The sequence below is a fragment of the Telopea speciosissima genome, chromosome 2, assembly GCF_018873765.1.
Source record: "Telopea speciosissima isolate NSW1024214 ecotype Mountain lineage chromosome 2, Tspe_v1, whole genome shotgun sequence".
NCBI classification, from domain to species: Eukaryota; Viridiplantae; Streptophyta; class Magnoliopsida; order Proteales; family Proteaceae; genus Telopea; species Telopea speciosissima.
In genome coordinates this window covers 9251310-9323034 of record NC_057917.1, presented here as the reverse complement: position 1 = coordinate 9323034, position 71725 = coordinate 9251310, and the positions used below count along the sequence as shown (strand labels likewise).

General features: G+C 38.1%; 4 protein-coding genes and 1 pseudogene across 5 annotated transcripts; 1 reads left to right on the top strand and 4 right to left on the bottom strand.

Annotated features, from left to right (window-relative positions):
• Positions 1-18457: 18457 nt before the first annotated feature.
• LOC122651337 (4-hydroxy-3-methylbut-2-en-1-yl diphosphate synthase (ferredoxin), chloroplastic) lies at positions 18458-29005 on the top strand. Of its 2 annotated transcripts, XM_043844684.1 has the most exons (20): positions 18458-18665; positions 19185-19414; positions 21648-21805; positions 23215-23321; positions 23416-23516; positions 23619-23695; positions 24252-24371; positions 24468-24695; positions 25092-25211; positions 25358-25432; positions 25517-25594; positions 26112-26171; positions 26266-26328; positions 26524-26668; positions 26772-26910; positions 27086-27163; positions 27246-27405; positions 27505-27603; positions 27687-27791; positions 28694-29005. In XM_043844684.1, the coding sequence occupies exons 2-20, from the start codon at positions 19207-19209 to the stop codon at positions 28793-28795; spliced, it is 2223 nt and encodes a 740-aa protein (XP_043700619.1). In that variant the 5' UTR covers positions 18458-18665; positions 19185-19206; the 3' UTR covers positions 28796-29005. The 2 variants fall into 2 exon arrangements, with proteins under 2 accessions (XP_043700619.1, XP_043700620.1); XM_043844685.1 differs by lacking the exon at positions 18458-18665 and having other exon boundaries at positions 19170-19414.
• Positions 29006-30892: 1887 nt separating this feature from the next.
• Positions 30893-32178, bottom strand: LOC122650420 (annotated as a pseudogene).
• Positions 32179-43093: 10915 nt separating this feature from the next.
• Positions 43094-43890, bottom strand: LOC122652296 (vegetative cell wall protein gp1-like). Its single transcript, XM_043846000.1, has one exon. The coding sequence runs from the start codon at positions 43868-43870 to the stop codon at positions 43322-43324; it is 549 nt and encodes a 182-aa protein (XP_043701935.1). The 5' UTR covers positions 43871-43890; the 3' UTR covers positions 43094-43321.
• A 9703-nt stretch (positions 43891-53593) lies between these two features.
• Positions 53594-62035, bottom strand: LOC122652109 (protein disulfide isomerase-like 1-4). The gene is made up of 12 exons (XM_043845779.1): positions 61373-62035; positions 58689-58818; positions 57748-57913; positions 57539-57657; positions 57346-57426; positions 56912-56998; positions 56723-56797; positions 56493-56561; positions 56327-56407; positions 56084-56218; positions 54067-54123; positions 53594-53941 (listed from the first exon to the last, which is right to left on the bottom strand). The coding sequence occupies exons 1-12, from the start codon at positions 61936-61938 to the stop codon at positions 53774-53776; spliced, it is 1734 nt and encodes a 577-aa protein (XP_043701714.1). The 5' UTR covers positions 61939-62035; the 3' UTR covers positions 53594-53773.
• A 5585-nt stretch (positions 62036-67620) lies between these two features.
• Positions 67621-68676, bottom strand: LOC122649618 (caffeoylshikimate esterase-like). The gene has a single exon (XM_043842843.1). It carries the CDS (start codon positions 68663-68665, stop codon positions 67625-67627), a length of 1041 nt encoding a protein of 346 aa, XP_043698778.1. The 5' UTR covers positions 68666-68676; the 3' UTR covers positions 67621-67624.
• Between the last annotated feature and the right edge of the window lie 3049 nt (positions 68677-71725).

Below are 71725 nucleotides of genomic sequence, written 5' to 3'. Positions count from 1 at the left end.
TTCTGTTAAGGAAGAAGAAAACTGAGAGAACAAGAAGTCATTTCCATTAGAACCATGGCTCAGGAGACACTTGGATAATGGGGTGGGCCTCTAGCCACTGTTCATTATGTTTTCTTAAGTTATACTTCCATGGTGGCCTATACTTCCAAACAGGCTAATATCCTCTCTCATTTGATCAAATTCAACCATTCAGTGATTTAAAAATCGGACCAACCCTCTTTTCCGGGTCTTATAACAATTGAGGCCTTGGTACACCTTTGAATACCATAAAAAATTTATGGGTTCATCATTAGTGATAGTAGGACTTTTGTAAGGTAGTCAGTAATATCTTTTGTTAGCCTTGTTCCTTCGGTAGCTTAGCTTGTTTAGGTGAAGTTGTGCTTGGTATAGTTAGGGATGTAAACGGATTGGATTCAGTTCGGAGGGTGTTATATCCACATCTGTATCCGATTAGCTTTCGGACGGATTTAGATAGTGCTAAATGGATACGGACATGGATACAGATTGAATATTTTATCTGTTTACATGTAAATATAGTTTTTTGGATAGTTATATCCTATCCGTATCTGTATCCGTTTAGTTTTCGGACGGATTCGGATAGTGCTAAACAGATACGGACATGGATACGGAAACGGATTTTGACTATTCATTTACATCCTTAGGTATAGTCAATTTCCTCTGGTTATGACCAAAAAAAAGCAAGCAAGTGATGCATTTTAAAGCTTTGGTTCTTGAGTGGTTTGAAGAGATCAGGGGTACTGAGGTACGAGGCTCTTCAGTGAATTCTGTGCATGCTAGCATTGTTCTTGTTCCCACAGTTGGTCCGGACACGCTGAACCCAGTAAGCCTTTCTTCTATTGCCTGCAGATTGTTTGATTTCTATTGTGCCTTTATCATTATTCTTCTTAGTTTCTGTTTCTGCATCTGGACCCGTAATTTTTGTGCTCTATGACGACCTATTGTTCCCTGCAGAATTTTTCGTTTTTGTATGTTGCTTTCTTTCTCTATTTTTTATAATGTTGATTTTTGCCTGGAATATTCGTGGTTGTAATAACCATTTTACTCAGAAATGTTTGGCATATCACCTTTCTAAGCATCACCCGGATATTATGTTTTTGTGTGAAACTAAATGCCCTGATCATGGATAGTATGCGAAATAAAGCTCCCTTTGCTTCCTATACTTCTGTCGCTTTTCAAAATAGTGAGGGTGTTCATGGGAAAAAAGGAGGACTTTGGGTGTTAGTTCAAGCATCTGTTATGGTGTTAAATTGTGCATCTTTGGAGAATATTATTGGCATACATATTGGTTTATCTCCCACTGTTTCCTTTTGGGTTGTATGTGTCTATGCCCCACCGCATGCTATCGACCGTGTTCAATTTTGGCAAACGTTGAAGGGTTTTCTTGGATCTCTGACACACCCCTTTTGTGTCATTGGGGATTTTAATGAGGTTATCCATGCTTCTGATAAGTTGGGTGGGGGCTCCTTTCCATCTTTCCAATTCGGGGTCTACATTGATTTCGGTTTGAAATGATCTATCTCTTGATGAGGTTCCCCTGCAGGGTTCCTGTTTCACGTGGACCAACAAACTGAAGCCACCTCAACTTATCAAACAATGCTTAGACCGAGTCTTTGCTTCTAACTCTTGGTTTGAACAATTTCCTTTCTCTTCCCTGTCTAAGTTAGCATCTGTAGGTTCTGATCATAACCCTATCCTTTTAAAAACTGAAAGTTCACAGCCGTCTTATAAGAAACTATTCCATTTTCATGATGCTTGGACACTCCACCTTGATTTTTCTTCTTTTTGTCGTTTGAACTGGAATACCACCCCTTCTGACAATCTGGCCTGCAAGCTTTCTTCTTTCTCTTCTAAGTTGAAACATTGGAATAAGCATGTATTTGGTCATGTTTCCAATTTAAAAGACCAGATGTTCACTTCTTTTTTGTCCTTTTTGGATCACGATGTTCTTGATTGGGAGTCTCTCCAAACAATTTCACAAAAGATGCGGTGGATTTTTTATGCAGAGGAATTATTTTGGCTCCAGAAATCTAGACAGTTGTACATTAAAGATGGAGACAGGAACACCAAGTATTCCCACTCGGTCACTAGGACAAACTTGCGATGGAGGAACATTAAATTTCTGTGGGATGACCAAGGTAACAAACTGGAAGATCCTAAAGAGATGGCTCACGTGTGTGCTAATTACCTGAAGGATTTGTTTACCTCTTCTAATCCACTGGATGCTGATTTCGTGGAAAGCCTATTTCCCTCGACCTTTAAGGCTGAAGATTCTACGGTTTTATGTGCTCCACCTTCATTGGAGGAAGTGAAAAAGGTAGTTTTTACTATTGGGCCTTTGAAAGCTCCAAGTATGGATGGTTTTAACGCAGGGTTTTTTCAAAAATTTTGGGATCTTGTGCAGACTGATATATTTCAAATGGTGTTGGGTTTTTTTCAATCTTGTCTTATCCCTCCAGGTATCAACCATACTCTCATCTGTCTGATCTCTAAAATTGATAATGCTTCTCATGTGGGGGATTTTAGGCCTATAAGTCTTTGCAATGTTTCGTACAAAATCCTGTCTAAACTTATTGCTACTAGACTTAAGCCATTTCTTCAGACCTTCATATCACCTTTTCAGGCTGCTTTCATTCTAGGAAGGCAAATAACGGATAATATTACCCATGAAATTTTTCACTTTTTTAAACGTACTAAGGGTAAACAAGGTTATGTTGCTATTAAGATTGATATGTCCAAAGCTTATGACCGCATTGAATGGAGCTTGGTGACCTCGATTTTCAAATTTTTAGGTGTTGGGGATAAGTGGATTCAACTGGTTTCTGTTTTAATGACCACGCCCTCCTTCTCGATCAAGCTGAATGGGAGCCCCTTTGATTTTTTTAATGCTTCTCGAGGACTTTGTCAAGGCTGTCCTCTTAGTCCCTATCTTTTTATTGTTGCCATGAAAGTTCTTTCCCGCTTACTTTCTACCGTGATCTTAACATGTTTAAAGGGGTTAAAATTTCTAGGAATGCGCCTGAAATATCTCATCTTTTTTTTGCCGATGACATCTTTATCTTTTGCAGAGCGGATTATGAGGATTTTCTTACAGTCAAAGCCATCTTAGATCTTTTTTTTGACCTTTCTGGCCAACAGATTAATTTCTCTAAAAGTGGGATCTGCTTTAGTCGAAATGTGCCTGGTACCTTAAAATCTACTCTTTCTAATCTTCTGGGTATCAAGGAAATGCCTAAGGACTCTGTGTATTTGGGTACCAATCTATTCTTTGATAGATCCAAAATTAGGGATTTGGATGGGGTGGTTCTTCAAGTGCAGCGTCGGCTTGCTGGATGGAAAACCAAATTTTTGTCTTATGCCGATCGTGGTGTTCTTATAAAATCTGTCCTGGCTTCCACCCCTGCCTACTTAATGAGTTGTTTTAAGTTTCCTCTTAAGATTTGTCGTAAGATTGATTCTATCTGTCTTAATTTTTGGCTGGGGAACTTTGATGGCTCAAAGAAAAAACATACTTTTATTTCTTGGGAGAAGATGTGTCGCCCTAAAAATTGTGGAGGGTTGGGTTTTAGGACAGCGAAACATCATAATAAGACTTTACTTCTCAAGCTTGGATGGCGTCTGATTTCTGAGCCATCTTCCTTATGGGCTAGATTATTAAAATCTCGTTATTTCCCCAAAACTTCTTTATTTGATCCCTCTTCCAGACTCAGGAAGGGATCTTGGTCTTGGAATAGCATTACTCACATCATACCTGATTTGGAGAAGTTGATTGTCTGAAAACTTGGTATTGGTTCTACGACATCTTTTTGGTATGATAAATGGGTACCCTCCCTCCCAGGTAATCTCTCACATCTTACTATTGTTCCTTTGAACAAAGACAATAAGTTTTTGTCTATCAGTCATTTTCGGTTTGGTGCTGATTGGAATTTTGATCTTATCAAAAAGTTTCTTCCACCAACTGTTTTCCCTCTTATACAATCTACTTAGTTTGTTCCTTCAGATGATCTTTGGTAGTGTTCCAGGTCTACCACTGGTAGATTTACCACAAAAATTGCGGTTAAAGAATTACAATCCTTTTCTACTAATGCTTCTGCAAACTTTGTTGGTTGGTGGAAATTCTTTTGGAAACTTCAGATTCATCCTAAGTTTAAGCTTTTCTTCTGGCGTTTGCTTAATGCAGGACTTCCTACCAAGGCAGTTTTATCGAAATGGACACAGCTCGACACTACCTGTGCTTTTTGTGGAAATAGTGTTAAATCCCTATGGCACCTTTTCCTTTCTTGTGATTGGATCAAACATGTCTGGGCGGCAGGACCTCTGGGGCTAAGGCCTGAATCTTTGGGGTTTGAGGACATTAATAGTTTCTGTTGTTTTTTTAATCTCCAGTTCCGGTCTGATAAATCTTTGTTAATGTGGTTTTTTAGTATTTTTATTATTAAGTGTTACTATATATGGTCTAGTAGAAATAAATTAGTTATTGGTTCAGAACAACCGAATCCCGTTTGGATTTTAAAAATGGTTTCACGATGGATTGTGGACCATAATTTGTCTCCTCCTTCCTATGCACAAGGTGATCCAGATTATGACATTTTTCTTCTGAGTAATGTCTCCTCTTTTAAATTACCATGTTATGATTTTCCTGTCTTAATTTGTGCAGGATTCAGTGACTGTGGACTGATTGAGGCCGGGTGGTCCTATCTTATTTTGGTACATGGCACTTTTAGATTTTTTGATGCAGGGAAATTATAGGTTATTAACGATCTGGATAACTATTGTTTTGCCCTCCGTAAGGGATTGGACCATGCTGTTTGCTTTGGGTTGCAGATTAAAGAAATTTGGTGTGATAACAAATGGATCACTCAATCTCTTCCATCCCCAGCTGTAAGTATCGTGGTCCTCGGGATAAGGTTTCCTCAGCCTTTTGGCGACAAAGATTGGCTTCGATGAATAACGACGTATCGTTCTGATATATCATCATGGGGATTGGGATCATGCTTTATAAAAGAATGGAGTCGCCACCTAGGGTTAGGGCCTAGGACCCAATGGGTGTAGCCCCATCCGGGGTTAGCGAAAAGGGCTACGTGATTCCATATGGTCTGGTCAGAGATTCATGGTAAGTAGTCAGGTTACGAGGGTGGGAAGGTGTTAGGCACCCACCTCACCCGGATAAACCGGTCTTTCTACTAGATGCTGATTTTTGAATATTCTCCTTTAATAATATATCCTATACTGACATGTAAGGCTAAGTTATGGTGCACTAATAATGACAAAGAAAAAAAAATCATTTACCATGTACACTAAAACGAGTTACTTTAATTATCTACATTATGCCAAAAATAATAAGAAGGAAAGATACAGATACCTGTCAAGAAATACACGAAATAAACGAAAGCGCACCGAGTGCGAAATATGTGATGTCCCACGGCTCAGGTGGAGACGAATGATCGGCTTGTCTTTCTCTTGTCGGACAGAGTAAGGACTATATGAGATGGGTTTCGCTACTCAAACTTCGGGCAGAGTAACGGCTGTATAAGGGATTCTTGTTATCTGTATGCAGATAGAGTAACGATTACAAAAGGGGTTTTTATGTTATCCGTACACTGACGGGATAACCAATTCAAAGAGCATAATCACTCTAAATTCAGATGGGTAATCGACGGATCTACCCCATCGAAACGACTTTACTCACTCACACACTCACGGTAGAGAGAGGGAGGAAAAGGGGGAAAAAGGAGCAGAAAAGGGATAGAAATCGCCTGTGGAGGGTCCCCTGGCCCGAAAAACCTTTTTAAATGAGGAAGGGGGACCCTCCTATTTATAGGGAGGGGCCCCTTCTCTCTCTTGGCCAGATAAATCCTCCACGATGCCGTGGAACCGCCATGGTGGGGGAGGGTGAGCAGTACCTCCTTTAGTTTTTAGTAAAAGGGTCTGATAAGTCATTTTAGGGATGTTAAGGTGATTTGGTTCAGATGTAGGGACAAGAGTCCTTCTTGAGAGAGATACCGATGTCTGTCCGTGTCCTGTTGTCATCATCGCCGAAGATGGTTACAAAAATTGGTGTCTACACCAGCCAAATGCCAATGGCCTTAGAACCTGTTTAACGACTTTTTAGAGATCTCTGATAGCACCAAAAATGTATATTTTAGGTTTACTAAGGATACGCTTTGTATGGCTATAGCGAGAAATCTGGCTCGAAATGCTTGTACTATTAATATTGTAGACTCTCTTTTAGATTAATGTTTGTTGTTGTTGGTTTTTTCATCCAAAAAAAAAAAACCTTGGGGTAGTCTAACTCAAAAGCGTAAGCTTGAGGTGGAAATAGTCAATGGGTATATAAAAAATATTTAATGCTTTAAACTTAAATGTCAAGAAAATTCTATCAGGCAAATCTTTTCCCACTTATGTGCAAGTTAATGGAGATACACAATAACTACTATGAATGTGTAAAAATACTAACGTAGTTAAATAAAATTTAGTAAATCACAAAATAACTTACCAATTTATAATATGGTGAACCCTTTAAAGGCAAAAAAAAAAAAACCATAGGACCTAGTTTAGGGAATTCCCCACTATGAGAAATAATGAGATTATTACAATTCTTCATAGTGAATGCTGGAGATCCTCTTATGACAAGAGAATGTGAAAGAAGAGGTGCTACGTTGGCATAGTTCGATTGTAATTGATTATTTTTAAGCTTCATTCAGTTTTTTATGGAGCAACTTTGTCCCTTTCATGACCTTTTTTTTTTATAAGATCCTTTCATGACATTATCCATCATACCAAACACAAATCTCTCTCTCTCTATCCATTTATTTAATAAATGTTTATTTATTGAGGATATAATGAAGGGTATATTAGGGAAAATTACAAATCCTAGTGTGACCCAAATATTTTCCTTATTAATTTGAAAAATAGGGTTTTCTAAGCAAGCAGCATGGGGAGCACAAAAATTAGGGGCTGCAGGGAGGAGAGAGGAGATCGATACAAAAAAAGAGCTTTGGTGTAGTCAAAGAGACTTTCCCTTAATATTATTATGGGAAAAATTACGTGCATCAATCTCACACTCTCTCTCCACCTTTACCACGTGGGTTTCATTGTATATGAATCATGAGACACTCCTTTCTGTGCACCCATTGAGTTGGTGTAGATCTCTTACCCCAAAATAAAAAATGGCAAGCGAGAATCTTACCAATGACATTTGATAAGCCAATTTGTCGGAGCCACCCAAGTCATTCTTTTAATATTGTGTAACATGTACATCAAGTTATCATTATTTTACACACATATCTTCCATAATAAATATGAAAAAAAATTATAGAAATTATGCTGATTTAACATCATTATTATTATTTGTTAAAATTGAATTACTTGATGTTTTTAAGGAAAAAAAAAATAGGAGTGAATAGGGGAGAACAATATCTATATCTCCCATTTTTTATTGTATTAGTCCATGTTATTAAAGAAATAACATATGAGTGAATAGGAGAGAACAATGTCTATATATCTCTCATTTTTTTCCTTGTAGTTTTCATCTATAAGTTTTTTTTTTTTTTTTGGGGGGGGGGGTGTTAAATAATCGTTCTTTCTCTAACACAAAACTATTTTTACCAAAATTAATGGATTAAAATCACATTTCAATTAAAAAAAATACATTTTCGGTTGAGTTGATTAATTCAATATAAAATGACCATTGGATCAAATTGGACTGAGCTAACACGATTCACAATTGTCTTAATTAGGCTGTTACTTTCGTTTCATCTCATTTTATTTTGGTGTAGATGGTAGAGTGTGGAGCAAACAAGAGTTGACATTTAGAAGAGATATTTATTGGGATTAGGGTGAATACTTAGTACTTAGTTTCAATTGGGAGCCTTAATCAATTTCTTATCATTCTTATCAAGTTTCTATCAGATCATTAATTAATCAATAAATAAACCCCATATATAATACTTTGTTTCAATTGGAAGTCTCATCAGTTTCTTGTCATTCTTAGCAAGTTTCTATCATATCGTTAGTCAAACAATGCATAAAGGATCGAGTTTTCCTTCAAGTATAGGGTATTTTGGACCTCCAACATTTAGGTGGGAGGAGGTGTAATGATGACCTTAGATTCATAGATGAACCCTTTATCGCGGGTGAAGGAATATTTTTTCCATAAATAAAATTGTAGAGTGCTCAGCTACATGGGATCCTCTAAACATTTTTCATGTTTGTTCATGTTCTTTTTGTGCTTCATATCTTTTTAATTTGAGAACTCTAGTGAATTTTATCAATTCATGGTCTACTCTATTCAATGATTCATAAAATCAAGAGATGATGAAATGTGAAAAAGATTATTTACATTTTCTCTTACCCTCATGTATTTTTGAGAAGTCTTTATACTGTTTCACCTCTCTTTCTACCATTCCATTTCGACAGAAGACCCACACCCGAGTTCCATAGCAATTGGATCCACAATCCCGATCTTGATTTTCCTACCACCAGCGGTAAAGGAAAGGTCCTTCCCTTTTGGCCCGATTGTGGGCAAAGAGGGATTTGAACCCTGACACCGTGGTTCGTAACAACTTCTCGAAATCTAAATAGTATTCATTACTTTTTTTGGGCATTTCTTGAAAGAATACAATTGCTTGAAATTTGACCAATTGACTATCTGGAAATAATATTTTATTATTTTTTCATTCAAGAAAGAGATCCTTATTCTATTTCTATATTATTTTTAGATCCAATGACTAAATCAACTATATGAAATACATATTTGTAAGAAGGTGTGGAGGGTATCAAGTATGATGGGAGAGTGATTTGATTCACCTTAAAGGAACTCAAAAAGTCAGAGATAGACCTACAATGACCTTAGGAGAAGTGGTGAGGAATGGCATGCATCGCTTAGACCTTGTAATAAGTATGGCCTCAAGTAGAGCTGATTGGAGGGCAAAGATCTATGTAGTCGACCTAAGACTAAGTTATTGTTGTAAACAAATGCGGAGAGTTGGAATCAACATTTCAGAGAAATAATTATATCATCGATTGTTATTGAATGATTAAAAATTTCTCCCTTTTCAACTCTCTTTAGAGTTTGTAAAATGTTTTTTCAATTAGAGGTTGCTACTAATGTCATCAATTTATCTTTTTGTTTGGTGGTTTGCAAAGAACACAAAATTAGAAGTTTGAGACTATAGAAATGGTTGAAAGAAAATAATAGGATGATTTACCCTTTTCCTTTTTATTAGTTTTATTAAATTTGTTTTTGATGAGATTTTTATTAGTTTTATTTATTTCCACGCTACTAAATTTTAAAAAAAAAACAGCTTGTAAATTGTTTAATGGGTTTTGTTAGGTGAAATGTAGTGTCTTGGGTGCAGTAAATATATAAATAATTTTAGGGAGAAAGTTCTCTGTCCGGGAGTGTGGCCTATGTCAGCACACTCATGAGTCTATCTCTCTCTTCCCATATGAAAAGACACCTCTGCCCTCTTGTTTTGAGGAGGAGAGAGATAGACACATGGGAGTGTTAGCGTAGGCCACACTCCCGAACAGAGAACTACTTCCCATAATTTTAATATGTTTGCTTTTTTTTATTTTTTTGGGTAAGAAATATGTTTGCTTTCGGGGCTTACGGAATTGGCTTCATGGTGCAAGTCATGGTTCAAAGTTCTTATTCAAAATGCAAGATAGTTTGACACAAGATTTGATTACCTAGTCTTCAAAATAAATGTTTGCTTGCATTAAAAAAATATAGCTTATTTTAGAAGTTTAACATGTAATATAAGAACAAGTCCAAGATAAAAGTCTTACTTCAAGATGAAATAATATCTTAGTGAAATTTGAATTTGATTAACCCATTGATATAACAAGTTTGGTGGGGCCAGGATTTGGAAATGTTTGTTTATCTATGATACGATAGTGTTTGTTGTTGATGATAAAACTTTTTTGTGTCTATTGTTTATAGGGAGTGTTTGACTGAGGGTGTATTGAGAACTTGACATCTTCTTTAAAGGGATATAATTCTCTGCACGGGGGCGCAGGGTACACCCAAACACATAGGGGGTGGGAGAAATGACCAACCTCCCCCCCTCCCCAATGATGCAAACCCTGCCCTGTTCCACCCCATGTGTTTGGGCACAGCCTACACCCAGATGCACTCCTGGACAAAAAACATGCATCATTTCTTTTAATTATCTCTTGTTTTATTCTCAAAAGTTCTTTAAGTTAAGGCTATAAAGAGTTAGTCTCATTGGAAAAAATTGTGTAATACTTTTTTTTTTTTTTTTGGTAGACAATTATGTGTAATACTAGAAAGGCAAAAAAAGTGAAGTAACAATTATTATTACTATTATTTTTTTTGGAAAAACATTATTGACACCTTGAGGGGTCTCAATAAGAAAAATCCCTTGTCTAAGTTATCATCTAATTGTGTCTAATTTTTTTCCTAATTTGATACCACCACATGCTAGAATAATGCATAGAAAATTATTTGAAAAAAAAAATTTATTTGAAGAACAAAGATGTGAATCGAGATTTATTAAGATTATATTAACTTTTTTTAAAAATTTGTCAAAAATATCTTGATTTAAGTGAACCATTACAATACTTATGGCATTGCTCTAGATCAGGTCCCCACATGGGGACTTGTGGGGATAGATTTAGACCCTCTATGGGGTGTGGGTCCTACACATCAGAGATGGGTCCCTCAGCTGTCCCGATACAAATGCATCGGGGGTTTTTTTTTTTTGGGAGGAGGTTAAACTCATGACTCGTGACCTCTTAATTGTGAGATGTTTGTCCTTCTGTACTGAGTTAACCTGTTGGGGTTTCGTCTCAAAGTTGTTGCTAGGTCCGTCAGACAATGAGCAAGAAGGAACATACAAGCTTTCTAGACCTAAATTTGCCTAGAACAGTTATATAGAAAGAATGTGGGCCTCATGGGTCAGCCCCCATGATCTAATTTAACCCATGTGAGGATCCATGGCATGCCCAGCTACTGTTTAAATCAAAATCTTCTATGGAATACATAATAATAGGATTCTAATATTGGTACATGGCATAGGCATCAGTATTTGCCTCACAAGATTTTTTTTAATTATTTTTTCTCTTATTTTGAAAATGTAGATCTCATGTTGATGATAATTTTTTCAAGACATCCATTGATAGGACGTGTAGATTTCTTCCCACACTGGCAGTGTGACGGGCCCTCTCCCAAAAAATAAATAAGATGTATAAAGGATTTGATCCGATTGTGACTTCACAATCACCACTAGATTAGATTTTTTTTGTTTTTTTTTGGGTAAGAACCACTAGATTAGATTCACATTTATATTTAATTAGGGTTGTATTTTATTTAGGTAAAAAGTTATCTGCATGGCCGTCTATGTACATGGGTGTCACGTCAGCTCTCATTTAGATATAATTGACAACTTGTAATATCATTTTTGTCCCCTTACGGGATGGAGTGGAAGTATGGTCATCCGTGCATGAAACTAGACGTCTAGGCCCTTCTATTTAAGGGAAAAAGGTGGGCAAGTGGCTCCGGTATACACACTCTTCATAGTATGGTCATCCGTGCATGAAAAACTAGGCGTTTAGGCCCTTTTATTTAGGGTTAAATACGCATACCCCTTTAAAATGCACCCAATATTCCTCATGCCCTTTACCAAAAAAAAAATATTCCTCATGCCCCCCTAAGGTTCTGACAAGTCCATACGCACCCCCATGGTTCGTGATCTTATTATCAGTTGGATTGGATCGATCGATACGGATCAGGATCGCCCAAACTCGGACAAATATGACACTTTTGTCCCTGGTTTCTTATAAAAAAGCTAAATTTTTTACATTTTTACCCTTGTCCGTATAGTTGGATCGGATCAGTATCGGGATCAGTCTTGGCCGATACAGATCCGATCGGGCCAAAATCGGCTAATCCGAATCGATACCTCAAACCATGTGCACCCCCTCAAAATTCCACGTACCACCCCTACTTTACCCCCTAAAGCCATTTAAGTCCACATTAGGCGTTAAATGCTACAAAATGACCAAACTACCCTTTCTTTTATCTTTTTTTAAATTTGAAAAGACCTAATTGCCCTAACCTATTTGCTAAAATTTGAAAAGATCAAAATGCCCTCATCTTCCCCAAATCATCATCTTCTTTTACAATGTAGATACCCAATACTACCACTACCACCACCACCGCCACCCACCATTAACACCATCACCACCGTGAAGCCCCACCTCCAACTCCTCCACTTTTACCAATGATGATCAAATCAATAATTGGTACTTTCAGGAAGCTAACCAAGATAGTAGTCTTTTACCTTTGTAGTTCTATCATTCATCCTTTCTTAAGCCGGGGATCAAAGTGATGGCCGATCTCTATACGAAAACTAGCTAGGGTTAGGACTTGTCTGTCGGGAATGATTCTAATAAAATTTTCACCGATGTTGATTATTCCAATTTTTAGTTTGAGGTGGTATGGTCATGTTCAACGGAGGCCTTTGGATGCCCCTAGTATGGAGGAGTGATTTGATTTAGATTGAAGGAACTAAAAGAATTAATAGGGGCAAACTTAAATGACCTTAGAAGAGGTAGTGAGGAAAGACATGCATAGTTTAGGTCTTGTATCAAGTATGATATCGAAAATAACTAATTAGAGGGCAAAAATCCATGTAACCGACCCCATTTCATTACGAGAAAGCTGAGTTGTTATTAACCAAGCCCAATCTAATCAACTTGGACCGTGTCCGAGTTTTAAACCCTTGTTAGAGAGGAGTCGCTTCTCTTGCATTGGCGATTGGCATTAGTTGAAGGTCACGGTCTATCATGTTTTTCTGTATTACTATGGGATCCGGATCCTCTCCAATGAGGACATTGCACATTGAGCATCCAACGGTTAGGCTGCTTGAGTGCACGCCAGGATGTGTGCCAGGCAGCCCAGCTGTTGGATGCCTCATTGGGCACTCATTGGAGAAGATCGCGATCTATTACTATGACCTATTGTGGTCTTGTCTGGTGCAACAAGGACTAGAAAATCACTATCATCTTAAGATCCACATTATTTTTTTCTTGGTAGAAGCACGCCTTGTTTCAAAGAGAGGAGGACGAGTTATTCACATTTCATTGGGTGGCGTTTTTTCTCCCTATTTTTTATTTAGATGAAATGTTTTTTCCCCAATTAAATGATATTTCTACCCTTGTTGGGGGAGAAGAGAGATAGACACAAAGAACATTGGGGTAGACCATGTTTTTCCAATCCACCCTCACCTTTGTGAAAACAATAATCACATCGCACACTTATGGAGGAACCATCCCACTACATCGCACAAAAGTAGTGGGATGGTTCCTCTCCCTAACATATGCATAATTTTTGGGAGGAATCATCCCAGTATATATGCCCAAGATCTTTCACATAAGTGGACGATGTGAGACTATTGGGAAGGAAAATTTGAGGCTGTGATAACGTGCTTTCATTGGCCACAACACTGGTGCAGGAGCTACGTGACCAGACAATAATCTCTTGTCTGTTAATTTACAAGCACCTTCTTCATGTGCATCTATTATACACATGAAAAAGATGATAACACGTTTTCATGCCCTCGCACTGGTGCAGGAGCTACGTAACCAGACAACAATCTCTTGCCCGTTAATTTACAAGCACCTTCTTCATGTGCTTCTACTGTGCACATGAAAAAGGTGATAACACTCTTTCATGCTCTCGCACTGGTGCAAGGGCTACGTGACCAGACAATGATCTTTTACCTTTAATTTGTGATCAACTTCTTCATGTGCGTTTATTACGCTATTATGAGGATTGCGATTGCTTTAGATGCAAGGGAGAAAATGAGAGAGAAATTACAGAAAATCTCCAACTCTACCTATAAAAGAAAACTATAGTGTAGGATAAAAAAAACATGGCCACAACAATCAGTTGTACCAGGGTTGGTTACAGACACATTTGCCCGTAGTGATAGGGTTCAACTGTTTTTACCAAAAAACAAAGATAGGGTTCAACTGTTTGGTATTGTACTACTATTGGTCAAATTGTCAAATTAATGGTTTTTTTCATCACGTGGACCTTCCTCTTACAAAAAAATGCCAATTTGCCAGACTTTTCCCTAAAAAGTAACAAATAGATCCTTCTTACTTTTAAAATAGTAAATCAGGACTGAATAACAACAATCACCAACACCTCCCCTTTATGGTGATTGAAATGGGTTGATGCATATTTAATAGGATTCATATTTTACCCTTATGCTATTATAATCAATCTCCATCAAGGTGACAAGGTGACACTGTGACAGGTGAAAAAATTCAATAAATTCAATTTACTGTTACCCCAGTATACTGGAGAAAGATTAAGAAATGGGTCATGTTATTAATATGGGAATAACATGGGGGGCAAGTTTGGCCCAGTCGGCCCGATCCTGCCCTGAGCCTGAACAGGACACCCTGGCCCTGAGGATGGGTCAGGGTTAGAAATTTCTAATCTAGAGTTAGGGTTGGGTCAGGTCGGGTCAGAGTTGAGGCCTTGGGTTAAGCCCAATCCGACCTAGCTTGACCCTGTTTTAAGTTATGCTATAAAATATATACTAATATAATATAAAGGCCAAATGTTCTTTGTGCCGGGGGCACAGGCTACGCCCAGACACATGGGGGTGGGCGACATGGCCACCCTGCCCCCTGAATGGCAGGAATACCCAACCCATGTGTCTGGGCGCAGGCTACGCTGTGACACAGAGAATATCAACCCTAATATATATTATTAACTTTAAATGTCGGATCTTTATCACCTCCAGTTTGCTGACCGGCCCAGTTCCCCAGTTCCTCTAACAAAGGGAGGCTGAAATGACCTCTCTACCCATGCCCAAACACCCTACCCGGGTGGGGTCCACCATCCCCTTATTAGAGGAACTGGGGAACTGGGCCGGTCAGCAAACTGGAGGTGATAATTTTCCTTAAATGTCACACTTTTTTTTATATAATATATTATATACAAAGATAATATGTGATAGAATATATTTTGTTATAATATTATTTTAGGTAAAATTGATAATGTTTTCCCCAACCCAACCCAACCCATACATCTCCCTTCCCCCTCCCCATGATCAGGGCCAATCAGGGTCAGGCCAGGGTCAGGGTTGAATTTTTCATGCCCTGAGTCAGGGTCGAGCAGGCTCTGGACCCAACTAAGGGGACTTAGGGTTGGGTTGGGATATTAAAAAGTCCGGCCCAACCCTACCCTGTTGCAGCCCTAGTCAAGTAGACAGGACTAAGCTCCACAAGATTGAGAAATGGAAAATTTAAAATTCTATGTTGATTTTATTTTCAGAGATCTTATTAATTTTTACATAAAAAGATTCTATTATAATTTACGAAAAAGAACGTTAACTGGTGGTGTGGTTCTTACACCCAAACACTAGATCGTGCGAAATTACTGCTCGACCCGAGTGAACTAAAAATCTCATTTAGTCAAATGCTCTTGCACACGCTCTTATTGGCCCCAATGCTGGTGTAGACGCTACACGACCAGATATTGATCTCATGCCCTATTAATTTTTAAGGGAGATCAATGTAATTTTTCTTTTCTTTTTTTACTTTTAATGCATATGAATACCGTATCACCATCACTCCATTTTAATCCGGGTGAAATGTTTTCTGTCCTGAAGCATTGCCTACACTAGAACTTCCATGTATCTATTTCTTTCCTCCCCTATAAAATAACATTTCTGCCCTCTATTGTGGGGAGAGAGACGCATAGAGAACGTTGGCATAGGCCACACTCTTAGACAAAGAACACCTTCCCTTTAATTTATATATGGTAGTATTTTCTTTTTGGGACTTTTTTTGCTGTAAAATTTCTATCTAGGACTAGCCGACTAGGGAAAAGTTCTTCGAGCAACCCTAAAGGGTACACTAGACCCTCTCTCTATCTCTCTCTTCCTCACATGAAATGACTTTTTTACGTCCTATGTAAAAATCTGTTCTGTTTCTCAGTAGTGTGCTCTCCTATGCCGCTTGCTCAGAGAAGCCTGGAATGTGGGATATTTGGTTGAGATAAGGCTACAACCACATTCCAATTAATTGCTTTAATTGGAATTACCTCAACCTGTGCTTCCATGCAAGGCCTTTTTTTGTGTGGTAAAACTTCAAGGCCAACAAAAACTAGATGTGATAGATTCACATTGGATCATATGAGCAGCTTTCGGCGTCTTTTGCGCCGTTATGAGTATAGTTTGGATTGTCCGATTTTGACTGGATCAGATTGGTATCGGTTGAGATCAATTCAATTCACCTGTACAAGCAAGGGTAAAATAGTAAAACAATTAGTTTTTTTTTTACACAAAACAAGGGCAAAATTGTCATATTTGGCCTGCGTTTGGATGATCCCGATCCGATCCCAATACCAAGATTGCAACGGGAGTAAAAGGAAGGGAAGGAAAATCAAATTAAAAGAAATTTTTTTGTAATCATTATCTAATTGTATAATAATTCTAAGACATCTCTCTTTGCCTGTAAATTTTGGGAAAAAGGATCGTTAATCAGATACCACCGTGTATAAAACTGATTTTACTTCCTTTCTATTTCCTTGCAACTAGACGGAGTCTAGCATGAATACCCAATATGTCTGGTCCCGATGAAGTGAATTTAGGAGTACATTTAGTAATAACTAATAAGCCATCTAGCTGATCCAATCTGTCATTACCATCAAATGACCCATCACAATACACTGTGTGTAGTCTTCATGTGGCGTTTGGTTTCTTTTACGATGTAACTTAATTATTCTTCTTATGTCCAATCTCAATTAGAAACTAATCTTTACTCATAGCCATGGTTCTAGTAAATAGAATCAGGGGAACGCTATTTAGGCGCGTGTGGTGTGTTGCTTCTGCGCTCAAACCCAGGGGCATGTAAAATAATCGCTACACTCCCATGGAAAGGCAAAATATACCGAGATTGCGGCGGCCATCATTTCGTGCCCCCTATGTCTGGGCATAGGGGCAGCGCACCGCACGTGCCTAACACGTTCTTTCTCCCTGGAATGAGATAGAAATCAAGTACGAATCAGCCAAATCAAACAGTTGGAATCAGAATCTGTTGATTCTAATCTGATCTGATCTCTGTTCCTCAAATCATAGTCATTGTTGTCAATAAAAATTTTATTAACTAGGCTATGAGGCACTAGTTTTTTTTTTTTTTGGTAAAGAATATCATATTTAGCATTCTAAATTTGACAAAAAGGAAAAGAAGGTTGTCGGGTTGAGGGGTCTGCACCAACATGGGGGTTAATATGAACTCATACATGGGCATTCAATAAGGATGGGTTCATAGGAGTGGAGTAGTCATTCACCTTCTTATGTCTGGTCGTAGGGGTCATACAACCTAACAATGTTCCTTAACCCTTAAAAAAAATTTGTTGCAAAACCCTGAAAAAAAGCTTTTCTTCTGTATAGAAACAATTATAGTAAAAGACATTCAACATAAACTCGTTTATGAATTCCGATACATATTAGGTTGTATCAGTCGATGACACATCTGTATCAAAACAAAAATTGAAAAAATAAGTTACTTTTTGTCTGATACTTCTAATTCGTATCGATATTCATTTTGATATCAGATATCGACAATACCAATATATATTGGCCGATACGATATCGATACCTTGATCTATGAGTGGGATGCATGTTTAGATTTGATTCGGAAGATCACAATATAAGAAAATATGTTAGTCCAACCCATTATGAAAAATTGAAAATTGTCATATTAACAATTAACCTATTATTATTTTTTTTATGAAAGTATAATCACACAAATTATACATCAATCCCAAAAGGTTAATCGACTTATAGGACCGTGGAATAACAGATATACACAATACACACCACACTCACACACCCGATGTGGACAATTAACCCGTTATTGCTATGGTTAATTGTTACCTTGTAAGTTGTGAGGTTTTTTTTTTTGGGCAAACAACTTGCAAGTTGTAGGTTGTAACCCCCATGAGCTTAACGGGTATGACAGCTGTCCTAGACAATATTTCCTTCGTCGGTCAACTATAAAGGGCAACAACGGTCATTACAGGTAACTGTCATTATTAAAATGCAATAAACGTTTTATTTGCCAAAAGTACCCCTATATCATTGAGTCGTTCTTCACGTTTTCCATATATTTCGTTATTTCGGGATTATCATAATTAATATGACCATATTACCCTCATAGCATTCCTAAATTACCTAATCGGTCGTTTCCCACCTAAAAAACTGAAATTGATATGGTATTTTAAAAGATAAAAACTCGCTGGCTCATCAACAGGTGAAAAAAAACTTCGATTTCATTAAAAAAAGGAAAGAAATGGAGGAAAGAAGAGGGCCCTTATAAATTTGTCTTGTTCTTCTGGTAGTTGTCGTCTTCTAAATCCTACTCCTCATTCCCGTAGAGCTTCGGCTTTTCTTGAGTCATCTTCATCGATAAAAGCCAGACAAATTTCACCCAAATTTTTGGAGAGAAACCCTCAATTAGTTTTTATTGAGGTTTCTGAATTCTGAAACTCCTTCGCCACTAGTTCTTTCTCCAGATCCTTCAGCCTTCCTTGTCGAGAATTTTAATCTCTTACTCAGTTCTTAAAGCATCCATCAGTCGAGGTTTCATCAACTGAGGTAACTGGAGAGAAAAATAGTGATTATTAGTTGTTATACGCATGCATATCAATTGAGATTCGTTTTAAATTCTTTAAAAGAAGTGTTTGTTTGCACTGTAACTGGTTTCATGTTCAGTTCAATTGGTGTTCGCTGAAACACTGAAGCTTTTGAAGGTTTGATTTCATTTTCAGTAAACTGAATCTTTCCGGAAGGTTTTGAAGGTTGGCACTTAAGGTGTTCTGATTTATTCGCAGCTGAAGTCTTTTTGAATCTTTTCCGAGGGAGGTTTTGGGGTCGGGGGGTGTTGGTCGCGTGGATTTCCTGTACTCGATCGTATTTTCTTGCAAGCTTTTTGAAGCGTTATTTTTTCTTGTTTCGCTTTTTCTGACTATGATTTCTAAAGTTCGATGAATTTAGAAGTTCCTTTCCTGTCTAATTTTAATGGGCTACTAAGGTTTTATATGCAATTTTTATTGAATTTCTGTTTCTGAAGTTTTTGGGGCTTACCTAGCTTATGGTCTTTTGGAACTTGTAAAGGTGAGGATTGTGCTTCAAGAAGATGGCGACTGGAACAGTTCCTGCTTCTTTTTCTGGATTCAAAACCACAGATAATGGTTTGAGCTTTACAAAAAGTGTGAACTTCATGAAGGTTTCTGACTTGAGGAGACCGAAATATCTGAGGACGAAGGTATTGGTGATCAGAAATTCAAACCTTGGCCCGGAAATTGCTGAAATGCAACCTGCTTCAGAAGGAAGCCCCCTCTTAGGTATTATCTCTGACTTTTAACTAAAGATTCTTAATCGTGATATGAGTAGGTTACAGTTACAACTGTGTGGTGCTAGCCTGGTAAAAGAGTTAAGAACGGGAAAGAAGGGGGGTTTGCTTTCCTTCACTTAACTGATGTATTTTTGTACGGTCTTCTCCAGAGATGGAGTATCAGTAAATGTTCTTTTCTACCATGAAAATATCAGGGAATTTTTTGAAAGTTATTTTGATCATAGCTTGCAAACTTGGGACCAAACGCAACTTGGGGCATGGTCAGGATTGGAGTTGGCTTCAGGAATCATGAATTTAACTTGTGGGGTCATGTAAATATTTCTTTCAAAGTTTATATGAGATAGACAAAATTAAAATCTTGTACAAAAATTGTTTCTAATATGAAGAGACAAGTACAGAAATAAAAAATAATTAATATGGAGGACAACAAAGAGAGAAAGCTTCATAACTAGATAGCCTAGTTTTCTCTCAAGAAACTGGATAGCCTATTTGATTGTTGATCTGGGTGTTTCGATAGCACCTTTATTCTTTTCTCTCCGTGTATCTTGAATCTTGAGAATGAGTAGTGATTACTTTGGGAGTTATAGGGTACCCATTGGTAAATGAAGTGTTGCCCCTTTTACTTTACATATCAGCAAACCATATAAGAATTGGATGAGTAGTTGGAATTACCAATTCAGTGGGTTTATTCAGCTAAGTCTTAAGCAGGAGTTACGAGGATTACTTGGTTCATACTTATGTGTGGAGTCAACTTGGCCAAATCACCAAGTTTAATGTGAAGGATTTTGATGATTATTCTCCTTGTTATTAATGTAGCAATATATTATTTAGTGAGTTGCATGATCTTTTCAATACATTATTATATTCTTCTATATTTGCTTTTGTTACGTGCACACGTGGTATAAGGACCCTTATTAGTTGTTATTAGGAGTTCTTAGTGAATGTGTAGGAGTTACTACATTAGTGGGATACTTAATTAGTGGGTAGTTTTCCTTGGATGTATTCCTATTTAAATGCAACTTAGGTAATGAAGAGTAGACTTTTGGAATCCTAAATTATCTCTTAGAATTATCCAGAGAAGAGGTCGGCTACCTCCGAATCGGCTAGATGTCCGGCTTCGTCTGTAAAGCCAAACTTATCTATTTTCTCTCCTATTTCTTCTCCTTAATTTATCTTTTTCTCTATTTTCTTTCCACCCCATACGTGTGTACATATCAAATGGTATCAGAGCTAGGCATGGCAGAGGAACTCGACCGTCCCGGGTCTATATGGAAATATCCTTCTCTGTTTAACGGCTTAAAACAAGAGTGGATGGAAGAGATTTTTTCAGCAAAGATTGACTGTCTCGGGTTCGTACGGGATTTTCATCAGGTTTTTCATTTGTTTGTGACACGTTGCATCTCAAACCTCAAACTTTAAGCATTGGTGGACCAACGAGTTCGTGGGCAACTTGGGAATTACCCCAACAAGATTTGGGATCCGGTGGGAATTATTTTAATTTTTATTTGTAATTTAGTGGTCTTGAGGACACAACCAAATTTATGGAGATGGATTGTTACGTGCACACGTGATAGAGGGACCCTTATTGGTTGTTATTGTTTATGTTAGGTATAATTATAGGAAGTTATCCGATAATGGTTAGGTATTAGGAGTTATTAGTGATTGTGTAAGAGTTACTATAGTAGTGATATACTTAATTAGTGCGTAGTTTTCTTTGGATGTATTCCTTTTTAAATGCAACTTAGGTAATGAAGAGTAGTTTGAAATCCTAAATTATCTCTTGGAATTATCCATAGAAGAGGTCAGCTACCTCCCAATCGGCCAGATGTCCGGCTTCGTCCGTAAAGCCAAACTTATCTATTTTCTCTCCTATTTCTTCTCCTTAATTTATCTTTTTCTCTATTTTCTCCCCACCCCATATGTGTGTATGTATCAGTTTTCTATAGAAATCATATTAACATGTTCTGGTTCTGTCTGTGAGTTGATCTTCTGGAAAAGGATTTGTAAGGTATCAAATAGCAGTTTGTTTTTGCTTTGTTTTTAAAGTATGTAAGGGAGACTATAAGTTAGCTAGTTTTAATCTTTTTCCCCCCCTTAAAATACTGTTTAGAGACTAATCGTAAGTTCTTTTTCTAGAAGAGAAAATGTGGTTGGCAGGGAGGGATGTCTGCCTCCTGGGCCATATTATTTTATCTGATTTTCCTTTGTTTGGATGAATGTAGTTCCCAGGCAAAAGTATTGTGAATCTGTAGACAAGACTGTCAGGAGGAAAACTCGCACAGTTATGGTTGGAAATGTTGCTCTTGGTAGTGAACACCCTATAAGGATTCAGACAATGACAACTACTGATACAAAGGATGTTGCTGCAACAGTTGAACAGGTTAATCCACTCACTTGTCCTTCTCTGTTGTTTCTATTTTATTCTGTTCTTAGTGCACCACCAAACAAGCGACAAGGACCCTATTTTGTTAGGACACATTTGGGATTACTTCTCAGGTTCAATTATGCACAAGAAGCAGACGCCCAGATGAGGGGGGGGGGGGGGTGAGCTTCTCAGTATTGGCAGTAAAGATTCTGTGCGTGAAGCTTTATTGAACCTGCTTTTTAGAGCAGAATGCCAGAATCTGAGAAGCAGAAGTGCGGGAAGCTTCCCCCAACTTGCCTCAGTCTGCTTGAAAAGGGGGGGGGGGGGGGGTGTTCAGCCTTGGCTTGTGACATTTGATGTTACTGAACCTATGATTTCAGGATATCCAGATTACGAATATTACCCATTTTAAAATGGTGACATCAATATAATTATCCGAAGTCTTGTCCAAACTATTTGGGGTTGGGCAAATGAGTCCTTTCACCATTTCATACTAACCTTGGGCCATATATTCTATTAATGCATATGCCTTCCCAAAGGTGCCAGTTTTGGTTCTGGAATCATTTCGGTCATAGTCAAAATTGAAATGAAGTTCTGAAATTTTAGATCTTCAATATTTCAATTGAAAATTAAAATGCAGGTGCTGGAGCTTTGAATAAGAATTTGTCAATAATGGTTGAAAATCGACTCTGAGATTCCCATCATGGGAAAGAAATCCCATAATTCTCCAAATTTAAAGCATTGTTCCTTTTATATCCTCAAATTGTACCTCAGTACATATCCCCTTTCCTTGCCTTCGTCTTTCTTTTAGAGCCTTCAATCTTAACCAGGTGCATTCAGCCATAATGGTCTGTCAATGACTTGTGCTGTAGTTGGCCTAACCCTTGCACCTCATCCTTGCTTTTTCTTTGTTTGACATGGGAGAAATGGCTCTGTTACCAGTGATTCTTTGCTCATAATCTACACTCAAGTGATTAAAATTCTAACTGGCATTCTTTGGACAGCCAACTTGTATAATATTAAAGTTTAATTGGATATTAATATTCTATGGAAGTATGGAGCCCCTTTATCTGATAGTTTAGCTACTGCCAACAATAATGTGATCAAATTCACAAGAGCTTATAGGAGTAACCCAGGGCTTCATCACTGGAAATGTGTTACGAATAAAACCAATGTCACAGAATCAAGTGGAGGGCTTCCCATGGTCAGTTCTGATTTGAATTGTAGCTGTCCCTTGAATTTAAGGGAACAGTACTTAATGATGTCCTATGCAGCCAATAAAACCTCGGCTGATCTACAGGGGCAGATTAATATGGACAAAATGGAAGATGGCTTTGATGTTTTTCTAGACTGTACAAGCATCTTAATCTTGGTTTTTATTTGTGTTTTTTTAAATCCTGATGGGTGAAAAATTAAATTGGTAGGTGATGAGAATAGCTGACAAGGGAGCAGATATTGTTCGGATAACAGTTCAAGGGAGGAAAGAAGCAGATGCTTGTTTTGATATAAAGAATACTCTTGTTCAAAAGAAGTGAGTATTGTCTTGTAATTGTAATTTGGGACTTCTGTGGACTTAGAATCCATATTATATATGATTTACGGCACTAACATATTTGTTTATCCAGCTACAATATTCCTCTGGTAGCAGATATTCATTTTGCACCTGCTGTTGCATTGAGAGTTGCTGAGTGTTTTGACAAGATCCGTGTCAACCCAGGGAATTTTGGTAACTAGTTCAACTTCCTTGCTTCATATCTAGATTTCTGAATATTACTTTTTTTTATGTGATTGGTTGGCTTTCTTCGAATGCTGAGACAATTGCTTGCAGCTGATAGGCGAGCCCAGTTTGAGAAGCTAGAGTACACAGAAGAGGACTACCAAAAGGAGCTTGAGCATATTGAGAAGGTCATCTGACTCACTGCAGTTGTAAATTCATTAAATATGTTATTCACAAGTTTCAATGCCAAAAAATTGTATATATGTTGTACATTTTTTGTGAAAAATGTGATATCTCCCACTGAAACTGGCCCCAGGTGGCATTCATACGTAATGGTGATAATCGATATTATTAATCAACAGGATAGATACCCTAACTTCCAATCTTACTTTTTAGATTATCAGGATACCTGTTTGCAGTTTGGTAGCATGGATTATTTTTTGCGATGATATGGATAGGAACACTACAATTTTGTCTGTTTCTTGTTGGAAGCTTGTAAAATCCTCTTCAAGTACTTTCTTGGTGGAGCATGGATTTTTTTCTCTACCACTGATCTTGTTTTTATTCCATACTGGTCTTAAATATTTGTTGATGTCCTCACAATACTTTGCAACTCATAACATGAGATGGCTCAAACATAGAGCTTGAACACACGGATGGATATTTAGTGTTATTTTTTCCCTCAATTGCATGTAAGTATCTTAAGGCCACATGGTTGAATGTATTTCAGTGGTATTTTTCCAGGTCTTCACTCCATTAGTTGAGAAGTGTAAGAAATATGGAAGGGCAATGCGAATTGGAACAAATCATGGAAGCCTTTCTGATCGTATCATGAGCTACTATGGTGATTCTCCCAGGGGAATGGTAAATGGCTATATTCTATCACTCTTTTAAGACTTGAGCCTTTTTCGTTCCACCTGTTTCAAATTGGTTCTAATCAGTGGCCATGACTTGAAACAGGTTGAATCTGCATTTGAATTTGCAAGGATTTGTCGGAAGTTGGACTATCATAATTTTGTATTCTCTATGAAAGCAAGTAACCCGGTGATCATGGTCCAAGCATACCGCCTACTTGTAGCAGAAATGTATATCCAAGGGTGGGATTATCCTCTTCACTTGGGAGTTACAGAAGCTGGTGAAGGTGAAGATGGACGGATGAAATCTGCCATTGGCATTGGGACACTTCTTAGGGTACTTACTTTATTGTTTCTTTCTTGCTTTCTTTCTCTCTTCCCCCCCCCCCCTTTTTTCTTTTTTCACTCCAAACAATGATAAACTTGTTGGAATTATGATGGTATGTCGGAATGCTTCCTACTATCATCTAGATAATATTGTGGTGTTATTGGTAGGTAAGTATGCAGTGATTCATAAAAATGAACTGACTTTGAAGGTTAGGCATAGACCGTCATTTTATCATATTTCATCTTGATGTCATGGATTGTTGCATGTATATACATGTTCATGTAAATGTCCTTGACATCCCTGCTTCAGATTTGCTATAAATATTCTGAACAAACTAACAATTATTCAATGTGTGAAGAGCTACAATGAATGATAGTAGGCTGAGAATCCCTTTTTGTTATACAGGACGGTTTGGGTGATACAATCAGGGTTTCCCTCACAGAACCACCAGAGGAAGAGATAGATCCTTGCAGAAGATTGGCAAACCTTGGTATGAAAGCATCAGATCTTCAGCTAGGGGTGGTAAGGTTCTTTACTTTTTGTGCCAGAAAGAAATGGGTTACAAAGTCTATAGATTATATTTGGTCTTGCAAATTATCTTATGCTTAAGATTCCAGCTTTTATGAAAAAACTTTTTACCTGTGTCTTAATTTCTTTTTTTTTTTCAGGCACCATTTGAAGAGAAACATAGACACTATTTTGATTTCCAGCGTCGAACTGGTCAACTTCCTGTTCAGAAGGAGGTCAGTTCTTTTTTACTTTTCAATTACAATTACCCTTTGTGCATTATATGTTTGGAACCCAGATATAATATTTTCTGAATATAGGGTGAAGAGGTGGACTACAGAGGGGTGCTTCATCGTGATGGATCTGTTCTCATATCTGTATCCCTGGATCAGTTGAAGGTGATCTTTGGCTCTATTTTCGCATTTTATTTTCTTCTCCTTCACTGATTCTTCTTGCACATGCAATAATCGGTATCTGTTTTTTGACCATTGGTTAAATTCATTTGAAAACCCAGGTTTAATCTAAATCCGGTCAAGAAATGTTAACAAAATGTTTTCCCATTAATAATACAGAAACATGATTATGAGACAAAATCATGAGTATGTTGTGCAACATTTTTTGTTTGACTACTAGCTCAATTGCACAGGGCTTTCTGCGATTTACTAAAAGATACAGTGTTATTTCACAAGGCAAAGTCAGAATCCAGATGACACTTTTATACGTGATATGTTAAGATTTTTCCCAATTTTTCGTAACTCTGCCTGCTGGTTTAGACGACACTATTCTTTTGTTGACTTCACATATTGATATCAAGGACCAAAATTTTCTTTTAACCTGACATCTCCGATCTGAGGACTGTTTTCCACCCTCCCCCCTTTTTATTGTAATCCTTGTCTGACATGGTTCTATTATCAGTCACCTGAAATCTTATACAAATCACTTGCAACAAAGCTCGTGGTTGGCATGCCATTCAAGGTATTCCTCCACTCATTTTTGTCAATTTTGGAGTTAAATTTAAGTAATTGGATATCCATTATGTTTTATCAACAAACTCCAATACGGATGGCAGGATCTGGCAACAGTGGATTCAATTCTTTTGAGAGAGCTTCCGCCAGTGGAAGATAGCAAAGCTGTAAGGACCTTAATATTTTTTATGTTAAAGTAAAATTTTCCTCATTGTATTTCTTAGAATTTTTTTTTTCTATTTTGTCTGTTTCGACTTTGTTTATTGTTTATATTTTATTGTTAAATAGTTTCACCCTGCAATAATGTGTGGGGAGTTTATGAAAAATTTGGGATGATTTGAATTTCTTTTTTCAATGACCAGCGCCTAGCTCTCAAGAGGTTGATCGATATAAGTATGGGGGTTTTGACTCCTCTTTCAGAGCAGCTAACGAAGCCATTGCCAAATGCCGTGGTCCTTGTAAATCTCAAGGAACTGGCAACCGGTGCTTACAAGCTTTTGCCAGAAGGTACCCCTCCTTGGATATTTTCAGGCATAGGGTAGTAGATTATGTTGGTTGGATATATTTTTTTACCGTAGTTGCTTGTGCCTGTTTCTGTCTTATCACTCAGGCACACGATTAGCTGTATCTGTTCGTGGGGATGAACCCTATGGTGATTTGGATATCCTAAAAGAAATTGATGCTACAATGCTCCTACATAACATATCATATGATGAAGATAAACTCAGTAGGGTACATGCTGCTAGGAGGTAATGATTGTAGTAACTCTGCTTTTGCATATATGTAAATACATGAAAGTGACAAGTCTCCCTCTCACCTACCTTCAGTTAATTCAATGTCCCGGAAGCTCATATTTCATACATCCGTAGGTTTCTTTACTGCCTACTTTTTTCTGGTCCTGAAAATAAAACAATCTGTTTACAGGTTATTTGAGTATTTAGAGGACAATGCTCTGAACCTCCCTGTGATTCACCACCTAGAGTTTCCCCAAGGAATTCACAGGTAATTTCATGTTCCAATATTTGACTAAAACGCAAGCAATGAGACAAATCTCTTGGGCTTATATGAATCCTGAAATTTGCAGGGATGACCTAGTCATTGGTGCTGGCAGCGCCGCAGGAGCTCTTCTGGTCGATGGACTTGGGGATGGAATTTTATTAGAAGCCCGAGACCAGGATGTGGATTTTCTAAGGAATACATCCTTCAATTTATTGCAAGGTTGTAGAATGAGGAATACAAAGACGGTAAGTACTTTAGATAGGGCACCACAGAATATTGAGATGACCTCTGACTAAGGGTGCTTTTACTTATGTGTTACTCTGGTGGAGCATAAATTCTTGCAGGAGTATGTCTCATGCCCATCCTGTGGGAGGACATTGTTTGACCTTCAAGAAATAAGCGCTGAAATAAGAGAAAAGACGTTACACTTGCCTGGTGTTTCGGTAATCCTTGGATGACAGCAAATTAACAAATTTAAGAATCACACTTTTTATTGTCTTACACATTCTTTCCCTTTATGTGGCAGATTGCAATCATGGGATGCATTGTCAACGGGCCTGGAGAAATGGCTGATGCAGATTTCGGGTATGTAGGTGGTGCTCCTGGAAAGATCGATCTTTATGTTGGGAAGGTAAATTCATCTTTCAGCCCGACATAATTGATGGTTTTGAAAAACTTCCTTATGTTATTGTTTCTGTGCTCTGACTGCAACAGTCAACACACGAGTCTATTATTTTTTGCTTTAACAAGATCACATCACTATTACCACTAAACCACAATTGACAATTCTGTTAAAAAGATTTTAGCTCCTACAAAAAAATGGGGAAAATAATGCTACCTGGTTGCGAGGTCACCTAGACACAGGTGGGCACAAAATGACCACCCCGCCCACCATGATGCTTGCGTGCATGCTCTCAGCACAGGGGCCACATGACCAGTTAGCATTCTCTTGCCCAAAAAAATATAGAGGCATGTCATTTGCTATCAAATATTTGATATTTCAATTTGCCGTGGCAGTTTAGAGATCTAATCATTTGATGCAAATGTACTTGGGATTCTGAGTTCTCATTGTTCTATCACACATCGTTCTTGGATTTCATATTTAGAATCTCAAAACTTGGAATTTGTGAGAATGCAAGTCCACCAAATTTCTGATTGCTGGTTCTAGTGTTCAAGTTTTGTAATCTTGGAATCATCCACAGCCATTTAGCTTTTGGGTCTTACAATTTAATTTATTTATTCTAGTCCAGGGAGTGTCCCTCAATACCAGGAATCATTTGGTCCAAGTTTAAGTTTACTTGTAGTACCGTTCTTAATGGGTTCTTGATTAGGATTAGTTTAACCTAACACTTATTACTCTGGGGTCCCTGCATACCATAATATCAGTGACATTTTAGTCATTCAGGCTTCAGTCAGTAAGACAGTAACCTTGGTTGGGAGTCATGGACGTGGGAAGTTGGTGGACTTGTTAGTCCCCTTCCCCTGCTATCTAATGTTGTACTGACCGGAGGAGGGTGTTTGCCTGTGTTGCAGACGGTGGTGAAGCGAGGAATTGATATGGACTATGCAACTGATGCCTTGATCCAGCTGATAAAAGATCATGGCCGTTGGGTGGAGCCACCAACAGAAGAGTAAGGTCTTGCATTGGCAGTTGATATGGCGTGAAGGAGTTTTGAGGAAGCTCTCCTCTTCTTGTAACAAAGTATACGGGCCAACCCGATATATCATAGTTGAACAGCAAGGAAATACCAAACAGAAGATTTTTCTGTGGGAGCTGTGTCCTACATGTTTAACAATGTGTGCTCCCATTAATAAAACAGAGGAATTATAATTTCTTTTTTCCTTAAATGATCTGTGTTAATATTGTGATTATCCTGATGAGAAAGAGGGGAGGCAGGGGGGTGGGGGAGGGGGGGAATGCAAAATTTAGTATGAAAATTTCAGAACCAAGCTCAGCTGCAGTCATCAACTGTAAGAGATTTGACATTGGCAATTGTACCCTTTTTATGACATTCGGTTCTACCTTGTGGAATTCCATAGTTCCATACTTTTGAGTAGGGATGTAAACGGATCGGATTCGGCTTGGATACGGACCGGATGTGATCGCATCTAGATATTCCCTGGCCGAATACGGATATTTCTAAATGGATGCGGATCGAATTTGGATTTTCGACCATCCATTTACATCTCTGCCTTGTGTAACCTGGACCTTCCTCCCCCTAGCGGATACAATTCACTCTTAAGCCATATCTCGTAGATCATGATTTTATTTTCCTCATATTCTAGAACCTGGTGAATCTTAAAAAACCCTCAAGATTATTATTTATTTAATTTTTTATTATTAAGTATTTGGATTTTTTTTCATTTTTTTCTGGATGGATTTTTATCGGAGTATCCGGATATTTTTCGGATATCGCTAAACGAATACGGATGTCCCTAAACGGATGCGGATATGGATCGAATTGGAATTTTTGGATATCCATTTACATCCCTAATTTTAAGTCTGCATTCTGCCATAGGGTTCGTTCCAATTCCCGAACCAGAAAAATCCTCTGTTGGTTTGTTCTACCATGCTTTTTTCGGTTCTGAATTTTTCATACTAAATTTTGCATTCACCATGGCTAAAGAAAAAGTTGGTTGGTTTGTTCTACCATGCTTTTCTTGGAACTGACCTCAATTACATTTTTTTTTTCCTACGAATTAACTAGCCATGGTCCTTACCAGTGAGGCCACGTTGGCACCTTCATTCTACCCGTCAAACTCGACCTATAATATGGGGTATTTTTGTCATTCGAAATTTATGAGGCAGACATCAATTAATGTTAGCATTATAATGATTTTTGTCTTTTTTTTTTATTATTTTTTTTTATGACAACTTGGTGTAACAAAGGCATAGTTGCACCAAGATTCAACTATATTATTTGACAGAAGAGAATGTCTGAATAACACCTCTATAGGTGTATTTAAAATTTCACATCTTTTAATTGTCTATTGTCTTATTCTCAAAAGTTCTTTCAAGTTAAGAGTATAAAAAATTTTTAAAAAATAATTTGACATTGACATATCATCATCAAAAAATGTCATTGTCATCCATATATTTAGGTTACAAATTGTTTGACCTTGAGTGGTGTCCATATATACTTTTTGAGGCTCCATATTTGTTAAATTAGTTTGCAATACACTAAGTCACTAATAGGTAAATAGTTTAATAATTTTTTATGAAGTACATTGGGTGGATAGGAGCCCTTTTTTTTTTAGGGGGAGGGGGGGGAGGGGTTTGGAAAATAATCCTCTCCAATTTCTAAAAGTGTGCAATGCGATAATGCTAGGTGGAGATGTCGACACTTGACAGCTCGGACATCCAAAAGGCAACAAATCAGGTTCAACATATATTAATTGCGATATAAGGAAAAAAAAATAGAAAACAAGGAAACAATAAAGTTGCATATCGAATTTCAAATATTGATTTGAATATTTTCACAATACTTTCCTTCGATTGACTTCCACAGTAGATCTATATCCTAATTCTGGGCCTCTGGGGGTGGGAGAGGAGGTTGAAAAATAATCCTCTCCAATTTTTAAAAGTGTTGCCCAATGTTAGGTGGAGATGTCAACACCTGACAGCTCGGAGGCAACAAATCAGGTTCAACATATATTAATTGCGATATAAGGAAAAAAAAAAAAGAAACAATAAAGTTGCATATTGAATTTCAAATATTGATTTGAATATTTTCACAATACTTTCCTTCCACTGACTTCCACAGTGGATCCATATCCTTGTTCTGGCAGACCAATCTTCCCTTTGTATACATAAAATAGTTGAGGAACTTGCTTCTGGTACTTGAACACAAACTTCTCCAAGAAAGACTCATCACTCTTTCTCAACACAGTTGCTATACTATGATCTCTCTTCACTAGACCTTTCAATTGCAGAACTCTAAGAACAAAACACCTTGGGATAACTTTCTTCTCCAAGCTAAACCCAAGAATTTGTGGGTTCCTCATAATATCTGCCAATTCCCAACCCATTTTGTTAACAAAGAAATCCATATGACTCATTATCTTCTTCTCAGACAATATCATACACCAAGGGTATCTCTTAAATGCCATGAGAATCTCATTCTCAGAAAAACCCCACCTTTGATAAGCCTCTGATTTCTGCTTCCATGTCAATTTGGTCATTGATGTAAACCCATGTAGAGCAACCATAAACAAGGATTTTGAAGGGTCGAAACCCATTTGCTTAATCTCCTCAACTATCTGTTTGAACCTGTCAGTTTTAGGTGACAAGGATTGGGGAAAGAAAGTTAGTAAACTCACGAAATTAGACTTTTGGTACTCCATTTTCTCTCAAGATTTCAAAATTTCGAGCCACTTTCTGTATATTGTAATTGATAAGACGAGGTTGACGTTTAAGGCCAATAACAACAGTCTCCACAGTCCCAACTAAACTTTTGAAGAAATCAAAAGCAGGGATGATTTGGTTTTCTAAGCTATTGAACAAAGCCCTTGGGTCTTTGCAGAGGATTTTGGCAAGGTCAGGGCTCGAAACGCCCAGGGAATGGAAGAACTCAAGTTTAGGAAGAAGGTTCTTTGTAGGATTGGACACGAGCAATGATGGGCACTTTCCAATGAGACTGGAAATTTGGGGGTCGGTGAATCCATGGTTTCTGAAGAGGGTAAGAACCGAGTCAGGTCCATCAGAGGATTCAAAACCAACCTTCTTGGATGCAGAGATGGCAGCTGTGGGTGAGAGCCCACAAGAGTTGATGAGGTAAGAGACCACGAAAGGGTTCTCATTTCTTGAGGCTTTTGAGGAGAGAGATGAAGGGTTTTGCAGAAAACCCAGTTGTGTAGTTGAATCTCTTATTACAGTTCTCCCGATTGGGACTCTTTTGAAGAGGAAACTAAACATGGGAAATGTACTAAAAACGCTATTAGTTCTGACTACAAACTTACGGGTTCTTCCAAAAGCGCGGCTTCTCTTTCCATTGCTTTCATCTTTCTCTGCAACTTGAGACCAAGGTTCTCGAAAGGTGAAAGATCACTTCGGACTGGAGAGTAGGGTTTTAAAACGCGGAAGACGGAATCGGCCTGAATCGTGTTCAAGAACCTTAGAATCAATGGATTTCAATCTAAATCGGCTGACTCATTGATCCGATTCCCTATTCTTAAAACCTTGCTATAGAGAGTTTGCCACCTAGTAGTAATTCAAGGGTGTCAATCGGTACCGAAACCATTTACCGATTCAATATCGTATCGAATACAATTTGGTATGGTAATGGTATGGAAAAATGGTATCATACTCGACCCGGTATGGTATCAGTATGGAGGTTGATACCGATGATACATACTGATATCATATTGAATACCGATATCGTACCGTATTATCATAATATATATTTATATATGTAGTAATTTATACATAATAAACAATATATATAACTATATCTGTATTAAAATATATATATAATAATTTATATATATAAGAAACCGTATACCGAATTGATACCATATGATATGGTCTCAGTATGGGAAAATAGTGTCGTACTTGGTATTGTACGATATTAGTATAGGGTGTTTGGTTTCAATACCGTACCAAATACCGGATACCGTACCGATTGACACCCTTAGTTTGTATAGAACCTGAATTTTGTGAAACTGGAGCCTTTTAAAATCCAAGACTGTGTGATAGGGTATAATAATTGATGTGCTGCAAGCGTGTATAGACATACATAGGGGGGGTTTTGGTTGAATTTGAGCATGATATTTTGATATGTGGCTAATCCAAATCAGGTGTGAGAACAAATTAAAGCCAATAAAGAATAGCCCCGATACATGATAAGTTGCGAGAAAAATGTTTAAGTTGGCAAGACATGTGTAATAGAAGCTTTTGATTGCGTTAATATGGAGGGGGGATTTGATTCAGATCGAAGTAGCTAAAAGAACCCAGGATAGACCCAAAATGACTCTAGGAAAAGTGCTAAGGAAAGACATGCGTAGTTTAGAACTAGTAATAAGTATGACTTAGAATAAAACTGAATGAACAAAATAAAAAGACCCATATACCTAATCCCATTTAGTTGGGATAAGGCTGAGTTCTTGTTGCTGACAAATTTTTTTTTTTTTTTTATAGAACACTGACAATTAGTTATGTGGTAAACCCTTCCAATATGTGTTGCACAAGTCTTTCTACCATACTAAATATATACAAAATGATTAATGATTCTCTAAGCCACCAACGTACCCTATGCCCCCTCACAGTGATCTTTATATTGATTTTTTAAGAAAAAAAATAAAATAAAACAATCTTTGTGAGAAGGCATGGGGCGGTTCTGAGATACTTTTTCATAACAAAATTATCCATTTGTCTTTACCTTGATGTGTATATGATCGAGAGCCCTAACCTTTAGCTTTTCCATTTACTATACTAGGACAAGAAAAATTTAAACCCAATCCCGCTCTACGGACTGAAAAACTAGGATGAGGCCCTGTTAGGGCTCAGGATGGGCTAGGGTTCATCGAGCCAAATGGACACCCCAAAAATTTTATAGGGGTGCAATTGATGACATTTCACACAATTTTATGATACATATTTATATTATGGGAAAATGTTCTCTGGGGTCAGGGATGCAGGCCACACCCAGACACAATGGGGGATGAAATGACCATCCTATCCCCTATAAAAGGCAAAAATTCTACCCTCGAGATGTCAATGCATGTGTGGTCCTTGTGTTCTCCCACGGAGAATACTCTTTAAGATTTTATAGATAAGGTGTCATACAATTTATAATTTTACTTCTTTTTTTCCCTTTTTTTTTTAATTACAGTTTCTTTAATGAGGATAAATACTATCATTTCACATGAATAATAAAAAAAAAACTTTTAAATTATTTTTAAGAACGCTTTTTTTACTCGGCACTTAAAAGAACTTTTGAAAATAAAAGGAGTCAAATTTAAAATACACCTATAGTGATGTCATTTAGGCAATCCAGACTAAATTAAATAAGTAAACTTATGTTCACCAAACTTGCTGAGCTTTGCATTTTTCACTAGCTGCGAACATGATAGAAAATGCTATGAGTCTTAACTCAGCCGAGTTAAATCAGCACGTCATCCAAGAGAAATGGGAATTCCTGCTATGGGCCTTAACTCAGCCGAGTTAAATCAGCAAGTAGCAGTCATTTCAAGTTTTCTAAATTTGTTTAAAATTTGGGAAAATATCATCTCATCCCCCTCCCGTCTAAGTTTCCATAATATCAACTTAATACCCAAGTTTTGAAAAATGATAATGCCCTCTCCTACTTTTTAAAGATTCTATCAATCGTACCTTAACTGTTAAAAAACACCATTAAGTGATGATATGGGCATGTCCAATTTTTCTAAAACCCCAAATTATCCTTAATACAATTTAATTTCAATTTTACCTTTTCCATTCCTATAACCCCTCTTTCCTCTTATTCCCCCAAAACCCTTTTTTCTCCTCTTTATCTTTGTGTTTCTTCCTCTTCTTCTTCCGCCAGCACCACCAGCCACTCCTTTTCTAGTTTTTATCATCCTAAGCTTTTGTCCCAATGCCTTCCCACAGACCCACCATTCCATAAACCTGCAACTGCTTCAGATTCGAAAAGGGTCCAAAGATTTCAGTCTCGTAGAGCCATTAATAAGGATTTGAGAATCTGAATCACAAACAATACTTCAGTAACCTGAAACTACAATCTTACCTTATCTGACCTATATCTTACGTTCCCTTTTCCTTCGATTCAGTTCTTCAAACAAATCAAACCCTTTAATTCAAGTCTCTTTTCCTCAGTTCCCTTCCCTGTAAAATGTGAAGAAGTGGTCAAGTCCCTGGTCCGATTTGAGATTCTTCAATCGCCAACAGTATTCCTCCTCTCCCACTTAACTCGTGCAAGCCTCGATCGAACTTCAATCGTTTCCGCCGGCTTTGGTCTCTACAAAAATCATTCTCTTCCTCTCACAAAGCTCGTTCCACACCCTGCAACTCAACTCTACGGTCCCTACAAAAATCGTTCTTCTTCTCATCTCTCTTCGAAAGATTTCAATCTTTCCTCAACCACTCTCTTTTTTCTTTTGGGTGTACGGAAAATATTGAAACATTTTATTTCTAAGGGGAAAGGAAAAGCAATTTTGAAAAGAAGCAACAATGCCTGCTATCTCTTTCTCTATTTTCTCTCTATTTTTTCAATTTTCCTCGCTAATAGCCTCTAACAATTTAAAACTCTCCTCCGAAAATCCAAATAAAGAAGGGAAAAAACCCCCCAAAAATGGAACTCCAAACGAAATGTCTCTCATTCGGAATCGCTTTCCATGCTTCCCATGGCCTTCAATCCTCTCGGTCTCTGCATCATCAGGAGGAAAATCACCAAAATAAACAATCCGACTAATGAAGAGGGGAAAACAGAGACCCAATAGATTTTGGAATCAGAACAAATCCAGACAAAAAAAAACAAATGGGACTTGCAGAAATTTCATTTCTTGAATAGAAGTTGGGGGTGTTGTGGGAACGGATGGGAGACTTACAAGTAAACTCTTCTGGATGAACTTGGCCCTTTTCCTTGGCCTTTGAGGGAGCTTACAGCCTTTCATCGCCATGAAATCCTCCTCTTTTTCTTGGGGGTTTTAGAAGATTCTTTGTTGGAATTTTTTCAATAATTGTGTGGACGGTTTTGGGTCATTCTTTGGTTCAATATTGGCCTGATTTTTTGGCTAAGGGACATGTATCTTCAAAAAGACATATCCATTTGTATAAGTGCATTCATAGCACTAGGATTGAAATCTTTGAATCTAATCCATTGAACCAAGAGACACACCTACACCATGGGGTATCTTCAAGAGACACTTACATATAAGTGCTTGGATTAGAATCCTTTAATCCTATCCACTCATGTCAATGGACACACCCATTCCATGAGGTGTCTTGAAGGGATACATCCACCACTATAAATAGAGGTGAAATGGACAGTCCAAAAGTATTCAATTTTAGTGGTACAATTTTCAATCAGTCAGGCATTAACAAATTCTCAATTCTCTGATAGTTTCAAGTGATTATTGTCTCTGCAAATTAGTAATCAGTCCAGCCTGTTTTATCTTGGGAGGCAGATTTGCTGCAACCCAGTGCAGTAATAGGATGCAAATACTGTCTTAAGGACAGAGCGTTCTCGTTCGACTCAGGCTATCTCTTTGTCCTCTTCTTTTGTTATCAGTGTTTTTCTAACAATCTTAAGATAGTATTTGATTCAATGGAGGAGACTACAATAATGAAGATACCTGGGAACGAGATCACCAAACTGGACAAGTTTGATGGTTCGTTCTTCAAGCATTGGAAAGGGAAGATGTATTTCTTCCTCACTGCTTTGAAGATTGCACATATTCTGAATGAAGAGAAGCCAGCAGCATCGATAAACACCACTGGAAAAACTTCAAATGGAGAAACACCAGTACAGAAACAGCAGCGTCAGAAGTGGGAACAAGACGACTTCATATGCAAATGATACATCCTCAATGGGTTATCAAACACACTTTGTGATGTGTATGAGTTCAAATTTGCAGACAGTACGTCGAGAGAACTATGGGAGGATCTCGATAAAAAGTACAGGATTGAAGATGTTGGCAACAAAAAGTTTCTTGTAAATAAATTATTTGATTACAGAATGGTAGGTGATAAATCCATTATTTCACAAACTTATGAGTTGCAAGATCTCATGAATCAAATAATCTCTGAGAGCCATTCTCTTGATGAGTCTTTCCAAGTATCTACAATTATTTCTAAGTTACCTCTTGTTTGGAAAGACTATCGGAAAGAGTTGAAACAAAAGAAGGATGCAATGACTATGCAAGAGTTGATTAAGTATATCCAAGTTGAAGAGAATTCTCGCAAATTGGATAAATTTGAATTGGAGGAAAAATCTCCAAAGGCTCATGTTATAGAAAGTTCGATGGAAAATGATCTGTTTCGGTAAAGAAGAAGGGTAGTTTTACTAACCCTAAAGCGGTTTGCTGGAACTGCGGGAAAGCTGGTCATTTCAAGAAATAGTGTCGAGTTTATCTCAAGGAGAAACAACAAAAGGAATAAACCAACATTGAACCAAAGAATGACCCAAAACCGTTCACACAATTATTGAAAAAATTTCAACAATTTCCCCCAATTTTTTTAAAAAATTGAGTCTCAGTCAATAACCTCTCTGTACTTTTAAATCATATTTACATAAAGGTGTCTTTCGACTTGAACCTTCATATTGTCAAAATACATTAGGACTTGTCAAAATCAAAGTAACCGAGGCCTTGAACTTAGAATTTATAGTGACAAATCTAATATACTAGACATATGATTTATACATTGTTAGGAAAAGCAGTGATATCAAAAGAAGAGGGCAAAGAGAGAGCCTGAGTCGAACAAGAACGCTCTGTCCTTAAGACAGTATTTGCACCCTATTACTGCACTGGGTTGCAACAAATCTGCCCCCAAGATAAAACAGGCTGGACTGATTATTGATTTGCAGAGACAGTAATCACTTGAAACTATTAGAGAATTGAGAATTTGATAATGCCTGACTGACAGAATTCGTACCACAAAAATTGAATTAATTTGGGCTGTCCATTTCACCTCTATTTATAGTGGTGGATATATCCCTTCAAGACACTTCATGGAATGGGTGTGTCCATTGACATGAGTGGATAGAATTAAAAAATTCTAATCCAAGCACTTATATGTAAGTGTCTCTTGAAAATACCCCATGGTGTAGGTGTGTCTCTTGGTTCAATGGATTAGATTAAAAGATTCCAATCCAAGTGCTATGAATGCACCTATACAAATGGATATGTCTCTTTGAAGATACATGTCCCTTGGATATGTTTCTTTAAAGATACATGCCCCTTAGATATGTCTTTTTGAAGATACATGTTCCTTAGCCAAAAAATCAGGCCAACATTGAATCAAAGAATGACCCAAAACAGCCAAAAAATCAGGCCAACATTGAACTAAAGAATGACCCAAAACCGTCCACACAATTATTGAAAAAATTTCAACAATAGATTGTTAAAAAAACACTGATATCAAAAGAAGAGGACAAAGAGATAGCCTGAGTCGAACGAAAACGTTCTGTCCCTAAGACAGTATTTGCACCCTATTACTGCACTGGGTTGTAGCAAATCTGCCTCCCAAGATAAAACGGGCTAGACTGATTATTGATTTGCAGAGACAATAATCACTTGAAACTATCAGAGAATTGAGAATTTGTTAATGCCTGACTAACTGAAAACATACCACAAAAGTTGAATAATTTTGGGCTGTCCATTTTGCCTTTATTTATAGTGGTGGATGTATCCCTTCAAGACACCTTATGGAATGGGTGTGTCCATTGACATGAGTGGATAGGATTAAAAGATTCTAATCCAAGTACTTATATGTAAGTGTCTCTTGAAGATACCCCATGGTATAGGTGTGTCTCTTGGTTCAATGGATTAGATTAAAAGATTTCAATCCAAGTGCTATGAATGCACCTATACAAATAGTTCAATAGATTAGATTAAAAGATTCCAATCCAAGTGCTATGAATGCACCTATACAAATGGATATGTCTCTTTGAAGATGCATGTCCATTGGATATGTCTCTTTGAAGATACATGTCCCTTAGCCAAAAAACCAGGCCAATATTGAACCAAAGAATGATCCAAAACCGTCAAAAAATCAGGCCAACGTTAAATCAAAGAATGACCCAAAACCGTCCACACAATTATTGAAAAAATTCCAAGAGAGAGAGAGAGGAGGAGAGAATTAGAATTAAGAAATCTCTCGAATTATGACATATAAGAACAGAGAGAAGGGGGGTATGCAGGGAGTTAAAGAAGAGGAAGAATGAATGAAAAAGGATCGTTAAGCCATTAAAGAAAGAAGGGATTGTAGGCTATGTGGGTCCTATAAGACTGCTAGAAGCTTCGCCATCACTGCCTCACATGCACAGGAGTAAGGGTTGGACTTGAGATTCTTCAAGAATAAATGAGAAGAGGAAGAGGAAGGAGGGTCGTCCCTGTATTCATCATTGGGTGGGGTTATAGTATTTCAAAATCCATTTTCATTCTTTATAGCTTATTTGTAGACGGCAGCCATGGACTTTGGCTACCAAACGCTGGTTACCGCCGGCGCCACTGACGACCTGCAAGCAGAAGAGAAGAAGACGCAAAAGGGTTTTGGGGTCAATTAAAGGGTAACATCATGAGGACGGCGGTGGTGGTGGATACAGCCGTGGTGGTGACCGTGGCTACTGGAGGAAGAAAGAAGAGGAAAGAAGAAGAAAGAAGAAAGAAGTAAGAAGGGTAATATCGTCTTTTTGTAGGATGTTTTAATAGAGTTAGTCACTTAGGGTACGGTTGATAGAATCTTTAAAAAATAGGGGAGGGCATTATCATTTTTCAAAACTTGGGTATTAGGTTGAAATTAAAGAAACTTAGAGGGGAGAGGGATGATATTTCCCCTTAAAATTTTAAGAGGAAAAAGAATGCTAACCGGCCTCCCTGCACCTTCTCACTTATAACAGTGAAATGACAACTACACCCCTCTCTTTGGATGTCTGTTCACGCTTCTATTGGCTGATTGATATTGATCCTCATACTGGTAGAGGAAGTACGCAGCCTGGCAACAAACCCCTTCCCAAATTTAAGGGCAAGGGATTGCTAATCGAGCCATAAATTAAGTCTCGCTTGTTGGAGTTTTTGGACCCAAGGTCTCAAAGTTTGAAGGTATTTTTGGATTTTTCGTATAAACAGAGAAGTAATGTAAAATAATGATTGCTATACTACCACCATCAAGGAAAGGGGTGCAAGTTTGGCCCTGTCGTTTCGAACTCACCTTGGCCTACCCTGAGCCAACAAGGCCTGGCAGAGATACCCTCGCCTTAAGGGCGGGTCGAGGTTGGGAATTTTTTACCCTGAGTCAGGGCCGGGCTGGGTAAGACTATCGTCTTCTAATGATAAACTTTTAAATCTTGTGCTAGACTTGATGAGATTATCAATAACTGGAAATAATACATCAACTAAATATGCATTTGAACAATCAAGTAAGATGTACAATTGCTTCCATCCTACTATTTATGTGTAAAGATTTGAAAATCCAGAAAAGACCATTTTCATGTCAGGCACAGGATAACTAAAGTTTGCAGAATATACACTGACAAATATTCTCTTTGTGTCAAGAATAAATTTAACTAGTTTTGTTGCTTTGTTCAAATTAGTTGATGCAAAAAGTCATTAGATTAGTATTCAAATTATGGTCATGTTATACTTGGACAACAATGACAATCTCATTGCCTAATCCTTTATTCTACTATTAAAACAAAGAATCCTGATATGATTAGAGGAATGCATCATAATCCACACTAGTACAGATTCTACATGGTGATTATTAGATGTTTTTGGTTTTGGAACTATATAAGTCTGGTATTACTTTGAGATTTTGGTTTCCTTAAATTATTATTACCGATACTATATAAGTAAGTGTTAAGTTGGTAACTGTCTATGTGCTTATTCTTCTTCTCCCCAGTCAGGGCCAATCAAAGATCAACCCGGCCTAACCCTGGCAATAGGCTAGAGTTGGAATTTTTAGGCCCTGAGTCATGGCCAGGCAAAGGTTGGGCCAAGCTAAGGAACTCAAGGTTGAGCTAGGGTTTTAAAATGCCCGGCCCAACCTGGCCCTATTGCAATACTAATCAAGGTTATAGGTATTAGTATCCGTGGTCATATCAGTCCCGCAAATACTGATACAATATTGATATAGAGCGAAGTGTATTGTGCAAAAATTCAAAAACCGTAATTTTGTACCAATGTATCAATATGTATTGGCAGATACATTGATCCATGACCAGGGTTTTAAAAATCGGTATTGAATTGAGTGTATCGACCAATCTGTATCGATATTGGTGACATGCCTATACTTGACCAATATAGTGTCAATGATTCGACGTGAACCCTAGGTTTTTTATGAAAAAAAAAAATGAATTCTTGATCCCGCATCGGCCTGGCATGAATCAATATTGACCACCACCAATACTGATATGATATCATGAACTAAAACCCCATCTAATCGTTTCCAGGCTAAATTAACTCAGTATTGTATTGGATTTGGGAATAGACTTGGGCAATCCCATTCATAGTTTTAGGTATTGGCAATTCCGGATCCGATAATAAAGGGTGTACCTAGAGAGGGTCATAATGTACAAAGTCTTACCCCTACTTTTCCTAAAAGGTTATTTCCAGACTCAAACTCGTGACCACTTTATCACATGGAGCAAACTTTACCGTTGCACCAATGCCCGTCCTCTTTGGGTCTTTATCTCCTTCAGTTCCGGGCCGAACAAGGAACCAGAGGAGATCATTTTCCTCCGGATCCCATACTATGAACTATAATTATAGTTAGGGGAGAAAGTTCTCTGTCCAGAAGTGTGGCCTATGCCAGCAATCCCATAAGTCTATCTCTCTCCTCTCCATTTGAAAAGACACCTCTACCCCCTTATGTTGAGAGAATGATAGACACATAAGAGTGCTGTAGACTACACTCCCAGACAGAAAACTACTTCCCGTTAGTTAAACACTCATCGGATTAAGTAATCCCAGAAGAGTTGAAAAGACAAGCGTTCCGCTCAAGCGAAGATCAGCTTTCCCAATTTCAAAAATCAGAGATGAACGGTGTTAAGAGTCAACGTTGATTTGCTGGAGAGTAAAGCATCGAAGTATTACGCAATCTCCGCTCTCTCTCTCCTTCCACCATTCTCTCCTACACCAGTTTCATAATAAGTTGCTTGCAAGAATACAAGTCAACTCCACTTGATATGAAAGACTTTTAAGGGATGGGACAGACTAACTACAAGCAGCCACGAAGCATCAACATTCGGATGGGAAAGGGAACGCAAAATAAAATCAAAGATAGACAGATAGAGACAGTGGAACCTCTTCACAGTTCACATTGGTGGGTTTACTGTCATGAAAAATTCTCAAGAATCATGCGAAGATTGAAAATAGAAATTCATAAATTTAACAGTCCTATCTTCCAATTCCATTTGCCCATTTAACTTCCTTCCTTGAAATCCTTCTTCCACTTTTTTTTTTTTTGTTTTGGTGAGAAAATCCTTCTTCCACACTGCTTCCTAGTTCTTAACATAGTAATGCTACTACAGTTCTGAACTCCAATTCCAATTCACAATGTCTGATTGTGATTTGGATCTCTAGATTCTTTGCAGACAAATTGTTGAGAAGGAATGGGGCAGTAGCTGTGATCCTGATCTTCATCTTTTACCTGCTATAAAGCACAAAACCTTCAAAAGAGACCTTCAAGTATGCATTTTAATCCACGAGAGGTTCCTTCAGACAATAAGCATCTAAGCATAGTGCACTCTCTTCCTTAGTGAGAAAGAAAACAAAAATACCCCACATCTCATTTTCATGTACCTTCACAGGCCCAGTATGTGCTCTGTAATGCAATGCCAAAGAACAATTACCCATTCTTGTTTCTACTTCCTACAGCACATGCACCAAAATCCCACCATATCTGTCTCTCTTATCATCACCAAAATCTAGCCTCTAGCTGTAGGTTCCAATGTAGGTTCCAATGTGATCTATCAAATTGGAATTACCTTTCATGACAGAGCTCTTCACAATATTATAGGAATCAAAGATTCAATTTTGGTGTTTTAGTTAGTGGAAAACGAGGAATTAGAGACTAATCAGTGCTGAATTGACGATCGTTTGACATTATTGGTAGATTAAAAAACCATGTAAAGTAAAGTGTGTTCTTTTAGATTTGAGATACAGAGCAGAGCAGCAGACGAAATAGAGAGCAAATAAGCAGGAGTTGTATAAGAAATAATTGACACCCAAGGAAATCTACAAAGAACTTTGTAGTGCCACAAAATTACATTAATATTATCAAATCATCCATATAAATAACTGAAAGTTTTGTTCCTGAATCTGAAAGAATATAACAAATCATGCTTAACCAATCTCAAGATCATTCAAGAAATTTAGAAAGAAAGAAAAAAAAAAAAAAAAAAAAAAAAAAGACAGAAAAGAATGAATGGAACTACTAACGAGTATAAGGTAATATATGCTTTTTCTTTCTAAGGCTTTAATAGGCTGAGTGAGACCTCGACCTCAGAGAAGCTCTCTCCTAACGGCGTAACCGTACTGCGACCTTCGGATGTTCTGTTGACGCTTCTTGTAAATGACACCGAACAGTCCGACGATGCAAGCGGCGAAGATGACACCAACGGCGATCCCTGCCTTCTGTCCACCTTTTAGTCCGTCACCCGAAGAAGAGCCTTTGGCATCTGCCGTCGAATCCTGGGCGGTACCTTTGGCGTTGTGAGTGATGTCGCTGGCATCGTAAGGTGATGGAGACGGCAACGATGGTTCAGGGGATGGTGTTGGAGAAGAGTTAGGCGGTAGATCTGACGGAGTAGGCGCAGGAGGAGAGTGATATTGAGGCGAAGGGGCAGCTTCAGACGACGGTCCCGGCGATGGAGCACTGGTTTCAGGAGAAGGGGGTAGCGCAGTGGGAGAGGGAGAGTGGATTCCTACACTTTCGGGGGTTGGAGTCGGTGGGATCTGGAGCGGATCTGCAGCGACGGCAGAATGTAGAACTGCGAAGAGAAGCACTTGCAAAACGAGAAAAGACGAGCAGAGTCTGAGCATTCTCCCCATTGCCCAACACAACAATGTCACAGGAAGAATCTGTAAAAGGAAGAAGGATTGATATCTTCTTTGTTTTCCAAGATCAAACAACGATGGGAAGGTTTTAATGTTGCAATTGGATTCGAGATGGAGATTGGAGAGTTACAGTAGAAAAGTGATAAGATGAGAAACAATGTGGACTTATGGAAAGAGAGAGTAGTGTGACAGTGACGCAAACAACTGGATCTACGGAAGAAAATTAACTGTAAAACGATTAATAAGGCATAAAAAAAGGGGGAAAGAGTTGTACCTCTTCGAAAGAAGCGAAGTAAATGTGAATCCCAATCCCGAAACCCTAGATTGACGACGAAAAGAGGAGAAAAATAAAATGCAATGGAAAGAAAAAAACCAAAACCAAAACCAAATGCAGGAATCAAATACCCAGATCTTGTTCTTATATTGGATAAAATAATGGAATTGATTGAAGTTGAGAAAGAGCGAAGACTATAATTCTGAATAAGAAATTAAGAACTTCTGGTGGAGTAAAGTGGATTTGCAGAAGTGAAAGAGAGGGAAATTGAAGAAGATCCAAATATGAATTATCAAATCCTGAGTATCGAATTAGCGAGTTTTCAATCTCTCTGGAACCCAAAAAGTAAAGTTAGAAAGATCTGAACAATAAAGCCGCTGCGAAGATCTGTGACTTGCCTTACTTGATTATTCCTCACTTAAAAAGCAATATTTCCGAATTCTTTATTTCTTTTAACAAAAACAAAATAAAAAAAATTAAATTCAAAAAAGGAAAACAATATATTTTTTTTGCCCTTTCACATGCTTTTCCGTGGACTCTCTACGCAGTAGTATACTATTGGCAATTTGGCATGCTTCTTGCGCTGGTGAGAGAACAAAGAAACTTGCTTCTCCCTCCTTCCTGATACAAAAATTTACACGTGTGAAGTGGGCCATACCAAAGTGTGGAAAATGTCTAGCTGGCGCCCAGTGTAACAAACACGGAGATGTGAACGCGTAACTGTAGCCACTCTTCCTTGTGCCTCATCGCGGCGGATGTAAACTCAAAACCGTTTATGGAAAGTGAAATCGAATATATAAAATATACTTATGATTAATATATTAAATATTAATATTTAACATAAGTGATTTTTTTATTGACATCGCTAAGGTTACATGTTTATACTTCAAAAATATGTAAAATAATGACAGTTTTTATAATAATATAAGGGAAAGAATGCCACCTGGTCGTATAGTGTGGCATATCTATGCCTACACAGTTGTGTGTAAAATGATCCGCGCACTCCTTAGAAAGACAAAAAGGACCAGGGGTACATCGATCATTTTGTGCACAATTGTGTTTGGGCGTAGGTAAATGTCGTGCTACACGACCAGTAAACGTTCTTTTTTCCCATATTATAATGATAAGCCTTTTTTAAATTTTTTATCCATATTTAAAAAATAAAATAAAATAAAACTAAACACAATTAAATGAATGTGTCAAGTTCTAATATACCTATAGACGTGTTATTTAGATTTTAGACACTCATACCGCATACTATGTACCAATATCAATACTGTATCAAACCGTATCGAATAAATTCGGTATAGTATCAATATGAGATATTTGCACCAAGTCAGTATTCGGTACAATATCGGCATGGACAAAATAAACCATATTGTACTAATACTATACCGAAGACTTGTACCAACTTGTATCGAATAGATACGATACAGTATCAATATGAGATACTTGTATCGATTCGATATTCGGTACTGTATCGATATGAGGTAAATGTACAATGTACCGTACCGGTACCATACCGAGTGACACCCTTAATAAGACATGAGTTGGTTTTATATAAGGGTGTTAAAACCAAACCGAAACCATTTACCGAAACCAAATCGAACTGTTTAAACCGAAACCGACAGACCATTTAGTTAAATGGTCTGGTTATGGTTTTAGAAATGACACTGTTTATTTAATCGATTTGGTTCGATTTAGACCGATTAATCCACCGGTTTCAAACCATATAATCCAATTAAAACTCATTATAACCAAACCGTCGAACTGTTTAAAAACCTAACAAAAGTTTTTTTTTTTTTAATAAACAAAAAATCAAAACCTAGCAAGTAGCAACTGCTAAGTATTCATGTTTCTTCATAAATGATTTCTTTTCTCCAAAAAAAAAAACAAATAATTTAGTAAGTAATAAATAATAACTATTGACTACTAACTAATAACTGGTATTAGTAAATAGAATAGTAAATGTGTATAGAACCGTCTAACCGAAACTATGTAAAATTGTATAGAACCATTTAACCGAAACCATTTAAAAACCGTTTACTAAATGGTTCAAGTTTTGATTATGATTTATGAGATCGTTTAGTTAAACAATCTGGTTATGGTTTCTACCCTCAAACAGTTAAAATCGAACTGAACCGAACCGTTTAATCGAAACTAGATCGTTTAACACCCTTAGTTTTATACCTATGACTATTTTTGGATGCCTAGAAAATCAAAGAAAAAACATAATGAAATAGAAATTAAGATGATGCAATGATTGATTTATATGTCTATCTCTCTCGTCGAATTCATTTTTTTTTTTTTGAATTTTTTCTTTTCCCAACATCCAAACATAGCCTATAGGTTGGTTGATCCCACAATTTATTTGCTATTACTATTTTAACTAACTATGATCCAAATCGATCCAATATTGATAATAATTGAATCACAACTCACAACAGTCCAACCCAACCTAACCTAGCCTAGCCAATGTTTGGGCGGACCTAGAGTAAGGAATCCGGCTCCTCTCCAAGGAGTGCCCAAGGGGACATCCTTGGACTGAACTGTATCGCACATATCCCAACATGTGCCCAATCAACTATCGTGTGTGCGGCAGTGTGCTGCACTTGCACACATCCCCTGGGGCACCCTGGGCGCTGGGCTCCCAGGAGAGGATTTCAATCCTCTATAGGCCCAAGGCCATCCTTTCACTTTCCAGTTTCCATATGCATTCGCTAATTATGATTAACATGTGCCGCTCTTGTGCCGCCCATGTGCAGCATTAGCATACTTTATGTTTCTTCCTTGTTTACCTTATCCTCTCTCACAAGCATGCAAGGGTATCAGTGTAGACCAAGAGTAAGAACGTAAAAAAATTAAATTTCAAAAAAATCAGGGGCAAAATCGTCCAATAGCATATCGATACGTAGACCCATATGCGATCCGTATTGGGTTCTAGGGTGACCGATCCTAGATCCAATACCCTGAATTTAAACCATGTTCACAAGACAACATCCTTTCTAGGAATGGATTTCGGTCTTGACCGATATCGATACGATATCAATTAGAACGGATGGATTTGCCCAAATTTTTCAATAAAAAATGATTTAAAAAAAAATCTTTTTACCCTTGATTTGTACCGATCCATTGATACAAGATCAGGCATAAATCGGCCACGAATCCGATAACGATTACTAAATCCATGTTCCCAGGTGCTGAACCTCAAAGTAATGGGCTCGTTGCTTTCTCCTAATTGATAATGTGGGAAAAAACCGAACCCGAGCCTCACAATTTCTCTATCCTCCTTCCACATTTAATGATATGTGGGCTCCTTTGTACTTGTATTTGAATGATGGCTACTAAAACTTCTCTTCTTATCCTTGCTATCAAGGTTATCGGTATCGGTATCAATGCCCATATCAGGCATTGTTTCTATCCTGGCCCATATCAGGCATAAATTCAAATACAAAATACTTTTAGGAAAATTACATTATGACTCCTGGAGGTTTGTCCTAAATACAAATTAACCCCCTATATTTTTAAATTATACAATCGCACCCCCTAAGGATGAGGATGAGGATGATTGATTAAGAAGACCAAATATGCAAAGACAAAATGTGGGTTTGTTGAACTTTTAGGGTTAATGGCAATAAGGGAGAGCAGGAAAAAAAAATCCCAGAGAAGATAGGGAGAAGAGATGAGTAGTTGAGATGAGGGAGAGAAGACATAGATGGTTTATGATCTTAGAAGAGGGCAAAGATGGCATTTTACCTTGTATTATTTAACAGGATTTTAGAAGAGGGTAAAGTTGGCATTTTACATTGTATTATTTAATAGGATCTTAGAAGAGGGCAAAGTTGGTATTTTACATTGTATTATTTAACACCGTCCACACTCAAGGGGTGCGGTTGTATAATTTAGAAACACAGGGGATCACTCTGTATTTAGGACAAACCTTAGGGAGTCGCAGTGTAATTTTCCCAATACTTTTTTTATCGACACTCTGGATTTGTATCGGTATCAAATATTGACGATTCCAATATGTATTGACCGATAATCTTAAGGGTGTCAAATTAGAACCGAATCGAAACTTAAGCAGAAAGTTGGACCGAATAAATCAAGCCTGTCCGAATTCGCTTATGGAATATAGGTTTTAAATTCGGTTCGATTTTGGTTCCAATTTAGAAACCAACGGTCCAAGCCGATAGAACTGGATATTAGAACCAAATATTAAATTCAATACGAATCAAATATAGACCAAAATCAAACTGACCCGAATAGATTTTATTTGACTATTAAATTTCATAACCAAATTGGTTCTTAGTTCAGTTTCGGTTTACACTCCCTTGGACCAGACCAAAATGAATACCTGAACTGAACCGATTGGCAAACTAAACCAATATCCCAATATGATACCTACATTTAGGGCCATGCCTACTATTGGATGGCGTGTATGGTGAGAATATGAATGAGCAATGTATTCCTCCTCTCTCAAATAATATTCTAATAGATATTTATTTTTTTTGGCAACAGTTCTCTTTGAGGGAGTGTAGCACGGGGGCCAATGGGAGCATATGATTTGGCATCAATAAGGCGGTCATTACCGCCTTTCATGGAAACATGGCGATCATTTCACCCCTTTGTGCCTAGGAAGGATGTACACTCTCTTATAGAGAATGTTCTTCCTTTTTTATTTATAATCATATTTCAATAGATATTTGCTTACAAGAAAAAAAACACTAAAATATCAACATCACGGCTTCACCTACCAGAGAGTGACCTCATTATTAAAAATGGTTGAGGTTTGAGCATGGCGTCAACTTTCGATAAGTTAAAGGTATATACCAATCATAGAATTGGACATAGGAGCGCAAAGGGGTATTTTCCTTTATATTTTTTATAATGACACATATTGCGCACCCAAACCGCGTGCCTAGACTTTTCCCTTAAAATATTTATATTTTTATAGATTTCTTATGGTAAATTCATTATAAAAAATATATGCTAGACATTCTACTATAATAAAATTTAGGGAGAGGGTTTGCTACATGTACTGTGTGCAATTTCATGCTTTGGAGGAGGGGCATTATGGGAAAACATAAAAAATAGGGGAGGTATATGAGACATTTTTTTTGGGTAGAAAGTATATGAGATATTTTGCACTACTTGAGTCTTCTAGGAATTACTTGCATGCAATTTTGAAATTAAACTCTTATTATACAAATATTTTACCCTAAAATTTAATGTAGACCACAGATCCAATAAGCTTTCGTAGCATACCAATTCCATCTCCCCTGTATCACTTTCTCAGTGACCAAACAACTACAATTAGTTGCCGTACAAGAGCTATAGACTTCCACACACCCCCAAAAAAAAAATGTTCGTATCCTATCCTCCCCTAAATAATAAGGAATATAGAACAGAGCACACAGAATCATGAATATGGTTGAGATCAGAGTACTCCTGGTCATAGACGACGGATCGTTCACCACCATCCTAGGGTTCACAAACCCCTCCTAAGGTTTTAGTATGTTCCAAAATACCCTTCCGATACCCTTTCCCATCCTCTCCCAACCTGCCGTGGATGGAGGGAAAGTCGGCCCAATTAGAATTAATACAGAACTTAAAAGAGAACTTGTTTAACATAATACATTTCAAGTAAACATCCATAAGCAACCTGAAAGACTCACAAGCCCACAATACCTACTTCTCTTTTGCAGCATTCTGACGCAAACGATCTGAATCTGTTGTAAAAAAAATTATATGTAATGAAATTATATTCAATTTCATTCCATCTCATCATACTAAAGATTCAAAAGGTCTTTGTCACATGTGGTCTTTGTCTTTTGTCTTTTGTCTAAAAGGTATTTTCACCAATCTTATTCAAATTTGAGTTTTCATTTCCCTCCAGATTTTGAGTTGCATTTGTAAAAGAACCAATGTTGTTTAGTCCCACATTGGTTAGCTTCAAGGATGTGAGCTTGCTTATAAGTATTCATGGGTCCTTAAGGGACATGGGTTCCTTAGAGAGAAGTGTGTCCTCTCACTTGTGTGGGGGGTTGATCCGGGGTGCTTTTACATCGCGCGCGCCGAACCGAACCGAACCGAGCCGAGTCCGGGTCCGGGTGTGGGTGTGGGTGTATATAAATATCTTAATTTTGTTTTTATACATGCACCCACAAGTACCTATACGAGTGTGTAGTGGTACCTGTACACACATAAGGAGACACTTAAAGTACCTGTACGGTATACAGGGATGCCTGTATACGTCAAGATACCTTTACAACTGCCTCTACGTATTCTATATATACGAGGGTATTGGCGGGGTAACTTCACTTCGTTTTCTTCCTATTTTGTTGCTTCTCAAGGCGTGGTTCTTCTCTGTTTTCATCAGAGAGTGTTTCTGTCCGTCCTTACTGTCTCTGTGTGTTGAGTATAGCTTTCGGACCCCTTCTGTAATCACTTTGGGAGTGCCGTCTTTAGTGATTAGTGGATCGTTTCATCTTGGAGGTATAATTGCATTGTTCCCGGTCTGCACTAATAATGGGCAATTAAAGACCTTAAGGAGAGTGTCTTCTAGATACGACTCGATCCAACCTACTGTCTCCTTTGGCGATATCCTGCAACTACCAAGTACGTATATTTATTTGATTATTTATACTCTTGTTTCGTACTACAGTTTATGCTTTTATTACTGTTTGTATTCTTATATTGTTCTGCCCATAGTCTGGTGATAACAGAATCTGACCATGCTTCTATTGAATTAAAGCTCATTTGTCGACTCGCTTCAATCCCTTGGAGGAGTCCTCTGGCTTGAACTTCGGTTTCATTTCCTGCTACACCATAATCAAGTTGCCTGAAAATAAACCTGTTCTGTTTAATAATAAGGGTGGCCCAATCAGCTTGTTTGCTTGAGATCTCAAAGTTGCCAGCAAAAGCAACCATTAGAGGAGGCATAGATAACATGTCAATGGTGTCCAATTCAGATCTAGAGAAGTGAGAATTGTCAACATTTCTAACAAAATAAGAGAGGGGGGGGGGGTACAAGTTGATGTTTGAGATCCACCGTGAACCTTTTTACGGATAGCAATAGGATTGGGCTTTTTCTTGCAGAATACAATCTGATTTTGGTGAAGCCAAATTAATAGATGGAACATTGGAATGTCAACCTCAAGGATCCTAGTCACTTGCAATGTCCAAGACCATTTTTTGACTGGACAGAAATATCAAATAAACTCTTTTTGCATAAATACTTACCTTTTAACACTTATGCCCACAGATCCCCACTATTGGTTAATACTCTCCAAGCGATCTTCACTAAAAGGGCCATATTGTGAGTGTTTGCATCTCTAAGTCCTATGCAACCTAGAAATTTCGGCTGTCAAAACTATATCCCACGTAATAAGAGAAGCTCCAACTACTTTGGCTGTCCAACTCCTCTCTAATCACTCATCCGATGGTTGAAAAGACTTGAATACACTTCTCAACACCTGCCAACACCTAAGGATGCGTGTCCAAATCCTCACCGACATTGGATGAATGGTTGGAGAGGATCTTTTTGCCTTTATTATTCCTACAAGTATTTCACAGAATATGAGCATTTATAGAATCCAAACTATACACTCTTAATAGAAATGCAAAACATGTCATTCAATAAGTAGGAATAGTTGACAAATTAGATTGAATCATAACAGCCCGACCAGCATAGGTTAAAAGATTAGCCTTTTAGGAAGTCAATCTTTTCTCTACCCAATTCACAACTGAGTTTTAACCCTGAGATTTTGACCAAGGTACACGATATCCTCTTTCATTGGCTTGACCCTTAACAAATTACTTAAAACCATCCTATCTTTTCTAAGGGCATATTGCAGCTAAAGTAAATTCCACTCTCGTCAAAATTAATATGTTGACTTGACAAATCTGAAAATAAGTCCAAAATAGCACATTTTCTCTCTTGCTCTTCTTTCTTTGATTTTTCTTGGTGGAAATTTTTTTGGAAGCTTAATATTCATCTTAAATTTAAAGTTTTTTTTTTGCGTGTATTACATGCAGGGATTTCGGTTAAGGATTTTGTATCGAAATGGAAACAGGTTGATCCCACTTGTGCTCTCTGTGGCACTTGTAATGAGACCATTTGGCACACCTTTCTTTCATGTGATTGGGTTAAACACATCTGGGCTGCTAGGCCACTTGGATTAAGGACGGAATCTATTTCTGCCCACTCTATTGGTCATTTCTGCATTGCAACTTTTCTAAGTCGCCGACTGGATAAGAATTCCCGTGTTTGGTTTTTTTTTGTTTTCATTATTACTTGTTATGTTGTCTGGTTTGTTCAAAACAATTTGATTTTTAATAGTGTTATGCTTAATCCTCTTGCCATGGTGAGAAAAATTGAACTTTGGTTATCGGAGCTTCATGTTTCTCCCCCTTAGTTGCAATTAGCTTCTGTAGATCATGTTGTTTCATCTCCATCTCTTTCTGAATATTATTTATGTACTTTAGACTTTCCTGTTTCGTTATGCGCAGGGTTTGATCCCAGAGACATAGGAGATCTAGAGTGCTCTGGCTGGGTTTTTTGTATTTTACAACATGGCAAACTTTTTTTGTTGGTTGCAGGGAAGCTTAAGTCTAAGCATCCCTTGGAACCAGAATTATTGAGCATCCTCTATGGATTAGATCTTGCCACAAAGAGAGGAGTGAAGCTGAAAGAAGTTTGGTGCTCGGATCCGATGATAACTGGACTTCTTCCAACTCCATCCCGATCTCACTGGCCGTTGGAAGTTCTGGACCTTCTTTTGTCAATAGTAGATCTTACTACTGGACTGTCTATAGTACCATGCCCCCATCCCACTCTGACTCATTGGCTCAAATGTCTTTCTCAACTAAATTACCAGCATGATATGTGTGCACTTGTGGATACTCTTTCTTAAGTAATATAATTTTTTCGTCTCATCAAGAAAATAAAAGAGTCCAAAATAGCTTTGATGGATAAAACATTCTCATGAAATGCTCTGCAAACATAAAAGCTTCATCAGCAAAAAGTAAATAAAAGACTGTCTAAATGATACATCTTCAAGTGTATATTCAACTTGACACCTTCTACATATCCGAGCCTGATTTTAAAACACTGCTAGTGCTAGGCACACACAATGAATAAAAGCAAACTCAAACTTTTCTGCACATGGTTCAATGGATTTTCTTCTTTAGACTTGAAAGAGTTTGTCCTAGAACGCTGCCTGATCATGTGGTTCCTCCACCCAGACATAAGAGCATGTGAAAGATCATTCAGCCCCCAGTGAAATAAAAAATTCCATCCAGATAGATACCCTATGCACTAATATCGGCCCCACGCTGGTGCAGGGGCTACATGACCAGGCAGCAATATCTTGCCCAACAAACGAACTCAATCATCTCGCTTCGGAGTTCAGTCTTCTCTCCAACACCAGTAATAACTGATACTACCATATCAAGATAAAACAACTTAGTAACATACTAATCAGAAGAAGAAAAAAGAAAATCTAAAATAGGAACTTTTACTACATTTTCTCAAGGGAGAAACATGGCTGTCAAAACTTGATACACGAAACTTTTCCCTGCCTATCAAACCTGATAACTTAAGTAAGTGTAACCCCATTGAATTACAATTCATCCTTCATGTCATTAGAGCTGCTCTTCCCGCTTTCACTAGCATCAGCACTATCGGATTTTGGAGTGTCAGCTGGTTTCTGGAGCTTGAAAGGAATTGATGCATGCTTCTTGATGAATTTATAGAATGCCACCACTGTCCTATCAGAGTCAACGGTAATCTGCTTGAAGAAAGATGAAAATATGGTTGTCAGTACACATGCGCTAGGACATGTTTTAGTTCACAGACTAAAAGTAACAAGTACTGAAGCAAAAAAAAAAAGTTTCAGTCATTAGCTCCATTTACCGGATCAAAACTCTTATTTCCCGCAGGGAAAAAGAGAAGTGTGGGGAACCCATCAGCCTGCAAAACCAAATCAAAAAGATTTTTTATTTGAGTATAACTTCGTGCTTCCCTATTTCATTATCCTTTCCAGGCATTCTTACTCTCATAGACAAGAAAATACTAGGACCAAGAGCCTTAGAAAGAGTTCACATTAAAAAAAAAACCAAGTCCCACAGAAAGAGTAAAATCAGTAATCAGCAATTCCAACAATGGGTATATACCATAGTTATCAAGGCATTGCCAGGGTGACGCAATGGCGTCTAGACTCCTTGGTCTCCTTGTCGCCATGGCGGTGTTGGCTTGTTTTTTAACACTCTGAAACGCCATGGTCACCTTCCCGCCTTGATAACTATGGTATATACCCTCATGCAAGGTTTCATCTCTTAAACAATCAGATGAGGGTCATCAATCATGATGGTAAGTCTATGGTAGTCTTGCAAAATTCCAATAAAAGATTGGCTATGCACTCTGTACAGATTTGAATCAGATAAAGCAGCAAATAATGCAAGTTACCAATGTGTAATCCAACATGCCCATTTATGGTAAAGTTGAAGCATTAGGAAGTTAAAATACATAAGATCAGTTAAAACGGGACAGATTCAATGACAGTGCCCTCAATGCAAGATGTCACCTTCTGATAGAGTAACAACTCGGTTGTTACAAGACGGGTCATCCACGTTACAAGAAGAATCCTTAAAGGATACAAACTCTAAAGGATTATCTCCAGGATAACTCCTAGAGTATAGCCACGGCTATTGCCTTATCTCTACTTTGAGTAATCCTCAAGTAATGTACATTGTAAACTCATGTAGACTTCAATTATAAATACACAACCTCATATACCAAAACGGTATTGAGAATTCCAGATCAAATTAATCTCTTTCACCTTCTACCCATCAAGATTGGTGTCAAAATGGTACTCAAGATTCCATACACCCGAAAGCTGCACTCATGTGATTTATCTTCAAAGAATCAAAACCAATAACATCTACCAACCCAACTAAAGGATGGAATACCTCTGAGATACAGATCACAAAATTACCATGAAGTGAATAAGAGAGAAATACAAGTGGGGAAGAGTCAGTCAAAAGAACATCTTCAATCATTGACACCAAAGGTGTTGATGAGCCTTTGCCTTGCTTCCCCAACACAAAGAAGGTCCAATTCAAATGAGATAGCCCCATTCTTTTTTATGGATCAGATGGGCCTTCTTGTTAAGTTTACAGTTAACCATCAGATTTACTGTTGGAAATGGTCATGCGAATAAAAGGTGGGACAAGGATATATAAAGTGATTATAATCTAAAGTTAAAACAGTAGCGGATCATATGGTGCTATCTTTTACTGGAAATTGATACTTACGAAAAGAATATATACACAATATATCATCCATAAAGTCAGTAAGACCTGCCAAAGAACATGTTTGGAAAAGAGACAATAGCAAGGTGATGAATAGCAGTCCATTTCCAGCCTTGTAAGTTCATGGGTTCTAACTTATAGCATGCCTACATATTAAGGCCATTGTCAACAGATAACTACTCTTAAATGGCGTATTCTTGAAAACATGATTGTCAGCGTTAATTAGTTTTTTTGGTAAAGGGAGAGGATTCTCTGAGCAAGCAGGCATGGGGGAGCGCATAAATGAGGTGCAACAAAACAGTATTGTACATAGGAGGGCATCGAGGTCATTTCATTTTAGGAGAGAAATAGACACTGAGTGCCAGCATACCCCACCCCGGCGGCTCAGAGTACCTTTTCCCTTTGGTAAATCAGTACCACAATCCCAAGCATCGAGTTTGAGAACAAGGTTAGGATAGAGATCAGCATGTTACTCATCCCAATTGAACTAAGAAATCAAACGCCAAGTACGGAGACGCAAATAATAATTTTAGGGCTTTCTTTTCTACCAACTTCAAGGCAGTGGATTTAGTGTTTGCATAAGAAACAACCCATTATAAATTGAAGTTCATGCTCAATACCTTTGCCCTTGGGTGCTCATTGGTGGTTCCATCCATCTTGGCAATGACAAGAGAATCAATGCTCCGCAGATGCTTGGCAAGTTTGTTGTAAATGGGCTCCAGTGATTGGCAGTGCCCACACCATGGTGCATAGAGCTGATACATAGCCAAAAATCAGAATCATGCCGATTAAAAGATACAATTGAAAAAGGACAAAAGAAATTTAAAAGGCTTCCAGATTTAACAACGCAGACAGATTACTACCTCAAGCAGAACATCCTTTGACTCATCCAACACAATCTCATCAAAGTTATTTCCGACTACTATCTTCACATCTCCATCGTTCTGATCCAAAATACACATAAAACGAAGTAGGCTCAGGGAGATGAGATGGAATTTAAGCACCAAAACAACAAAACATAAAACTTACGGTCTCAGGAATTGGATCTGACTTATAGAAAGGCTTAAGCTTGTCTTCCAGGAAATCCTCCCCAAATGCCTGACAGACAACAGAAGAATATATAGCAGGAAAGAAAATATCAGATAAATTATATTCCAAATTTAGAAGCAAATTGTGTTCTATGTACAGTGAAACATATAGATGTACAAGATATATATATAGGTGGGGGGAGAGGATGAAAAGCATTCAGGTGTTTCAACCTTAATACGGTCTAAGGTCACTTCACCATCAAATACATACTTCTTAGCATCATCATTTCCTGTGTATGCAAGAACCTGCAGACAATGGAATGTCATATTACCGTTGTTAATCCCAAGATCTTGCATGCCTAGCATTTGCATTAATTAATATATAAAAGCAGTCAAGACAGAGAAAGAAGACAAAGTTACATGTGGACCATCTCCAGTAACACCAAAGAACTCTGAAACCGGTTTCCCAACATCTTCATTGTCCATTTCAACATAGACAAAGATAAGCTGCAGAATCAAAAACATCGGAATGATTTCCAGGCTAGACATTTAAGTTTTGGCTGATAGATACCAGAACAATACATCAACAGAAGCCAAACATCTTAGCTTACGTAAATTACACATAGGATAGACCAATTTAAATTGGAAAACATGTTAGAAAACTCCCTGATCAACTCAGGACTCAGGTGTGTATATTGGACAGGCATGTTCCAAATACTCAATCAGAAAACCAGCCTTGAGAAAAATCAAATCTAAGTGCTGACTTGAAATCTGTTCAGGGTCGCAAACTGATGTTAAGTAAAACACCGGTGACAGGGAGAAAAAAATTCTCCAAGAAGTTAGTCTAAAGTTACCTTCCCCTTGAAAATTTTTGCTGCCTCCTGAAATATTGGAACAACCTTCTCGGAACCCTTTGAAGTGGCAAACAGCAAGAGCTGTTAACAACAAGCAATTCACATATCAAAACCATGGGAACAAATAGCCACCTATCCAAGAAGGTATTGCATATTTGAGATCAGATCTGTGACAAATAGAACATAATATTACCTGTTTCTTAATTGGACTCTCAAAAATCAGAGAAGCACTTTCCCTAGTAAATACAGTCACTAAAGGAAGCTTGTTAGCAAACACGAACTCAACGATCCCAGATTTGGTAAATTGTCCATCTGCAGAAATAAAAAGCCAAGCACTAATGATTTTGATGATTCAACCATTTCATAGCACATAACCCATGCAAAGACATCAAGACGACTAACCAAAGTGGCTTAGTTTCTCTGCTTCTTTCTTCAGCAACACCAGAACAGGACGTTTAACTTTAGGGTCAATGTGGAACAGCTTTGCCACATCAGGACTGGCAGTTTGGTAGAAGTTAACATCATCTTCGAGTTTTGAGGCAGCAGAAAGCTCATTACTTTCTAGACCCTAATGTTATTTGAGAAACCAAGTTGATGAGAGACTAATTATCATGGTAGAAGGTGGGAAATTCAGTTACATGATTGAGATGATGTAAACAGTAAACTGCAACCAAATGAATGTTCACGATCTCTAAATTGGGAATCAACCTTTGATTTTAAGACTTAATAATTCAGCCCGCTCACTGAGCAGTTTGTGGCTCTTATGACTTCAATGTCCAACTCAACTCAGAGAAACTCCATTTGAATCATCAAGTTCCAAACGTTGGAGTAAACAAACTGATTAAAAAACATCCATATCCAATTCAACTGAAATGACATGTAATTCATTCCTGCAGATGGAGGAAGTCGGCAGTTGTTTTTAGAAGAAAAGGAGGTTTAATGTGTCACTATTACTAATGGAAACACCATAGTAACAGAGTCGGTCAAATAGAATTTTACAAATGCTTGTAATGTTATACAGATTGAGGGATGGCATTGAAGGAACAAATGTACAGTGTGTTCTAACAAATAGCAGGCAGTTTCATCAGGACTCAAGCTTTCAAATCTAATAAAGAAACTATTAAACCAAGATCAAATTTAATGAACAATTGGATATCCTAGTAATTTTCATAAAATCAACATAATCCTAATAAGAGCTAACTACTCCATTAATGGACAACTAGAAATTGGGTGGAGAAACATTCTTCAAAAGAAAAAGGAACAAATTCGGGTAATCTTGAACATTGTAAAACAACTACATCATTTTCTTTTAGCAAATAACTAGAAAAAGAATAAGGAAGTACCACAAGAGAATCAAGAAAAGCCAAAACCAGTTTATCTTCAGTATTCAATATCTGTTCTGCATCCTCCACTGTGGTTATGTTGTAAATACCAGGTCCAGTCTTCTTCGTAATCCAAGTCACAATAGCATCTCTGTAGAATGAATGAACTATCAGCCTTCACCATATAAGTGTATTTGTGAAACAAACTATCCATCTTCTCTGAGACCAGGTCTCACATAGGACAAGCAGCAATTATCCATAGTTCCTCGTAAGATCTTCAGTCTCATAATATCAACTCAAAAATTGTCATAACAATTAATCAAGATTGCCTCAAAATTGTTTTAGAATTTATAAACCTAGGAAACAGAAAACTAAAGTGAGTCAATTTCTAAAAGAAGCAGTATCCCCCCCCCCCCCTAAACTTATTATTTATGAAAAAATCGCTTACTCCAATACAATTTTGAGGATGTAAGTTGGTCTCACTATTTTTATTAAGGGTAAATATTGTTGTACCAACCTTGTTTTAGCCAACCTTACTTTTATGCTCTTTTATTATAACACACTTGTTTTTTTCAATGAGGGTAAATTCTGTCATTTCACATAAAAACTGCATTAAATAACTTTCAGCTTTCTGAAAATCCTTTCTTACCCTTGCATTAAATAACTTTTGGGAATAAGACAAGGGGTAATTAAAAGAAGGTTACAACTTTTTAGTTTACCACTTTGGTGACAAAAAATTATTCTCTGTTATTTCTCAAACTTAACCAATAAGATTCTTGTTTATGTATTTCTATGTATTCTAGCAATAAGTAAGGATTCTACAACTTTAGAGAGTCAATAGATGCATCTTCTGTAAAACTGAGGGTAGTATCAGATCACCATCTTTTCAGCTGTGAAGCTGTCCCTTAATCAGTATGGACTTACGTCTCGTGGTTCTTTAGTGTCATCTGATTCTCCCATATTTTTTTTAAACACCTGCCTAGCTTCCAGTTGATCAGTTCTTTGTCAAAGGAAGATGTCTTTTTCTTCTTTTTTTTTTTGCAAATAAAGGCATAATTTATTGATTGGGACAAAGGTCCCAAAAATGCTTTCAAAGGGAGATTTCTATAGAAGATAAAATCATAAAACGAGTTGAGATTGTTTAGGCTTATGAAAAGAGCCAAACAACCTGGTTTAAGGAAACAAGTGTACGCCAATGGCGATTCTTAAACAGTTTGCTTTGAGACCATCTTTTTATAAGCTTCAAATCATCAGAATTTAAAGAACTGCAGCTCAAAAACTTCAAGACAAGGAGTTGATCATCAAGGATTGAAGATTTTATTCTAGATGGAATTTTTGTTCATTTGTTAATTTGTGACATGCAGTTGTTTTGGTTGTTTGTAAGGGCATCTTCCTTCCCCAGTTTATTCTTCCTTCCAAATTTTAAGAATGTTCTATTTTAACTTTTGAAAAATAAAAAATGCCCATGAGATATAAGAGTTGCAAGTATAAAATGATGCAACTATCATGCACAATACAGTTTAAGGAAAAAGGGGAAAATTGTTAATAAATGAATGCCCATGAACTGGGTCAGTTCCAAGTGAGTTCTACAATCCTCCCATCGATGTACTGATTTAAAACTGTCATTTTAAGTCATAACCCATTAGCTCACTTTAAAAGTGAGTACGATATGTCATTTCTGCACCTTGGAAATGATCAATTCTTCACACAGCATTCAATTAATGCCTAATTGTCTAAGCATCAATAGATTTTGCATCCACTCAAGGATTATGAAAATAAGAAAAATGTCACCGAGGAAAAATTATTAGGTCACATGACAATGTTGTCCTGAAGGAAAAATGAGCCAAAAATGCTACGTCATCCATTAAATGGAGAACATAGGTGAGACTTTGCTACTGATTTAAAATGCAAATGATATGAAATAGTAGAAAAAATGATGGAGAGCCACAACCAAAGGTTACAACTTACAACCAATGAGATGCAGTCCCAATCCAAGTAATAGCATACAACAACAAACCATAATGCTGTTGCTCAATTAAAGAAACTGAGGTGAACAATCATGCATGCAAAAGCCGTCACAGACCAAGATTCAGTTGCTCAAAATGATATTAGCCTTTCCAAACAGAAAATTGCATATACCTTGGGCAGCCTGAAGGTTCTTTTATCCTTTGGGTTAGTTAATATCTTCTTGTTCAGTGGGCCAACCCAAAATCAAATTCCTAATTCAGTCATGAGTATTGATACAGCACAATTGCGCAAACAGATGAAATTATAAATAACATATACTATACATGCACACCAGTAATACAAACAAAAATTAACATGCATATAAATATAATAATAATAATAATGAAAATGATCATTATCATTTTTTGATTTGGATGTCCATCCTGATTCCTGATTCCATGGACGGACAATTTTGATAATACAAAATTATGAATAATGAAACTTGTAAGTCTCGATCATGAAATCAGTGCTCCAATTGAAAACGATTTTCTTCTCTTTGGTGTTAGTACTTAGTAGGAACATTGAAGATCCAGTGAAAAACATATAGTTAGATATTAGCTCAGAAGCTGACTACTCAAGTAAAACCTATTTTCGATTAGACAAAAGTCGTCACTTCAACCATTGTAACCTATATAATCTGAACTGAAATAAATATCTAAATTAAGCAAAAAGAAACACGAAGAAATCAAAGGCGTTACTTGGTTCTCTGGCCCTGGTATGTCTTGTGAACTCCATCAATGAAGAAGTACACCGTTGGAAACCCCTGCACATCATACTTCTCTGCCAATTCATTCTCCTCAGTCGCGTCCACCTTGGCGAGTGCCGCCACTCCCTTCAACTCCGTCGCAGCTGCGGCGTATTCCGGAGCAAGAGCTTGGCAGTGTCCACACCATGGGGCGTAGAATTCAACCATCACATACCGACTACTCTCCAAGAACTCACTGAAGTTCCCCTCTTTCAGCACAACGACATCCTTCTCGTCTACCTCAGGTTGTGAATACGACTCGTGATCTGAATACGTTCCATCAAAATCGTCAAAATTGTCGAAATCTTCATCACCTTCATAGCTAGGGAACTCTGGATCTAAATCAGAATGCTTATCGATGGGACTTTTTTCGTCATCTTCCTGGAGGAAACTAAGATCTTCGTCGAGATCTTCGTCTTTCTTAGAGGAGTCCTTGGAAGGAGCTGCAGATGCAGAGCAGATGCCACTGAAGATCAGAAGCGCTGAGATGAAAAGAAAGAGTAGAAATCGAGTCGACATTGCGATTCGGATTTCGGACAGATGCGGTGAGAGAGAGATTGTGAGAATGAGATTCTGAGAGGGTTTTAAGCTTTTAAATAAGATCTTAAATTTGAGCCCCCGAGTTGAGGGTAAGGAAGGAAGGAAAAATGCGGAGAATTCACTGACTATTCACGATCTCACATTGGGAGTTGGGACTACTCTACTCTGACGACTCACGAGTGCGACCTTTATAGGCTCTAGAAAAAAATCGAAAACTGCACGTTGGCTACCACTACGTGGCTCACAGTGATTCGAAAGTTGATGACGTGTTACGTAGAATTGACCAATGACATGCTTCTTCGTCTCACTGTAATTCCAAATCATTCCTGAGTGTTACACTTAACGATTTTCCTCTTCTCCACTCCATGAGGATGGAGACGTGGAGTTGTGTATTTGTAATTTCGGCCAAATGTTCTCCGTGCCGCGGCGCATGTTGCGTCGAGACAAATGGGGTGGGTGAAATGACCACCCTACCCCTAAATAGCAGGCACACGTATCTGGGTGCAGATTGCGTTGTAGTTAGAATATCTCCACCGATGGGTTACCATAAGGTAAATTGTGATGCAACATTGGAAAATAGAAGTTCAAAGGGGGGGGGTGTAGGTTTCATTTTCAGAGATCATAGGGGTTATCCGGTGAAGGCGATCTCAATTCCACACCACTTTAGATCGACAGTTCAAGGTGAAGCTATTGCAATTCGATGTGCTCTTATAGAAATTGTGGCTGCTGGTTTCGCTAATCTTCAAATGGAATCAGATTGCAAGGAGGTGATCGACTATATCCATGACCAAAATCGACATCCACCCTATGAATTTTCTACCATTATTTCAGATATTAGGAGATTATCCTCCTCTTTTGATTTCATTTCATTACAATGTATTCCACGGGCTATAAACGGTATTTTAGATGACCTGGCTAGGAAGGCCCTATTTATTATGTGCATGACAGATTGGCCAAATTCCACTCTGTGGCTGCATAATCTTTGTGAATCTGAAGCTTTAGGTTGTACACATACTATCTTTCAATGAATCTTCCTTCTACCAAAAAAAAAAAAAAGAGAACATCAGCCCATTCATATTTATTGAGGAAAACGGATCCCGTCCAAAAAGGCAAAATGACTGCCCCAAGCCATGAAAGTAGGGTTGTCAATCAGTTGGTTCGGGTTGATTTGGATTTGGGTTGAGTTGGTTTTCAGAGTGGAAATGGTGAACTTGAAACCAAACCAATAAGGGAAGTTTGGTTCCGTTCCTGTTCGGTTTTGGGTTCTAATCGTTTTCGGTCCAATTTGATTTTGGTTTAACCTACATATTTATGCAAAACTATGGGGGAAAATGATTTTTCAATGGTTTTGGGCTGTTATCGTTTCTTATCAGGGTAGATCGGTTTGGTTTTCAATTTCGATACGGATTTTGAGTCGATTTTGGTTTTCGGTGTCGACCTCTTTCAGTTTTTGGTTTGATTCGATTTGGTTCAAGGTCGTAATACCCCAATCCAAAACCTGCCCAATAAAGCCTCGATTCAATTCAATTCGGGCAATTTCGATCCAGTCCGATTTACCTAGTTCAGTCCCAATTTTGACACCCGTACATGAAAGGTATATATCTTGCCCTTGTTGATGCTTCATGCGCTCCCATTGTGCAGGGGTCATACTCCTAGACAGAAAGCTCTTTCCTTCATTTATTTATTTTAAGGGCAAGAGATCATTGTTTGGTCATCTAACCTTTGCATTAGCAGGGGGGCCAATGAGAGCTCGCGCAGGGGCATCAACACGAATAGAAAATTTTATTTCAGGATGTTGGACTGTAATTTTGCATGCTCATGTGTAAGGGTAGAAGCCACACCACCAAGCAACATTCTTTTTCTTTTATTATAAATACTGGCATTAAATATCACCATATCAGAATTCTTCCAAAAAAATAAAAAAGGACATTAAAAATCAGAAAATAAAATAATGTGTGGAAAGTTAAGGGTATTAATTGGTTTCGTTTTGATTTGATTCACAAAATGAAAGATAGAAATCATAACCGAATAATTTATTAAATTAAATGGTTTCAATGTCTCAAATCGAAAACTAAACGGTTTGTTAAAATAGTTATAAATGGTTCCAATTAGAAGTTTTTATCTATTTCAGTTTCGTTTTTTTTGCCTACTTAAGTAATAACTTTGGGTCTATTTGAGAATGGATCTATTTTTGATGGGCTTTGAAGCACAAAATCTAGGCCCAAATTGTGGCTGAAGAAATATAAAATTTTTTTTTAATTAATTTACATGGTGTAAATCCACTAAAAAACGTATATAAAATTTAATCAATTTAATATGTATAATCGATTCAATAACATACCAATTTCAACCAGTTTTAATTGATTCGAAACCAACTATTTATTAGTTCAAAATCAAATAAAATTGTTACCAAAAAAAAAAAATTCGAATAGAATCATTAAATAAACATATATAGTCTTAGGGTAAAAGAACATTGCCTGGTAGCGCAGCCCTTGTGCCGAAACACATGAGTGCACGAATACGGAATACCACCCTGCCCCTTGTGAAATAAAATTTCATCCATGTATATGCCCCAACATTGATGTAAAGGCTACACGACCAAACAACTATATATCAAAACCAAATCAATTAATAAACTGTTATCAATTTTAGTTTATAGATTTTGATTCGGATAACCAGTTTCAGTTTGCAATTAACACCCTTAGGGAAGATTAGTGTTTCCCAATTTAAAAGTCTGTTTTACAAATAAATTGGTGATTCTTCAAAATTTTACAATCTCTTAAACTTCTATTGAAATTACACACAACATATGAATTATTTTGTTAAATTTATATCGCTTAAACTTATGAATTTTCATATAACTGTTTTTCCTAAACCTTGGGTGGTTTAGGTTTTAGAGATTATTTGACTCACTATAAGGCCCTTTGGCATTCTGGGTTCAAGTTCTTAAAGTTAGATATCTGCGTAGTAGTGATTTACTTAATCCTATTACATGGAGAGAGTTTTTATTGTTTGGAATAGTTTGATTAAGCTGTAATCTATTGTCAAGAGTTTGGCATACTAACATTTTGGGGAATGGGTTTTACTAAAAAAAAAAAACGTGTTGGGGATGGGACGACTATTTTCATTTGGAATGACCTATGGATTCCTAAGATTGATAATTACAATTTGTCATCGCAGCTAGTTCCTCATTCTTTATTTTCTAAGGTGAGTGAGCTAATTGTTCATAGTACGTAGAATGTAATTTTAATAAGGGAAAAGGATTTTTGAGCCTAAGAGATACTTAATGCCTTCTCACATGTATTATAATAATATTTTTTAAAAAGGAAAAAAACAATGATTAAAAAAAAATAGACGTGAGAAAGTGTAGAGCAACTCTGCTGTCTCAGAGAACACTCTCTCATTTAATAAATTATATTTTCCCAAACAATATTTCAAAGTTTATTTTACAAATACCAATGCCTCGGTTTTGTGTGCAACATAATTTGGTTTGATTAAGAATGATATTCTTACAACCCAAGTTGTTGCATATTTCTCGCTTCTACTTCTCATACATCTTTTAAAAACTTCTGTAAAGTTTGAAAGTATTTATAGACCGTTTCAATTCAACCAAGATTTAAAATGTTTTTATATATATTGCCTATGTAGTAAGGAGGTAGAATATTTTTTTTTATTATGTGAATTTAGTAAGCATATTTGGGCAACTAAGCCATTAGGAATCGAGACTGAGTTTCTTCGTAGCCCTTCGTTGTTGCATTTCCTTCGTGACCTCATCTCTAAGTCTGCTTGCTCTAAATCTGATATTACATCCATTAGAACGCTACCTGGGCATATGCTGTCCTTACGCCCAATCACACGGGTGGGTGAAATGATTGCCATACCTTTAAAAAATTTTGCCTTTCCATGGAGGTACAACAGTCATTTCATCCGCCCCTATGTCAGGGTGTAAAGACAGTGCACCGCACACGCCTAGGTAGCATTCTTTTTCCCTTATGTATAAATTGTATATCAAATATTAAGGGCATGACCACTGTGGCTCCTGCGTTTGGACACAAAACTGCTCTACCTTCGTGGAAAGTACTGCCCTGCCTTCATGGAAAGTTAAAAATCATGCCCAGGTCGATACTTAAGTGTACGTTTCCATTGGCCAACGTACATGTGTAGGCTCTAGAGACCTAGACAACATTCTCTTGCCCTAAATATTAACACATAGAATTTATGGGAAGGAGTTTCCTGCTCAGTTGTGGAGGCTATGCGGCAGGCAAGGGCCAATGAGGTCCTCCTGGTTTAATCATTAAGGGGAAAAAGGGGGGGGGGCAAAGATAGAGGGTGTGCTAGCAGAGGATACACACTGAATACGAAACATTCTGCCATAATGTATATGGAATTGAATTTTCTGTCTTGGACCGTAGCATATGCTAGTGCTCCATAGTTCTATCTCTATCCTCCCACAATAGAGGAATATATTTCATAAGGAGAGAAGAGAGATAAACACAGGGAAGTAGTAGAGTACACTCCCGAGCATAGAACATTGTCCTAATACAAGGCTGGGCCGAGCAATGCTTGGAAAAAGGCCTCAGCCCAAGATTGGGCCTAGAAATCTTAGCCTTCACCCAGCCCACTGGCTGAAAAGCCTAACCTAGCCTCTGTCGAGCTCAGGGTAGACTTGGGCTCGTTGGGCCAAACTTGTAATCCCAACCCAACTCCCTTTACACACTAACAATTAATTTATTCACCCAAACCAGTGGGCCAATATGGCGTGATCCAATCTTCTGTCTTGAATCAGCTCTAACTCTCCAACTACCCACATCATTGTGGGCCTTCTCTCAACACTGCCCACACACGTTAAACTTTCGAGTGCATGGAAATCCTTAGCCTTCAGATTTGGAGAAAAAAAAAAACAGACTACATTGGACTTCTCCTTTCCAAATGGAGGATCACTGATCCCGGATCGGATCTTTATCCTCTCAAGTTTCTGCCAGTTCAGTTCATATGGTTCCTCTCATAGAGAGGGTGGAAATGACCACCTTATCCCCTGTCCGAACACACTGCCCGGGTGAGGTCCACCTCCCCTCTTATTAGAGGCACTAGGGAACTATACCGGGCACTAGGGAACTATACCGGGGAGGAAACCTGAGAAGATAACTTTCCCACTGATCCCATATTCCAAATAAACTGGTATTCTATTCGAGGCCAACTCATGTTCATGTACGTGAGCGTACGAGAACAGCTTCCAGCTGTTCATGTGGAATCCATTTTGTGAGACCCACATGGATGGATTCCATCTGAACAGCTAAGAGCCATTCTCGTACATGAACGTTAGCCCAACTCTATTCTGTATTTCTTGCTAGTTAGATCAACGATAATAAACTCAATCAAATAAAATCTAAGTGTTTACCAATAAATAAAGGACAGAGTTTTCCTCCACCAATAGAGGTCGAGTCACCCACCAACCTTAGGTTCACAAATCCATCTTAGGATTTTTGTATGTTTCAAAAAACCCTAATCCTCCCACCGTTGGATGGATTGTTGGAGAAGATTTATTGCTCAAATCTTCCTAACAGTTTTGGGGTATTTCTTAATGGCACTAATGAGTAATTAAGAGTGTATCCCACAATTCCAGCGCTGCTGTGACATCACCCTCTCGGAATGGGCGTTGTCGTAGTTAGGCAGAGACTGGTGGTGGTGGTGGTGATGGTGGCGGAGCAGCTACCTGTGGTTCGGCGCCGGACCTGTCACGGAGCCAGTCAACAACATCGCCGAAGACCAAGTCAACGTTCTCCTGAGGTTCACCAACGATCTGGTGCAACATGTCAGGGTATATCCGAAGAGTCTTGTCCTTGCTGGAGGCGCGTCGATACAACTCCTCCACGCAGGCAGGGTCGCACACCAAATCGTCCTTGCCATGGACAATCAGCAGCGGCAGATCCACTTCCTCGAATTTCCCTTGCAGCTCACTCGACACCCTCAGCAATTCCTTCGCCGTCGCTGCTCGAGGTCTCCCTGGGCTTCGCCTAGGAGATGCCATCGCTAATTTCCTCTTCCACTCCTCCTTAAACGACAGTTCCACGATGGTTCCCCTGGTGGGGACTATCTGCCACGTCGGCATCAACGCTGCAGCCAGAGACAGGAAATGCTCCAACGGCCATGGAGGCTTGATCTTGTCGCTCACTCCACACATGGCTCCGTTAAGCACGACGCCATCCCAAGACTTGCAGGTGTTTGTGTTTTTGCCTCTGAGGTGGATGAGAAGTGCGATGGCTCCGCCTAGAGATTCGGAGTAGAGGAAAGAGGGGAGAGACGATGGGTGCTGAGAACGGAAGGAGTCGAAAAAGGAGATGCAATCGTCGACGACGGGGTTAATATGGGGGATATGATTCCGAAGGCCTTCGGAGAAACCGTGACCTTGGTGGTCGATGGCACAAGTGGAGAAACCGGACTTGGCGATGAGGATGGAGGTGAGCTGGACAAACCAGCTTGACTCTCCGGTGTAGCCGTGAACGACGGCAACGATGCCGAGGATCTTCTTGGGAGGGAGAGGGATCCAGGACTGGGTGAAGAGTTTCATGCCCCTGGCGTTGGTAATGTATTCGGAGGAGTGAGAGACGGAGTGACGTGCGTAGAACTCCTCCTCCAACAGAGACCCAAACGGGCTCTTCTCGTTGGCCTCACCTATCGGGTGAATTAGCTTCTCTTCTTCCGTCATCTGTGAAATTCTCTGTACTCCACTACTGCCGGAAGAAGTCTGAGATTAAAGTGATACGCAAGTTGGAAGAGAAGACGAGAGGTTCATTGGTCAGTACTACAGCTTGACTTTGGAACCTTCCCAGACTCGAGACTTTGGTCCTGGATAAACAATTATTAAGGCAGGTGGTGCGTAGTGGGTGGCTCATTTTTCTCATTTATGAGTAGGACGTGGATGGATCTTTGTCACGTCCAGTTGGCTGCCCGGCCCAGTTCCCTAGTTTCTCTAACAAAGAGGGGTTTAAATGACCTCTCTACCCATGCCCAAACACTCTATCCGGGTGGGGTCCACCATCCTCTTATTAAAGGAACTGGGGAACTGGGCCGGTCAGCAAACTGGAGGTGATAATTTTCCGACGTGGACTGAGTCGACTCACTCAATTATTATTATTTTTTTGGGTAGAAGACTCACTCAATTATTAAGGGCCCCTTTCCTTGTACGGGAACGGTAGTAAGTGGGAAACTTAAAAGGAGTAGGTCCCTACTCCTTAGTCCCTCCCAAGTCCTAAGAGTGTTAAACGATTCGATTTTAGATTAAATGATTCGATTCGGTGTTAGTTTTTTTTAAGTATAATTGAAATTGAACCATTTAACAAACGGTTTCACATGTTAAAATTGAAATCATTTATGAACAGTTTTATAAGTTTATTTTTTGGGCTTTTATAAAATGCCCCCTCAAATTGTCTATAAGTTCAAATGCATCCTTGAACTTTTATTATTTTCAAATGCACCTCTATTTTTTAAACTTTGTAATACTCTAGTCATATCCGTTAGTTTGGGACGTTATGTTCAAACATCTGGCTTTTTTTTGTACATGGTTAGACCATTCTGTCCTTGTAGGGTAGAATGATCAAGTTGCCCTCACTAACACATATTATCGTTAGAGAGTTACTAGGTTTCGTGCTTTACGAAAGAACACTCAACCCTGCAACTCATCTTCCAAACCCCAATCTCATAACTTGAGTTTGTTTAGGGTGCATTGAACCATTGTCTCAATATCGCAACTTGCTATCATGGGTGGCACAGGTAAGTATATGAACACCAGGGGATATGGCACAATCAAGACCATTCCACTGATTAGAACTCCACCAACGGAGTTGAGACTCTGCTTTTGTGCCTTCCCTACCAAACTCAACCCTAGCTGCTCTCCGTCTTTGAGCTCATCATCGATCATTGGCATCGTTCTGAATTTGCTATCATGTCTAGAACAGCCTTCAACCTTACCCCTACAATCATCCCTTCTACCCCATCGCAGATCTAGAAGCAGCAATCAAAGCCTCAAAGGACTGAGAAGTTGGTGATGTTTCTGTTAGAAAAACTCTGTTTAAAGAATAAAACTTCAAACTGCTTTGAACGCGATCTCACTATCTTAAAGGAGATATTTGTCTCACACAACAAATTTACCTTCAGGAATCAACAAAGCAATAAATATAAAACATAGAACTCCACTTAGAGATACTGAATTACAAGAGAGAGAGAGAGATAATTCGTTTGAACACAGGACTCCTATTTTATAGAAGTGGAGCACCTCTTCTGAATAGACATATCTATTCATTCTGTATCCATTAGATCGATTGTCATCCGATCTAATGGTCCATATTAAACCAGAGATGAACCTGTTCACAATAGCCATATCCTATCAGATGTGACCGTAGGATCTTCTAATCCGATGGATCTTATCATTTCAAAAAATCAACGTACCAGATCAGATCGCTTGCAATGCTAAGTGCGTACGCCTCTACAGCCCACTGCCCACGTCACGCGTGTGCGTGTGCGGACGACTACACCGTCCTCGCATATACATCGTAGAATGTCTTCCTTTTCCGATTTAATTCAAGAGATAAAGAAGATAATATAATAAATACCATTTATAACTCTTGTAGTTTTTTGATGTGGGACTGAAACACTTTTTCCAAAATAACAAATTATTTATTTAATCTCTCATTTATTACAATCTATCTAACAGTTTTTTCCTTCCTCTTCCTCTCTCATCATCTATGAGAATATAAATGCAATTTTGGTGCGAGGTTGCGAGCGCATGTGTGTGCCTGTGTGTTTCTCAGGATACCAACCAGAACCCCGAATAAAAAATCTGTCTCTTCGCGGGTTTCCAGAAAGCATCAAGAACCAAACTCGGCTTCCGGTTTCAAGTCAAGGCTCGAGGCTTACAATCGGTTGCAGGAGTTTCGGTTCCTTTCAGTGAGAAATTCCCCATTCCCGAGTTCATTGCACTTGGCGGCCAGTCTGAAGGCAAGAGCTCTTTGCTCTAAGCCATACTCGGCTTCCGATTTAACGTTTTGGAGGTCGAAATGGGCACTCACAGGCCTCTCATCTTCAGATAGTCCACGACCCTCCAGCCTTGTAGCCTCAATGCAGATTTCAGGTTCTTCCAATTTTTTCTTTTCTTATCATTATTCAGGTTTGCTCAATCTGGTTAATTCTCCCATTTTTTCCACGTTCTCGAATGTTGTATGTATGGTTTCTCTCATCTTCTTAGGGTTTTGAAAACTCTTTTAAGAATGCATCGTAGTATGATTGATGCGTACAACGGCTCGTTTGTGTAAGGAGGAAGGCATATGGGTTCTATGTAGTAAGTTCAGAGGGCTGGTTCGTGTCTTGGGACCGTGATGTGGGATGGGGTGGGATTACAGAGGCGGGTGGGATTGCATGAAGTAGAAGAAAGGGGTAGGGGTAGGGGTACGGGTAGGGGTAGGGTTAGAGGTGGGTGGGGTGTAGCAAGGGTGGGGGCGCATGGGTGAGGCCGGGGCATGGCGGGTGGGGTGGCAGGAAGAAGGAGGAGGAGGTAGGGGTAGCAGCGGGTGGTCTTGCGTATTATAGAAGAAAAGGCTAGAAGAAGAGGGAAGAAGGAGGAATAAAGAGATTTATTATAAAAGTATTTTGATCATTGAATTTCTTGAAACTAACATCTAACATCTAACTTCTCAATTGATGGATTGGACTAGAGTTATAAAGTTTGGAAAGTAAACGTGCATTTGAACTTATGGGCAATTTGAGAGGGGCA

Bases quoted from the DNA above. Each gene is read 5' to 3' on its own strand.
- LOC122652296 (XM_043846000.1), bottom strand. From the start codon at position 43,870: ATGGGGAGAATGCTCAGACTCTGCTCGTCTTTTCTCGTTTTGCAAGTG.
- LOC122651337 (XM_043844684.1), top strand. From the start codon at position 19,207: ATGGCGACTGGAACAGTTCCTGCTTCTTTTTCTGGATTCAAAACCACA. The intron at 19,415-21,647 runs GTATTATCTCTG...GGATGAATGTAG, and splicing joins AGAAGGAAGCCCCCTCTTAG to TTCCCAGGCAAAAGTATTGT. The intron at 26,669-26,771 runs GTACCCCTCCTT...CTTATCACTCAG, and splicing joins TTACAAGCTTTTGCCAGAAG to GCACACGATTAGCTGTATCT.
- LOC122649618 (XM_043842843.1), bottom strand. From the start codon at position 68,665: ATGACGGAAGAAGAGAAGCTAATTCACCCGATAGGTGAGGCCAACGAG.
- LOC122652109 (XM_043845779.1), bottom strand. From the start codon at position 61,938: ATGTCGACTCGATTTCTACTCTTTCTTTTCATCTCAGCGCTTCTGATC. The intron at 56,999-57,345 runs GTAACTTTAGAC...TTGATTCTGCAG, and splicing joins CAAAAATTTTCAAGGGGAAG to CTTATCTTTGTCTATGTTGA. The intron at 56,562-56,722 runs GTTGAAACACCT...GTTGTCTGTCAG, and splicing joins TGACCTTAGACCGTATTAAG to GCATTTGGGGAGGATTTCCT.